A 72089-nucleotide genomic window follows, 5' to 3' on the forward strand; every position below is an offset into this window, starting at 1 on the left:
CGTTATGGAGCCAGTGGTTGTTCAGTCACAGCAGCAGTTGTTTACAAAGGTCAAATGTTTGTTCACTTCATTTATGATTTAGGGAGCTACCATTTGATTTTTATGGGGGGGGGGGGGGGGGGGGGGGGGGGGGGGCTAGGATGAAAAAAAAATTGTTCCTGTATTTTTTTTTTAGTTGTAATTTCTATCCTGCCTTTTTTTTTTGCCAAGTTGCTCATCCTGCCTTTTATTTTTACCCAAAACTCCTGTCCTGCCTTTTTTTTTCAAATTTTGTCCTAGCCCCCCCCCCCCCCTCCCCCGACTTCCGGTAGGAAAACTGACAATCCTAATCAATTAAGATTGGAGTTGAGCGCACCTGCCACGCGCGGGACTCGAACTGACAACCTCAGTGTTAATAAGGAGTTCGACTTCTAAGACTACAACTAAAAACCTCGTGTACATTTTTATATCATTAAAACCGAAATGATCAGAGCGATATACAATATCGTTTTAAAACAAAATTCTGTGGACAGGCATTCGAGAATTGGTAATTTGAATATGCTTTTTGATTTTCAAATATGTTGGTCTGGAGACATTAATTGCCGAAATGCGCATCTGGTGCGGTAAAATGGTACCCGTTAATGTTATGAACTTTAAAATGAAAAAAAAAGACTTTGTTCGTTGCATTTTATTTACACTCTGTACATTTTAGATTTGGAATCTAAGATGTAACTAGTTTCATGGAAATAAGAAAGTTAAGCAAAACATACAAATCATTGGTTTATATTTTTTATTTTAAGATAGTGATCATCTTTAATTCGTTGGTCCCATTGTTTTACCATTAAAATAGATTCATTAAAACAATTAAAAGATTAAATTGTAAGCTGGGGTTCTTGGGGAAGGGGGCAGCCTCCCCCACCAGAAGCTGACCGATTATAGTAAAATACTTATTGAAAAAAAATGTTTTATAAAATTATTTGTAAGCATATGCTTACAATGCTACACTAGTGCTACGCCAATGAGTGTTCATACCTTAGTAAACAACATTTGTGTAATATGCAGGAATCCCCTGTTCGTCCATCTGTCTGTTTATATGCCTAGTGAGTGCAACACCTCCTGACAGACTGATTTGATATTCAGCGTATGACACTCTACACAAATGTAGAGAACTATTTGAGGATGTGAACAAAGAAAAAGATTCCCACTCAAAAATGTAAATGGGAAATAAGATTTGCGTGGCTATAGGGAGCCATTTCTGAGATCACTCAAACTTTATCTGATGATGTATTTTTTCAATAACCATTTGCAGAGAGAGGCCTTATAGGTAGAACATTTTGATCGCCGTTTTCTGTCATTTGGCATTTATTATTTTGTGTTGTACTTTGTATATTTAAGTGTTATACATATGAACATTTCATTAGTTTTGTGTTTTAGTAAAAAGAAAGTCCATATTCATAATTTTCCTTAATATAGTTGAAAGATTGCCCGTAAAATCAATCATTTTAGACATCTTACATTTTGAAGGATTTGTTGTATACGAGTCTTCAAATATGATATAAATGTATATCTTGTTTTACCGGTTCTTGTTTTACATAATAAACCAAACTGGAAAGATGATTTCAATTTTACTCTCTCTAGTTTCCAAAAGTATTTATGAAGCAATTCGCCGTTTCAGAATCCAAATGACATAGGAAGGTTCGTTGTTTGTACCCAAAATGAAAATAACGTCACGTATTAGGTTGAATTTCCATTGTTTATAACGTTTAGAACCAGTCACAACGTTTCGGTGTACACTTTTGGAAATATTACCCAAAATGCGTTAGGATATGAAACAGCTAATTGATGAGCATACTGAAATCAAACCATACTTTATTTAGTTTATAAAATATCATTTTTTGTTTGTTATAGGTATCATGGCTGGGGCTAAGCATGATGGCAGCGGATCAGGAAGTAACTATCAATGCCTGACGTCGACTCCGACGTATGACACTAAAAGCGGTACAGAAAACTCAGAACGAGGATATATATACGGCATGGAGATAAAATTAGATACCATAGACTCTACCTCGGTTATTGATATTAGTAATGATGAGAGCACAATAGATTGCACAGTCTGCCAAGTTATCTCGAGTAAATCTGTATTTATGGTAGCCGGTTTGGACACCTGTCCCTCAGGTTACGCTTCAGAGTACGGTGGTTATTTGGCTTCCGATTCAACTGACGGTACTACATCCAAATCTTACATCTGCCTAGACAAAGCTGCCAGTTATGCAGGGGCAACCTCGAACAACCAAGGTCTGCTTTATTTAACTGAAATTAGATGTGGTTCATTATCATGTTCTACGTACACAGATAATGCCGAAATTCCATGTGTAGTGTGTTCGAGAGCTGTTACTAGTACTTGAACTTGTTATGCCATAAGTCCATGTTTAGTGGTGTGTTTGAGAAATGTACATTGAGCTTTTTATGACGATATCGTGTTTAACATGAATGGCTATAACTTATTAACACTGAAACATTTTATTATATGTTCTGCATGAAAAAAAAACTTTTTATCTAACACATTTGAATATCTAATTAAAAGATGTGCAACAATGTTGTATTTTTTCTTTTATGAAAATGATAAATAACTATTTCCTCTTTTATGAAAGATATTTTTATAAATTGAAAGGTGAATTTATAAATTTTGTCAAATTATATGAACTTGAAATTTGACAAAAAGATTGTAAAAAGTATAACAAATTATTACAGCTCAAAGGCTAAACAAAAACAATTTAGAATAAATTATCCTTCCGGATCACCTGATCTCACCGCTCGGTTTTCGTTTTCGTTTGTTTTGCTCAGTCTTTGGTGTCTATGTTGTGTTTTGTGAACTGTTGTTTGTCTTTTTGGTCTTTTTCTTTTTTTAGGGGGAGGAGGAGGGGGGGGGGGGGGGGGCATGTCGTTGTCAGTTTATTTTCGACTTTTGAGTTTGATTGTCCCTTTGGTATCTTCTTGGACGAGGCAATTTCTCAACTTTGTTAGGTAACTAACATTCCTGCCGATGAAAATATATGATCTGACGGTACAGAGGTGGAAGAATGACTAAGATAAGCTAAAAGTGTAAGCCTTGGAAAAGTGCTCTTGTTCATAGCCTACCTCTGTTTGGAGGAATTTTAAATGACAGTTAAACGCAAACATTCGAATCATATTTTAATTTTTATTAATTTTGCTTAATATTTAATTTCTCGGGAGGCGCTCTCAATAAAAATATTTTTGTTTAAGCTTAAGAAAACAACATTTTAAGAGGAAACCGATTAGTCGAGTATCATTTTGGTATTCGATACTCGGTACTACCGAGCGATACTCGAGTACTCGAGTGCTCGTTGACATCCCTAAAAGGAATATATACCACGTCACTTCTTATGGTAAAACTATTCATAAGTCTACTTATTTAAAAGAAGGTAATTGAAAAAGACCATTGATGTAAGGTCATTATTTTCGTATTAATCGGTACCAAAAGGGAGAAGATACAAAAAGGGGGAAAGCAAAACCACAAATAAAAAAGGCAGAAAACATCATGACCATAATATAAACGACGAAAAAATAAACAACTGTTAAAAAAACACTACCTAAGAAAACGAGATTGGACAACAGGAACTCAACTGAAAAACAAACAAACCGGGGATGAACTCGGGTTGTGCGGAAGGGTACGCATTCTCTACTTCACTAGTGATACCACATCGTAATACTTTAGTTACAAACAATTGTTAATACCCTCATGCATACAAAAGCTTTTGTTATCCTGATATTCAGACTTATGGTCCTACATCCTGTGAAAAGCTTTTGTATATCCGTTCGGAAGAATTCTAATTGAAATCATAGTACACCAAAAAAAGAATAGTAGAACCTTTTTGTTATTGAGTAAAGCTAGATATTTCTACTCTGTTGTCTTACAAGAAATTATCCTCGTGTGATAAGTCCGTTTTCATGTAATTTCAACGGTATGTTGCAGCGTTTTTGCTTTTACATTATTGTCTTTGGCTTTATTTACTGGTCGACAACTCAAAGGGTTGTTGCAAGGGTTAATCAACGTGCAGAATGCTTAGCACTCTCCCTAAACGAGGCATCTGATATGAAGAGAAAGACCCAGTGTTCACAAACTACGCCACATAGTCTGTCAATTCGTCGTTTCAGAATCTAATGAATTCTGGGTAATATTTTCACAAGCGTACACCAAAACGTTGTGATAGGCTTAAAACATCATAAACAATGGGAATTGAACCAATGACGTAACGTAATTTTCATTTTAGGGTACGAACAATGAAATTACCAACAATCCTTTAAATTTTGAAACGGCCAATTGAATTTATGGTTTTATGTAAAGTGGATATCCAGGAATCAGATTACGTCAACACCGGCTCTAGTGAGCTTTTCAAATCGACTAAATAACAAGTTTATATGTACAAACACATATACAAATACAAAATCCTACAATCTGTTTATCGAAAACCATGAGCAAGTATTGAAGTACAGCGCTTTTATTGAAGTATGTTACGCTTTTACACCATTGTCCCAGGTTAGGGGTGGGTTGGGCACCCGCAAACATGGTGAAACCCGCCAAGTTCGATGTGTGGCTGTGGCAAAGTCATGAGCTTGGATTTCATTGGTTGTCGTTTGTTGTTGTGTATTACATTAAAATTTTGCTTTTCGTTTATAATTATTTTGTACATAAATCAATGACATGCCTTTGGTTTTGTCGTTTGAATTTTTTTCCATTTGTCATGTTGGATCCTTTAATAGCATGCATGCAATGCAGTATGAGTTTTTCTCATTGTTAAATGCCGTAGGTTGATGTATATTTCTTACATCTACGTCATTTTGTCTCATATTTACCTCATTGTAATCATACCACATCTTCTTATTTTTTTTTCTGACTGGCTAATTTTCTGAACCATGGCAAAACATATTTACTAAAACTATGGTTTTGAACATTCGCCAGCACTATTCACATGCATCGATCAAAGTTCAACTATATACCATTTGTTGTCAGAACATTATAATACAAAATGTACATGAAGCTGTGATTATTGTTTTCTCAGATGTTAGCAAACGGAGTTCGTTCCTGTTCATTCCTTTAAGGTCTCCTAAATTTGTGTATTTTAGTTTTGCCATTTAAGGGATTTTGTGTTGATTGCATATTTTTGAAAGTCTGTAAAATTGTCCACAATAATTTTTTGTTTTGTAAATTTGCTGTCTTATTTATAATATCCTACATATCCTTTTATTTACACAAATAACTATGGCAACGCTTTAAATATTTGTACATGTATATAAATATATATCTGCTTTCAAAACACCTTACGGACTGAGAAAACCAAGTAACCGGACCTGTACCGACGCCTATGTATGTAAAATACCCCTTCCTTCCAGAAAAAGTTACCTGTATTAATCGTATCAAGTCTTATTATTTTCCCCTTTGGAAGTTGACCTTAGAAGTTGACCGTTTTGTCGTCAGAACTTTACTGTACCGTGCTGGACGTTGGAGTGATAGGCAATTCGACACATGTCTACATCAACCCACCTCTATTCTATACTATTCTATAGACCCGGGATAAAAGAAAAATAAAATTAATTGAAAATAAGTGATTTGAAGATACATGTTTTCAGAATTTGTTTATGCTTTTGAATTATATCAGTGTATAGATACTTATCTTTAACTACAAACAGAAGCATACGCGATCCTTCATATTTACATGTTTATGAACGCCAGTAACATCTGTAAATGGCTCTGCACAATCACGACAGTGTGCTTCTTGAAATAGCGTAAATTAGTTAAATCGCTACGTGTGCATTTTAATCACCTTAAAACAAAATCGCCGTCTCGGCTATTTATAGATAAGTGTGTAATATTATTATGAGTCTATTATCCTGTATAACGATACGCAGGCATGAGTGATAACTGTAACTGTAACTGACGAACGGATCTATAATACACTAACAAATTAGTTATATATACGAAAGTTAAATAATATTTATATCTGATGCAAACACAATTACATATTAAAGACAGAACAAAACCCAATTAATTTGAATCTTTTGCGTTTGACCATGCGTCATTAAAATATTGATTCAATGCTTCACTATCAACTTGATTGAACACTTCACTGTCATTTTAATGACCTACTATCATGATTTTTTCCGGCCTCACTTACGGATATGCTCACATATAATAGATGCACCCCAATATTAACCAATCAGATCTTAAGAAAGCCTTTACATCATACGGAATAAGCTAATATTTACCAATGAGAATCCCTTAATAGATTTACCCCATTGTGACGTGCACCGTATGATAAATTAGTCCCGAGTCTCAAGTGACTCGGTAATTAATTGTGGAAAACAAAAGAGCCTGGAATGGTGTAACCCGAATAATTCAGTCCCTCCCCGTGATTGACTCTCCCACTCGCGAGAGCATCGTAGAGCCGTGGAATATAACGACTGAATTATTCGGGTTAGGAATGGTGTAATTTGTAATCAACACCACTGTTCTATATTAGTTATATCAGAAGTCCAGGACTTCTGGTTATATATAAAGTTGAATTCTTTGATTCGTCGTTTTTACGTCATGTCGGCTAACAAATTGGACCTCGTTATTTAAGTAGTATAGATAGTTATATATAAAGTTGAATTCTTTGATTCGTTGTGTTTACGTCATGCCAGCTAACAAATATGACCTCGTTATTTTAGTAGTATAGAACCTTTTAAAATCAAGGGCAGATAATTATATTGAATTTGATAGGACAATTTGTGTTTTCATTATTTTGCAAGAAAATAAGGCCCGTGGCCCCCAAATGTATTTATTATTTCGGAAGTATTTATCAAAAAGCAATCCTCTCATTGAATGTTAACCAATAATATCGTTAAATGTTTCCTCAGTTTAACTTAGGAAAACTTATGTTCCTCATACAACCCATATAAAATAACTGTTTTCGTGAATTTCAATGTAATTTAAAGAAAACACAAGGGCCGTAACCCCCAATTTTTTTTTCTGAGATTTGAGATTTGAAAATCTTTGACCCAGAAGTCTTTTTACAGAAGTTAAAGAAAAATCTATTAATGCCAATATAAAAAGTGTGAAGTCGCATTTGATGATGTACGTATGATAAACTGGACACCTGTTGTGTCCACTTATCGCTGCACTAACGGAGCGGAGCTTTAGGTGGAATGGCGGACCAGTTTAAACGTATATGCTAGTTCTCTACGTTGCAACATACGGGTATCTTAGTCAACCTTGTTGTCAGAGCCAAACAGATAAAGGACAGGGAACCAGTCTAATGATGAACGAGGAAAGACGGGTGATACTTGCTACACAGAAATGGAAGTTGTTTCAATGGAAAAATAAACAATAAAATATGCATGTTATATTGCGACAATGGTACAGATAAGAGATAAATAATTTCTCGATTTACAGTTGTAAAGGGTTTATTTTTAATTCATGACCAAAAAAAATCCTACAAACATTTGATGAAACTGAGAGCATAGGAACTGCGCTTCTGTTGCTGTTCTTCGTCTTAAATTCACAGCTGTGACTTTCCTAAATGGAGTAAAAGCATATATTGTGCGGTCATGGTTTAACTGGCAATTCTCATTTGAAAAATTAAAAACATTGCAATTATTGAGACAACGGCAAATATTTTTGAAATAGGGATTTTAATTATATATGGTTAATAATTCAATTTTTCTCTTTAAATTTCATTAATTCTTTCAATATATTTATTTGTAATACTCTTATGTCAAATCAGCTTTAACATTTTTAATAAATAATACTATCTCAAACTTTGTGTCGTGAAGCGGATGAAAAATATCCTGGTTATGGATTATAACATACAAAGGTCATTCAAACATACAAGATCATTTAAACATACAAGGTCATTAAAGCATACAAGGTCTATATAACCCACATTACAAGCAGTAACCCGGACATACAACACGTACAATCATGTACGTACTGTTGATACAACTTCAGAGCGTGATCTGCCTTATCACACAATTTTCCGAACTTTTATAGTTTATAGTTTGCTTCAAGTTTTACTGAATTTTAAAAATCTAAGTTGAAGATTTGGCTGGATAAGATTTCAAATATGTGATAAGACAGATTTAATAAAAGTGGGAAAATAAAAGAATTTAGTAAAAAAAAGGTATATTGGTTTGGGTAGTAAATTTTACATGTAATAGTTACTCCTTTGGTTTCCTCATCGAAGTCGAATAGAAGAAATGAACCCGCTGCTTAAATAAACTTGAGACATATATATATATATAAATAAAAATCATTATATCAGGCAAAGCAAACCCTCCCCATGTCATAGTGTCTCCTTACTGTCGAACGTTTAAAGTAAATTTACAATTAAAGTCACATTTACTCTTTCAATCAATTTGATTTTGCCAAAAACAATTTAATATGTTTGAGTAAGAAAGAAAAAATTTCAATTCAGAAAAAATTATATCATAAGTCATCTTTGCTAGGCAGGGGTTACGATTCGACCCGATCCTCTTCACTGTGAAGAACTCACAACCCCTGTGCGCGTACAGTGTGAACATGACATTCAGTCCACCGTTCCAACTATCAGAGTCGATGAATAGAAAACGGAAAATCCATCTGAACTGTATAATTAAATAGTACTTTATTCTTTGTATAAACGTTTCAACGATAGCTTTGGCTGAAACATTGTCAAAGAATAAATATTTTCAAACAGCGTTTTCAATGTAGGATGGATTGATTTTGCTGGCTTAAGGTCTAGGGTCAAATATTTAATTAATATTCAGAACAAGCGGTGTTTAAAATATAACTCCTTTCACCAATGTCTTAAATTCAAACTGTACAGTTAATCTTTTAAACATTTAGTCCTGACACAACCGAAAAAAATAAGTCCTTATAAGATCAGTCATATGTGAGGGTCTAGATGAGGTTCACAGAATAGAACATAATTGACAAAAAGTGCAGAATAAAGAGCCCCAAAAATGAAGAATAGAGAATGATGGGCGGGGGAGGGGCTGAAATATAAGGAATAGAGAGTAATGGGTCAAAATTATAAAGAATAGAGAAAAATTGGCTAAAAAATTAAAGAATGCAGAAATGAATGACTCCAATCCACACCCCATATGTATGTCATCTCTCGTATCCTTTTATCAACAGCCTAATATATCCGATGAAGAAGGATTTTGAAGTTTAAGACAACCAGCTTATGAAATTTCTATAAGGATACATATAAATTAAAATTATAAATATCGGTTTTGATTTTGATGTCCTTATGTACTGTCCTGTCGCAGCTTTGAATAAGCGTATTTTTTCATGATATAAATCCTAAAAATATATTCATTCAGATTATTCCTTAGGCATACTAAACATGCATGCATGCTCCTATAAGCAAATCAGTAAAGCATGTATGAATATTTGTGTGCATATCGTTTGGTATTTTCAGTAATTAAAACAGATTTGATAAAGTTGTTTTAAGGAATTTTTATTTGTTAGAGGATGCCGAGGTGTGTTCGAAATTGGTATTTAACTTTTGTTTGATTAATCTTTCACAAAATCCATCTTTAAAACTTATTTATGGTCAATTTCCAATAAATTGATTTCATTTTGCTAGAATTTCAGTATCACAGCTTCATATGAGTGTTAAGAAGTTCTGATAAGTTATTATATATCTATGTGGATTTATTCAATCTGATTAAAATTCAGATCTATATGAACTTAGATATAAGAAGATGTGGTATGAGTGCCAATGAGACAACTCTCCATCCAAGTCAAAATTTGTAAAAGTAAACCATTATAGGTCACAGTACGGTCTTCAACACGGAGCCTTGGCTCACACCGAACAGTAAGCTATAAAGGGCCCCAAAAATTACTAGTGTAAAACCATTTAAACGGGAAAACCAACGGTCTAATCTATATAAAAAACGAGAAACGAGAAACACTTATGAACCACATCAACAAACGACAACTACTGAACATCAGATTCCTGACTTAGGACAGGTGCAAACAAATGCAGCGGGTTTAAACGTTTCAATGGTACCAAACCTTCACCCTTTTTCTGAAACAATAGTGTAAGATCACAACACAGAAAGACACACTATAAAATATCAACTGAAATAGCTTAACTCAATCAAAGGACATATTAACACCATTGAACATACACTGAACAAATAAATTTGACCTATGACACAATGTAAATACAAAATAAATAAACTAAGGGAAGAATAATAAAAGTAACATATTATATCGGTAAGAAATGTTAAACAATTAAAGAAAAACAATATGCTCGAACAAAAATACCATCCATTTGCAATAACTTTAAACTTTTTGCATGGTTGTATATATGAGGATAACGAAATCAGAGATCTATATTTTTATTAGATTGAGAGTTATATTCTTTCAGAACGATAGGTCAGTCTATTGAAGAATTAACCCGGACGATACCATGTTTCGTTAGTTTCATTAGATGTATGTTTCATTATAATACGTTATTCTGATTGGCTACACTGCAATCTCGCGTTATTCCTTAATCAACTTCATTACACAACATAGGGCGAGTTTATTTATCTACTAGGGTAAGTAGTGGAGTAACTCGAGTGAAAATTAAACGCATAGAGTATGCACTCGAGTGACGTCATCGACTTACTCTCTTCAACCCACCACTGGACCACGATTCCTCGAGTTCCAAGATGGCGTCTGAAGAAGAAAACATGCAAGATGCAGTTGTTAAAATCTACACAGTATGTTAATATCTTTGCAGATTATCGATTTTACTCGATAAAAAACAAATACGTGTGATGTGGCATATTTATTATTTTTAACTTCATCATGCAAGAGAAATGTACGTACCTGATCACGTACTTAAATTATTTAAATGAGGCAAAAATTTCTGACGAGTTGCCAACAACTGAACCGATAGAAGATTTTCTAAATACTGCTATTGAAACATATGAGGCAAGCAGTCCGAAGAACTTTGTTTCGGCCTCTCTCCACAGTTTATTTGATAAAGAAATTAATATATGCACTGTAGATTTAATTTGGTTAGACAATATAGATCTACTTATTATGCATAGCTATAATTAGTCTGTAGTTAGACTGATAACTTACGTAACAGAGATTATTTAATGTAGCATTTACAACTGTCTTGGTTACGTTAAAAACTGAAGCCTTGCATACACCAAAATAGTGACCAATTTCGCGATGTGACTCCATATATGCCATATAGCATAAACATATAAGAAGTTTTTTGTCTGGTGAAATGGGCACTTTCCCTCTCTCAATATCTGGTACGAGATCGTTTTTTACAACATCTAATATTTGTTCGAATGTTTGTGCGCTGATCCTAAAATGAGATTGAAAGTCAACAGGAGCAAATATTGTAATAACTGTTTCTGCGTATATATATAGCATGTAATCCGTGAAACATGGGGTCTAAGGAGCAATGATGCAATGGTAATAGCTAAATTATTCATTTGCGTGTGTCTAGCCATTGCTAGATTGTCTAGGCCCTTCATATTCCATATGAACATGAAACATTGCATGTTGTTGTCAACTTCGTCCTCCATGTTGAGAGTTACTCTAGTATCGAGTTTTCCGTTCACGTAAAACATTGCGCGCGCACAGGCGCTAGAATAACCAGAGTAAGTGTAGAGTAGATAAATAAACTCGCCCATGATGACACGAGGTCCAACAATAATGTGCACAGGTAAATTAAATAAAAACTTGATAAAAATCGTTTTTTCATGATCCTAGCTAAAAAATGTAATTATAAGTATTAAATGCTTCTTTTTGTAACTTCATAGGGTTGTAAAAGCGTTGACCGTGCGCACATTTTTAGAATGAAGCGCTTCCGCGCATTTATCAAAAACTTAATATATCCGACGAAGCATCTTTATAAATAAAACACAAAAGGGGGCAGCATCTTATAAATAAAACACAAAAGAATCTAATTATTTGACATTGTTCAAATTGGTCATTCTATAGTTTGTTTTATTTACAAATACATATTGAGTATGACAGATATGAAAACAGTATGTATCTTTGAAACGTAGTCAAATTTACAAATTAAATGAGATGGTTGTGTAAAGCTGATTAGATTGTCTTTAGCAGCCTAATCTAATTGTCTGAAAGATTAGACGGAGACAACAAAGGGATTTGTATGCAAGGAAAACAATACACCCCTAGACACGGATAGTACGACCGCATTTTTATACCAAGTAGAAGGAAAATGTAGACCACTACTATGTTCATATTATCAAGATAATGCTGAACTTACATTTAAGAATGCTTCCGCGCTTCATACAAAATGTACTTCGGTCAACGCTTTTACACCCAATGAAGTTACAAAAAGAAGCATTCAATTCTTAAATGAAATGACTTTCCAAGGCATAAACTTATGACTCTTTTTTGTGTGTTATCTATAAGATGCTGCCCCCTTTTGTGTTTTATTTATAAGATGCTGCCCCATTTTAGCTCTGGTAATTATTAAATTATTCATTTGTTGTTTACAGCAACGGGATAAGTGTACACCCGAAGGGGAGATACAAAATGGGGACCAACCGCTCGGTTGATATACGCAGTTATTTTATATCTACTTGTTGTACTCAACTCCAAATGAAACGTAAAAGATAAAGTTAGTCTGTAAATATAATAGTTTGCTTTAAAAAAAACAATATCCTCAGTAAAAACAAATTTAACCCTGCTACTATATGTGCGTGTTCAAGGATTTATATATTATCTTTAATACTATATAAATCATTGGCCTGTTCGAAAAAAAGTTAAAAGAAAGAGCCTCAACCTGATGAGTCAAGTCGTAACGTCATATTATAGTCCAGGAAATTCCATCACATAATCTCTCAACTCACTATAATCAAATAAAATAGACTACTCAGTGCAACCTTTTTAATCATTATTATGTTTTTAGATTGATAAAAGAGGATAATATCTTTTAAGGTACCGGAATTACAATTTTGTATTGACAGGCATAATGGCTGGTGGAAAGCAAGATGAACAAGGGTCTGGAAAAATGACGATCTGTGTATGCCGACTAGTCCTTCTTATACAGGTGATGAATTAGGGTCCGCAGAAACAGAGAGGGGACACATTTACGGTAGCCAGTTTGGGATATCGGTTCTTATAGGGTCTTCTCCCTTTGATGATAATAAATCTGGATACATTGTTGACCGTGTCGTTTGGTTTGCCAGGTATTATCAAATTCTGCGCTTTACATTGCAGCAGGACAAGAAACATGGCCAGATGGTTACACTGCTGAATATAGTGGTTACCTGATGTCTGAAAGATTAGACAGAGACAACAAAGGGATTTGTATTCAAGGAAAACAATACACCCCTAGACACGGATAGTACGACCGCATTTGTATACCAAGTAGAAGAAAATGTAGACCACTACTATGTCCATATTATCAAGATAATGCTGAACTTACATTTATAGTTTGTTCTAAGTAATTTGCACGTACTTTTGGGCTGCTACAGACAATCTAATCAGCTTTACACAACCATCTCATTTAATTTGTAAATTTGACTACGTTTCAAAGATACATACTGTTTTCATATCTGTCATACTCAATATGTATTTGTAAATAAAACAAACTATAGAATGAAGTTTAAAATACTTACGGTAACAACATAAAGCATTACTTGAATAAACTACATTGTCAATATAAATTACGTTAAACGTGTTTTCCCTCCCCAAGCATGTTGTACATGACTCCAAACCAAGACAATATATTTGACATTGTTCAAATTGGTCAAGGCCATGGAAAGTGTTAGCTGCAGTTGGATCGATGACATAAAAATAATGGAATGTACATAATGAGGGTCAAATGTTATGTCCTTTAGGGTCCTCTTCTTCTTCTTATTTCTTCTTCTTCTTCACACAGGCGAATTACGCAAATGGAATGAATTTAATAGATTCCCACTTAAAAAATCTAGCACACTTTTTTTATTTTGACTGCCTTAACCTTTTACATTGTAAAAGCCTTCCATTAGGTGACATCACCAATAAGTTGATGTGTTCATGCAGACGTTGTATTGATTCGAAAGCTGCATAGATTTTTGACATTATCACGTGACTGTTGTGTATTAAATGAAATCGAACACAGAAAACGGACTATCTCGGAACTAAAGTATTTTAGCAATTGACTATGTGAAATTACAATGTTCCAGTGGGATATGAGGGTCTTTTTTGTATAAACTAATATTTGTTTTCATTGTCATATAATTTTATGCTCCCTACGATTCATATTTTACGAGTAAACACAGAAGATTCATGTGTTGAAATATTGAGCATTTGTTGAGTAAGATAAACAAAAATACGATCATATCTTCTCAGCGGTGTCTACAGCACGTCACAGAATTAAATGTGACTCGTCTTCCTTACTTAAGGGTGCACAGAAATAAACAACAACCAATACTGCTTGGAGCTACAGAAAGACATAGACACCTTATATACATGGGCTGAAACTTAAGGAGTGCGTTTTCAACCTGTAAAATGTAATATGATGATCCTAACTCGCAAAAAGAGGACCACGAAATTTAAGTACACATGGAAAGGTATATAACTGGAATTTTTAAAATCAATAAAATACCTTGGAGTGAGCAACAGTAGCGATTTACATTGGGGAAAACACATCGAGTTTATATGCAACAAACATTATAGAACATTTTGGTTGTTAAAACGAAATATGTCATCATGACCTATAGGAGCACAGTATGGGACCCACATAAAATATATTTACAAGACAAACTTGAAAACGTCCAGAAAAGAGCAGCGAGATTCATAACATCTAACTACAGTTATAAACCGGGTAGCATAACTTCAATTTTAAACCAAATTAAACTAGAACCGCTGAAAGATAGGCGAAGACAAAACAGACTGATTTTGTTTTGCAAAGGCATACACCATTCAGCCGAACTACCAATAGAAAATCTTCAAAGATCACAAAGAACAACAAAGAACATGTATAGTCAACATTTTCTCAGAATTCCAACCAAGACGGACACTTTGAAGTTCAGCATTATTCCATGCGCATGTGTAAGTAGTCCCTTTATAGTTTAAAAAGAATTAAGGTAAATGGATTTTTTATGATAACTATCAAAATTTTTTAATCTAGTAGTATTTAGAGGGTGTTATTGCTATATGCAAGATATTTAATTGACAAGCAACGGAACTAATAAAATCATAGTTATAGATAACCCAAGCGCTCCGTGCACTTTAGACAAAAAAGTTTACAAGGCAAAGATAGGATGTTGTTTTGGAGAAACTTTACCCGAATTGTACCCCTACTAATACGGTCACCCAGTCCGCTCACTAGGCGGGAGAATCGGAAACGGTAATGTAAGGGCTTGAAATATTATTATTCACGCCATTTGTGGAAATAGAAACAAATTTATATCTAACTAAGGAGATTTGGTATGATTGCTAATGAGACAAATATTATTTAAGACCATGAGACAATGAAGTAAATGTTTATTCACAAAAACAACCATTATGTTAAAAAGTTTAAATGTTACAGTATTTTGTTCTAACAATATCCTATTAACGACCGTTTACAAAATGAGTCGAAGATGACTAGTTGTAAGGACTGGTTGTCTGCCCTGATGACAGTTCAACTGCAGTTCACTTTTCCTGAGTACTTGTTTTAACGGTCTTATCCACAACAGGGTCCATGAAATCTTTACCAGAGAAATCGGTGTAATTTTTGCAGTCTTTAATTGCGGAATTTGGAACCTATTAAATACAAAAGAACTGCATTTACATGTATAAGAAAGAGTAAACAAGCACGAACGTATATCTTATATTAACTTTTTTAATATTCATTTTTAGGGGGGGTTCTTTATGTTTAACCGGAATAATTGAGTTATTACATTTCTCTTAATACGACCACTCCCAAGAGATTATAGAATGAATGAAAATAATAAAGTTTCCTTTCTTTTCTCAGAGGAACATTTTTAATATGGATTCTTTTCTCCATTGACAAGATGATGTCGTCATTTCTGATTGAGTCAGTCGCAGTACTGCAGATGCTTATTGTGACAGATGCATGTCTCATAATAGATTATGCCCTATGGCAAGGAAACAAAATACGCTAAAAACATTTTTTTATGTTAAATATCCATGACTGTTATGTGCAGTCAAATACACAGTTCACATGTTGTATGTTGTATGTTGAATGACCCGCCATATTGAATCCATGAAAATCAGCTTATTTTATTAAATTTGTCTAATGTTTCAAATATATATAAAAAAAACAACTGACCTCAAAAATACAGTTTATAAGATGCATGATATTGATGATGATGGATGTCTGCTTAACGTCCAGTGGCAAATTAAATGCTCTTACTCCTTAATGGTATTTCTTCTAAATGCCGCGTGCTTAGCGGTGAAGCAGCAAATGCAAATTTTGAAGTCTTTAGTTCGACCGGGATTTGAACCTACGACCTCCCGCACTCGAGACGAACACGCTACCATTAGACTACAGAGGAGGTTTAGTTTATATGAGATTCATGGCGTGAATATAACCAAATAATGTTCAGTATGAAAGGTTCTATCCATACGACGAAATAATTTGCCAAAACATTTAAATGCGAAAATCTATTATAAAAAAAAACAGTCAGAAATACTTCGGTATCGATGTGCAATAAATTCATTATAACCGGTAAAGACGTAGCTTATTTTTAGATATGTGTTATGGTAAGCTCTAACATATTCAAACAAAATAATGATAATTCGTCTGCATAAACACTAAACAAACCTTTTCTAAAGGTGTATAGTTTGGATGGTGGTGTTTGTAGACTGGATTATTAGACTTGAGACAGTAAGAATACAATAGTGCCCAGCGTCGATTAGGACTGTTATTTGGTCCACTTGTATGAATTAAGTTTGCATCAAATATCAAGGCATCGCCTGTCATAACAAAAGTATAAAAAGTTTAAGTACATTAAGGTAAAGATAAATACTAGTATTACATTTCATTACCAAAAAAAAATAAATAAGCTAATATTGGTGCCTGCCAGATTCAACTTGTTCACACATTCAGATCAATGTGCACCAATAATGAGTTAATACAGAGAAAATACCAGGGAGGAAATTAATGGCAATAAGTCACAAAGGCCAAAAAGAAAACGTCAAAAAGGCAAACAAAAGTGAAAAATGATTTCAATGTCGTATTCTAAGTCTTTTTTTTCATTTTTAAGCGCCGTGTATAAAGATAACACCGCCAGTAGTTGATGTATTTGCACACAGTGTACATACATGTAAAATATACACCAAACCTTGACTTTTTGTAAGATTTTTGGAAATTGTGGTCTAACATATGCGTTTTATGTGTTTTTGCATATTTTTGGGGGATTTTGGATTTCATTATAGATATTTAAAATTAAATGCTGTAGACTTCAAAAACATTTTCAAAACAGCATGATACTTGGTTTGTGATTATCTAAATGGATTTTACATAATTAATTGTATACTTTTACACTGCTTGTTCTATCATTACTATATACTATTTTCCCATTTTCTGCATGAATATCAAAGGAATTATAACAGTTAGTGTTTTTAAAACGACATATAACCTTCAAAACACAAATATTCAAGTACAATTTACTTTAATACCTATTCAAGTGCAATTCTCGTATAAAATGTTCAAAATGAAATATTCCTGAAAATCGACTGCTATTGCTCAACGTTGTCATCAATGACTCCGACTGTCTTCATCCAATGTATGTACAAGTCTTTAAAGAACAGAAATGACAAGTCAAGTGCACCCAAACAGAGACCATGTCTAGAAAATTTCGCCATTTTGTATGCAAACTTCCACCGTGGATAGGCGAAAAGAACAACCCGCTTGAGATGATAGTAATAGCTTTAAAAATAGAGACATGCTTATTTCTTAATAAAAAAGAATAACATAAAGTAACAATATTGAAAATTATACCGGGATCAAGTTCTACGTGCTTTAGGGGATGTCTTTTCATTATCTCATTGATTCTTTCCATGTCAGCCATTGTTTGACCTGCCACTGGAAAATGATCTATCCTACCACATTTTTGTGATCCTGGTAAAATCTGAAAAAAAAACCATAAACAAATGACTATCAATTCTTTAAACAACAATAACAAAGTTAAATTTTATTCACGAAAAATAGGACTTTTTCGACCACAAACAGTTCATCTTACCATTAACAATTTCGAATCATTCATTAACGAAACATATCTCTAAAAAGCAGGTATTTCTCCTTTGATATGACAATATATTTTAGGACTTCTCAATATTGACCCTTTATTTTCGTTTTTGTTTTTTTGTACGTACATGTAAATATATCGAACGAGTCGGTTGTTGTACGTTGACGTGGACTGTTGTTCCGTTCAATATTGTTGGTAACTAGCCTTTTTTAAACTATTTACTGACAATAGAAAAGTATTTCACGACAGTATCACTGGGCTGGTTACCTGTGTTTTGGCCGACATCACTGGGCCGCTGGTGCTATTCGAGGAAACGACAAGGCCAATTGCCAGTTTTTTATGACACAATGAGACCAGTTACGAGTGTTTTTGTACGTACTTAAAATATAAAAAAAAATATTCTGTTAAAGTATAAATAAAAAAGTGTCTTTTTCTTTCCGATATCTTTTCACGCCCTGCCTACGATTGAAGGAACATATTGTTTCCCGGTCTGTACGGCCGTCCGTTAAGTATCATAATCCTATTAACTTTTAAATTTATACACATTATGTTGTTTACCGAATACATTATTCTTATATCTTTATAAAATTGAGAATGGAAATGGGTAACATGTCAAAGAGACAACAACCCGACCAAAGAGCAGACAACAGCCGAAGGCCACCAATGGGTCTTCAACGCAGCGAGAAAATCCCGCACCCGGAGGATATCCTCAGCTGGCCCCTAAATAAAATTGTGTACTAGTTCAATGAAAATGGACGTCACACTAAACTCTAAAACATATAAATGAACTAAAATTAAAAAACATACAAGACTAAAAAAGGCCAGAGGCTCCTGACTTGGGACAGGCGCAAAAATGCGGCGGGGTTAAACATGATTTGTGAGATCTCAACCCTCCCCCTATACCTCTAGCCAATGTGGAATAAAGAAACACATAGCAATACTGATGTATGTTTTTTTTAAACATTATTGCCATTAAACTTTTAAAATTCTCGGATTTATTATAGTGTATAAGATGATGTATTCTTGGCAAAGACCAAACAAATCAAGATATAAACAACTATCATATTTGTTTTTTTAGCATAACTGATCAAAAATGACTTATTAGAATGCGAATATGGTGCTAGTAAATTAAATTAGGTATCGTCAGAATTTGTATATGAGAGAGGCGAAAGATACCCAAGGCACATTCAAACTCATAAGTGGAAAATAAACTGACAACGCTATGGTTAAAAAAGAAAAAGACCAACAGACAAACAACAGTACACAAATCACAACATAGAAACTAAAAACTGAGCAACACCAACCCCACCAAAAACTTGGGGTGATCTCAGGTGGCCCGGAAGGGTAAGCAGATGTTTAGAACTGATGGTTTAGCTTCCAGTACATGAAGAGTCAAGATCGCAGTTACCTGAAGACATCCATTGGACGGTTCACACTTGTCGACTGCAACAAATATAGTGTTGATTTGGGGAAATAGACATCCATTTTTGTACCAGTAGCTACAAAATGTTTTGCAAAGATATATAAAAGAGATAACAAAAATATTACTCGACATGTGACTTATTGTTGTCCCCGTACTATATATCGGTAACATGATTTTAATTAATTGATGTACGTTTTACAAATTACAAGTTTGGTTAATATTTTTGTGTTTTAAGTATTTCATTTAGATTTGACAATGCTGTTGAATCGCTGTTAAATATATATATGTTTGTTGTTTTCTGTTTGGCACTAAATTAATAATAAGATCTATTTTGTTACGCTTGTGATCCGTTTATTTAGCAATCGCCAATGGCAGTCAGCAGGGTTTAAGAACATCAGTTGTTCGACCTGCTAGTCAAATGCGTTTTGTTAAAATATACTTTTTCACTCATTTGGTCTTTTGGAAAATGTTGTTTGTGCTGTATTTAGACCCCTCTACCAAGAAATTTGTTTTTCATGCACACGTATAAAAATTGCGGTTTTTATCCAACGCAATCATAGGTTTGAACGTTGTTTTCAATTTATATTTGTTTATATTTTTTCGTTTGGGCTTGTATTATATTTGCCTTCGGGTTTATATGATCCGTTCATCCTATTTTGACTCTTTCAAAATTCAAGAGTCTATCCTAAATTGAGGTAAATTATATGGCCTTCCAAATACCGTTTCGATTCCTAGCATCACTGAAGAGACATTAATTGTCGAAATCCGGATATGGTGTACAGAATTTTGCAACTCATGTTTGCGGTATACCATCTTTTCCGCAAGTTTATTGTTTTCTGTTTGGCACTAAATTAATAATAAGATCTATTTTGTTACGCTTGTGATCCGTTTATTTGGCAATCGCCAATGGCAGTCAGCAGGGTTTAAGAACATCAGTTGTTCGACCTGCTAGTCAAATGCGTTTTGTTAAAATATACTTTTTCACTCATTTGGTCTTTTGGAAAATGTTGTTTGTGCTGTATTTAGACCCCTCTACCAAGAAATTTGTTTTGCATGCACACGTATAAAAATTGCGGTTTTTATCCAACGCAATCATAGGTTTGAACGTTGTTTTCAGTTTAGATTTGTATATATATATATATATATATAAAACGTCTGAATAATAGTCAACGATTTTTCCCACGAGGGCGCTGGATCGTTACGAGTAACGATACATGTACACAATAAATAAATTATATAAACGCCTAAAAAGTGTACACAACAACACCAATAACAAAAAAAGGAACTATAAATGTAATTATTTATAAATATTTCGGATAACAGATATCCTTCATCAGTAAACATGATTGTGATGTTGAATGAATCATATATCAGTCTACTTAAATTTAACTATAACAATCTTGAAATTTATACAATAAAAAAGTCAAACCGAACATCAGGTAAGACGCTTGCACAATTCGAAATATGTGTTAAACACGACATAGGTTATATGACTAATTACAGCAGAGAGTTCAAATATATGCTTTAAATAAAAATAATAATGTGCGATATGAACTAGCACAATTCTAAAGCTTTAACGGTGACGAAAGTTATGATGTATATATATATATATATATATATATATATATAATATCAAGATATAGTCTTGACAAGTCCCCAGATGGACGAAGGCGCTAAACAAAATACCAATGTTAAATCTTTTCTTGCTTCTTGAATTTCAGTATTTTGGTATTGATCTTAATAAAGTTATTCGGCCCGTTCCATTACAGAAAAAAAACCATGTCATTTCGAATATTCTAATTTTATTATACCCATAATCCTGATGCCACAAATGACTTCCGCCTGTAAATGCGTCCTTGCGGATAAACTTAGCGTGATAATGGTAAACTTCACCACCACCAAGCAACTGGAAATGAAAAACATAAACATGGCACATAGAATTACTAGTGGTTGTACTATTTCTCAAATCATGACATAGTTACTTTATAATTACTTACTGGATATTCACTTCCGGTTGAAATATTTTGCCACAAAAATTTTAATGCAGTAAATGTATCTTTTTCATATTTTGTGACTTTACAATTATTAAATAATAAATTATTAAGTTCACACATTAAACTATCTCTAATTGTTATTTTAATTGGCAAGGCTTGGCGTAAATATCTAAAGGGTCTCCTAATGTAGTCCAATTCTTGTTAACGTAAATATAATAGTATTGCTTAATCATTTATCGGTATATTAAAGAGTGCTCATTTTTCGACATTAGCCATCGGAAAGCAAGCTATAGGATACGTTCGTTGTTGCTAACTTCTAAATATTGATTGATTAATTGATCGCTGTTTGCATAACATTCAGTGGCATATACTTCATGTAAATTGAAAACGAGCTATCTGAAAATCTGAAGATCACATGCTTGAAGTTGCGTATTTTAGCGCAAATAAATTGAAAGTATATACTACCTACTTAGAGTCGAAAAGTATGTTTTTCCAACCTTCTTTAGAAAAAAGAAAAAAAATACTGGACCGCTGGTAATTTCACGTCGAAGGAAATTCAAATTGACCAAAAAGGGATATGTTGTATTTGCAATTTAAGACGAAACTTTTCGTTTGTCAAACAAAAGAAGGACTATGCTATATCAACAGCTGTTTAAGACGATGTTTTTTTTAATTGCACACATTCTCGTTCCCATTGAGAGTACAATGTATATTAATGTATTTTGAAACCTGGAGAAACATGACAGTTCAGTTTTGAAATACAAGAAAAAATTTAAACTTGACACATGTTTTATCATTTAATTAGTTGAGTTATTTGTAAAACAGTTATATAAATAATTCAACTAATTAAATAAACCTACTTGTGATTCTTTTAGCATGTTTAAGGGCCGCCCAACTTGCAGTAAGGTTACATTTTTAACTAACGCAATGTTTAACAAATTTCAGTAAATCATATTAAATGTTTGGAAAAAGAAGAAAAAAATAATTTCGCTGCTATACACACTGTGTATCATCACCACCGGATATAGGTACCTTTGGCCTGGTTCTCTGTTCATTGTCTAAGAAAAACAACATTACTGTACAAATACCAGCGTATACCTGGGTACCTATATGTTGGTATATGTACAGTAGTGTAGTCTCTCACAATGAATCAACAACTGACCATTTTCTAGATTTGGGCTGTTTTGTTCTTGAAACGTTTTATTAACATTTTCTGATCGCATTAACATTCCTTTTATACAAATATTTTTAAAATTCATATCTAGGCCTATCTTATTTACTTTCACACCGTGCTTATGTTTCTACCTTATGTGCATAGTATTCGTATCATTTGGATCTTGCGGACAAATTTTTCTTTTTATAATTTAGTTTAACACATGTAATGCAAAATCTGCATTTCGTTTGCATGAATATAAAATTTCAGCACGCTATGTTTCCTCCCACCTCCACCAACAGTAAATAGTATTACCTTCTGACAGGAGTCTACCACCTTTCTACTTCTCCCCACAATACCTGTGACGTCATTTCAATATTTCAGCATGCTATGTTTCCTGCCCCCCACCAACAGTACAGTGGTGATCACTTCTAACCTATCATTAGAACTGTCAGAATAATCTGTCATAGAGCTGTTCTACCTAGAACAGTTCTACCCTAGAACTGTTCTAAATAGAACTGTCAGAATCAGTTCTAGGTAGAACTGACCAAATCAGTTCTAGGTAGAACTGACAGGATCAGTTCCAGGGTAGAACTGTCTAAACCTGTTCTAGGTAGAACTGTCCAAATCAGTTCTAACCGTAGAACTGTCAGCAGAACTGTCTAAAACTGTTCTAGAACTGACCAAACCTGTCAGAATTGTAGAACAGTTCTAAATGACGTCACTGCAGTTACGACATTTTCCGTGACGAGAAAACAATGTCAGTGCTGTGATGAGAATTTTTTCATATATATTTTATTCTTTTGACTTATCTATATTTAAGACAAAGAGTTCTTAAAACTGTTCTTAGATAGAACTGACTAAATCAATTCTAGCCGTAGAACTGACCAAATCAGTTCTGATCGTAGAACTGTTCTAGTCGTAGAACTGTTCTAGCCGTAGAACTGTTCTAGTCGTAGAACTGACCAAATATTTCTATAGTAGAACTGTCTAAAACTGTTCTAGGGTAGAACAACTGTCAGGATCAGTTCTAGGTAGATCTGTCTAAATCAGTTCTAGGTAGAACTGACCAAATCAGTTCTAGGTTAGAACTGTTTTAGCTAGAACTGTCTAAAAGGTGACAGGATGACAGTTCTACATACTGTCCTAGAACAGTTCTCCTGACAGATTCTGACAGATTTGATGAGAGGTTAGAAGTGATCTCCACTGTATATAGTATTACCTTCTGACAGGAGTCTACCACCTTTCTACTTCTCGCCACAATACCTGTGACGTCACTTCCTGGATGACTCCATATTACAAGTTTGGCGTTTTTTCCTTTTCCATCGGGAATCTAAAATGTTCGAAATTGCACTCATAAAACAACTTTTAACTAATCGATGATTTAAAGGCTCTGGTGTTAACTTTCACTGTAAGGTTAAAATGTTGAATGAAGTACTTTTTCTATGAAACCTTTGAATACATCATTTATTTACACAGTTGAAATAGTTATTCAAAAATGACAAAAGACTTTTTCTAAGAAAATGCAATTTTGGTATGAAGTAAGTATCATTTTTCATGAACACACATGACCATGAATCAAAAACATGAACAATTTTTTATGAAAACCATTATTTTCATTAATATTACAGAAATTAATAATAATTTATCTTTTTTGTAATATCGTCAAAATAAATGAAAAAAGTTGACCATACACCGTAACCATGTTTCTCGATCATATCGCTATCTTCTAGAACCCTTTTCATATTCGTCCGTTCCTCTTTGTCAAACATATTTCTGAAAGATACCAGTATTGCAACTGAAAGACTAGAACATGAGTCGTCGAAGTACATTTATCATATCTATCATGGTGAGATTTTCGATGAAAATTTTGTCCTGCATTTTTTTTAGTTGTAATCTCTGTCCTGCCTTTTTATTTTTCACTCTATTCGTGCCTTTTTTTTATTAGTTTATCCTGACTTTTTTTACATAAATTGTCATCCTGCCTTTTTTTTTTGTATTTGCCAAGTTGCTCATCCTGCCCTTTTTTTTACTCAAAACTCCTGTCCTGCCTTTTTCAAATTTCATACTAGCGCCCCCCCCCCCCTAAAAATCAAATGGTAGCTCCCTTACCGTCGATCTGGAACATTTTAACAATATGTTCTAACTCCCAGGCGAATTTAACGTTATCGGTTTCGGTTGCTCTCTATATGCCTTGATTTCCTTTCAATCTTCAATTTTTTTTTATGAATGCGGACTACAAGCGCTACGGTCTCACCCTTATCTAAGAGGCATTATTCAGAAGCGTGTCTTCCGCATTAAAATCACCCCCATAAACTTGAATTATCGTTAACCATTAATAACACCATCTTTAATAGTGTGAAGAGACTAGTTTCGTTTAGTTGCAAGTACCTAAAATGAGACTGTTAATGTTTATTTGTATTCAAATGAATTTATCATGAGGCTGACTGTCTAAGAATTAAAAGTCTTTTTACACCGCAGTACTTCCTCAACATTTATTATTCAAAAAATTACCTGACGATGATGTATCCATGCTCGTCATAGGCTGCTTGCACTTCTGGCGTTATATCAAATGTGTCGGTATATTTATATTCTAGCAAAATAACAAAATAATAACTATACATATTAAAATTTTATCTTACCTCCTATACATTTCTAGGAATATGATTGATCAAAAGCGACCGCGTGGAGACCGTGTATATTCCATATGCGGTTAGTAGGCGTGGTTTATTTCAATACACGGTTAGTAGTGGTGTTACGTCCCCTAATAAAAAAAACCTAGACGGCGTTGAAGAAAAATCTGAAACGTTTCGCCCGGACAACAGATGAAGAAATTGATGATGAAAGGTTGAAATAAATGCAGAAAACGCATTAAAAGCTAACAACTTGTTATTGTTAGCATTTGTTTTTGTATAGACAAATGAAAGTTGGTTCTTTATAATGAAGACTTGATCACTTTGATAGGCCACTAGTCTATATGCCACATGTTAAGATAGTCGGTAAGATAAATTCGTTGCACAGTGTGCTAGTGACCTTATACGATATATACACAGTGGCGGATCCAGAACTTTTCATAAGGGGGGGGGGGGGGGGGGGGCACGCTGACTGACCTAAAGGGGGGGGGCCGCTCCAGTCATGCTTCAGTGATTCCCTATATAATCAACCAAATTTTTCCCACAAAAAGGGGGGGGGGGGGGGGGTGCGGGCTGGATCCGCCTATGATACATGATATATGGGGTCAGTAAATTGCATATGAGGTTCGAGCTTCGCTCTCATCCCATATGGAATGTACTGACCTCATATATATCGTATTAGGTCACTAGCACACTATGTAACTAATAATATGAACTGATAAAGTTGCTTCAATCCACTTTGGACTCTGTTGGATAGTCGTCTCTTTTGCAATCATACCATATCTCCATAATTATGTTATATTCATATCTTGTTTTACGTAAAAAAGGAGAGAACAGGAAAAGAAAAATAAAACCCCGCCTATTCTATTCTATTATTATTATTAGTCACAAAGTATAACAACAAAAAATCTATTTTTTGTGGTATTCTCATCAATCTTAAATGTCATTTTTGAGGTTTATTACTGAAATTTTAAAAAGACCGTATACTGACAGTGACTTGAAAGCAGGGTCACCAAAACGAACACTTAATATATGAAAATTTACTCACCAGGGTTTGTCATGTTGCTTAGAATTTACATTTACTGAAATAAAAGATGAATACAAAGTGATGGCATAGCGTAAAACTAATTGGAGGTAAATGTAACATTTGTGGAATTTGGATTTGCTGTGAAGCGTAATGTAATCAAATATAATACTAAGAGTTTTCGCTGGTTTTTATCCTCTATTGGTGCATTGATTGTTGTCTCATTTGTGGTTAAGGGAGCTACCATTTGAATTTTATGGGGGGGGGGGGGGGGGGCTAGGATGTAATTTTTTTATTTTCCACTCTATTCGGTCCTGCCTTTTTTTTTTTTTTTAGTTTATCCTGACTTTTTTTTTACCTAAATTGTCATCCTGACTTTTATTTAACAAGTGTCTCATCCTGACTTTTTTTTTACTCAAAACTCCTGTTCTGCCTATTTTTCTTAAATTTCATCCTAGCCCCCCCCCCCTCCCCCCCCTTAAAAATCAAATGGTAGCTACCTAAGTCACATCTCATTTACCGCCAAGCTTTCGACCTACAAATGTATCTTGTCTAACGTTCATGTATCTAACTCAAAAATGCTCAATTTGTCTTCGTCATCTAAGCCGTCAACCCACTTTGTAGAACTTACCTTACTCACGTATGCATAATTTGTATATCCCCATTACATTTTTTAAGAAAGCTTTGACACCAGACGTAGCGAAAGCAACAGTCATTCTAATGCAAATTGAATGCTTATCGGGATTGAAGACCTGACTTTTTGTCCTAGTCCGCCATAGAAGTAAAACGTACTCGTCACGTATACCATCAGATGTAAAATAAGTTCGAAAATAATAAAATGGTATAGTAATCAAATGATGCTACAAGTTATACGAGTTTTTAATCTAATGATTTTTTTTTCTGCTAATGGTATTTTATACTCACATATAGTACTGATCAATACATTTTCTATCTTGCAATATTTATATGTAGTCCACTGTGATAATGATGTGTTATCTGTTTTAGATAACAACTAGATATATCATTCATATGAACTTAACAGAAAAAGGTACTAGTATATATAAACTAAGTCACTAATGCTCTTCTTCGTATATTATTTTGCCGCTTTAACTATTTTTTTACTCAAGCGTCACTGATCATTCTTTTACAGACGAAACGCGTGTCTGGCGTACAAATAAATTCATCATAGATACCAGGATTGACATTTTGTATTTGCGCCAGACGCGCGTTTCGTCTACAAAAGACTCACCAGTGACGCTCGAATCAAAAAAGTTAAAATGGCCAAATAAAGTACGAAGTTGAAGAACATTAAGGACCAAAAATTCCTAAAAGTTTTGCCAAATACAGCTAAGGTAATCTATTCCTGAGGTAAAAAAGCCTTAGTATTTCAAAATTGTAAAGTTTTATTAACAGTTAATTTATAATTATCACCATATCAATGATAATTCATGTCAACACAGAAGTGCTGACTACTGGGCTGGTGATACCCTCAGGGAATAAAAACTCCACCAGCAGTGGCATCGACCAAAATGTTAGCCTGGTATCTATGATCATCTTATTTACTAACAAGCTAAAGGTAGATTGATTAACAAATTAAGAAAAAAAATATATATATCTTATACTGTACAACCATTTATTGTGTAGCCGAGTACATACATCTCCCGTCCTGCAGTACATACTTAACAAGTTTTTGTAACTTTGACCTGGACTTTTAGACAAAGTGACGTCAAACCCTACAGGGATCTTCCTCTCACTTCATGTGACTACATATTCCACCCCATCCTATAACTATTTGCTTCATCAATAAGAAAGTTATTAGTGTTATTAGCCTTTTTGAAATTGTAACAACGTATACTGTATATACCGTACAGTATGCTGCAGTATGCTGTTAGCTTATTCGAAGATGAAATGTCTTTTCGGAAACACTCGCTTTCTTTTTGAATTGTAACAAATTATACTGTATATACTGTACAGTGTGCTGTTAGCTTATTTAAAGATTTTGGAAACACTCTCATTTGCTGTTTTAGAAAGAACGTGGTACTTGAACAAGAAGAAAGCTGCGGCCATTTTAACAAATTTGGTAGTTTTACATTTTAAAAGGTAGATAGATTAACTACATGTACTGACACCTTGGGTTAATATATAAAAGAGCAATACGCACAATATTAGTCTAGTTTTTGATTAATTTTACGCTGCAAATTATGAGACAAAATTGAAATTTATGAGCAATGCTGTTTGTTTTTTTTTTTAAAGAAAACTAGTTGATTTACTGTGTTATCAGGACTTTTGTTTACAATTACCAAACATTTAGATTGAATTTTCGACTGTTCGACATACTAAGGAGATAGTAAAAATGTTGTGAAGGGATGGTAACGATATTTTTTACTTGCCATGCTTGAAGCAAGAATCAATTTTTGTGATTCCGTTTTATTTTCTTTTATTTCTTCCTGGAAGCACATTATAGAGCCTGAATATTTATTTTAAAGTTCTCCAGTGTCTTCTATTCCTCCTGAGACTTATACTAACACGTTAATAGTCCCAGATTGCTCCAAAAATATTTTATTTTACGATTTATTTACAGCTTGAAAATAGCATGGGTGACCCTCAAAAGCAAGGAATATCATGACCCATCCCAGTCCCCCCCCTCCCCTCCGGACCCTCGAGGTTTTCTTTCATTTCAAAAAAATAACTTTGAACGATCTCATTTTGAGGAATGTGAACTTTAATAATTAAATTTACAGAATAATGGTATCTGAAATTCAATTAAAAGTATCCGTTTGGGCTTAAAATGATAACAAAAATCGAATTAGAATGCAACAAAATTAACTTAAAACGTAATATTCTGTTTATTTTGCCAAACAAACATAGTAATGGTACACTTCCGGTAGGGTAGGGGCGTGTACAATACCGAAACCATCTCGGTGAAAACATGACTTTTCTGGATTTTGACAATAAAAACATAAAAAGAAAAATGAATCCTAACTACTTATCTCACTTTATTTTTACAACGAAACTGGAACCAAACTATAAGAATAAACTTTCATTCCTAACCTAGTCAATTAGAGATGATGACAAAAATTTAGCAAAGTTTAAATCCTTAAAAATAATTTAAGATCATGGAAATTAATATAAGATAGAACTTGTGGCCTTAATTGTTTAAAGTTATGGATAGGTTGATAGTATTTTAGGTAAAATAGGTATATGCCATACCTAAAGTAAGAGAGGGGGTGAATAAAAAAATTTCACAATTTCGAAAAACAAAAATATATTTAAAGACTTGTACAATTTAGTTTCTAATTAAAAAGTTTTACATTAAACATCAAAGCTATATGACACAAAATAAATGGCTTATAAATTAACAAGCCTTTATACTATTATAAATCCAATAGGAATATTTAATAGGAAATTTGTCTGAAAACCCTTACATAAATTTAGGTTTTTCTGGTTCTATGGGTCAGTAAATCTATAATTATAATTATTATAGTGAACATTTTAGTAAACTTTTTATTTAAAAATTATTTTTTTTAGAAATATACTGAATTGTAAATGATAAAATTTGTTAAAGGGGAGATAATCAGAAGCTTTCCTTTAAAGTAGCATTTCATCAGTGCTTTTTTTATTCTTATGAATAGGATTAATAATTAGCACCAATAGTTACTCACACAGAAGAGACAAATAGAGCTAAATATATAAATATATGATTGCAAAATAAATGGAATACAATAGAGTGGTTTACATGTAAAACCCCCTTCTGTTATACAACTTAAAATATGAGCAGTAAGTGAAAATTAAACAGTAACCAAACAATACAAAAAGAGACAAGTAGAGGTCAACATAAAGTTTTCATAAACATTTTCTACTTATATATACATATATATAAATCTACAGCAAAAAGATGACCTTTATTTATTTTCAGTTTGAAGAGCTTTACTATGTATTGATGTCATGTAACTCTGTCTAATTTATTTATTACTATTGGTTAGATGGCATTATAGTCTAATTGTATAAAAATGTTTTCTTATTTTTTTTTATTAAAGAACATACAGAAATAAATTTTAATTCTAATTGATAAAACTCTGAAAGGGGAGATAATCAAGAGTTGTTCCATTAGAAGTAGAATTACACCCGTTCTATTAGTAGACAAAAAGTAAAATGATATCATCACAATATTAATTGTATAAAGAATAAAGTGGTTTACCAAGAAATACAAACACAAAATATATGAGGAATATGTCAATGAGACAGCAACTGAACAATACAAAAAGAGACAAGTAGAGGTCAGTACATGGTCTACAGAGAAATTCAAACTTTTAGATATATATGAAAATAATTTGTAGCAAAATAAAAGTGACCTTCTAATTTACAGTTTGTTTTTTTTTAGTTTGAAGATATAATAATACTATGCGCTGATGTAGTTGAAGGCTAGGGCAAGTCATACCTATTGGTAAGTAAACATTGTAGTCAAATTGTATAGGAATGTCTACTAGAGTTTGTTCATAGTGTATTTCATTTGTAAATGATATAATTTTGAAAGGGGAGATATTTAAAAGGTACTTGTTTCATTACAAGTAGCATTATATCAGTGCTTTTATTTCCTTTGCAATGTATATGAACATTTTGCACTAATAGCAACGTTGGTTAAGGCAAAATGTAACATGAAATCATTGCACTATAAATTGCATAAAGAAATAGTGGTTGACAAGAAATACAAACAAAAAATATGAGGAATATGTCAATGAGACAGCAACCAACCAAATACAAATAGAGACGAGTTGAGGTCAGTGGATAGTCTACAGAAAAAGTTATAACTTATATACATACATATATGAAAATAACAGCAACTGAATGTGACCATTATAATTTACTGAATGATATTTTAGATTGAAGATAGTTTACTGTGAACTCATGTGATCCAAGGTCCAGTTAATTTAATACTACATGTATTGGTAAGTAAGCACTAAAGAAACTATTTGCTTATTAATTTTATCCAATACAATTGGGAAATGTTTTTTAATTGTAATTAAATTATAAAATTATGAAAGGGGAGGTAATCAAGCACTTTTTAAATAGGATTTACATTTTGCACTAGGAGCAATATTTTTTGATATGGTACAAGGGAGTGCTCTTATAAAAGGAGAAAGATATAGAAAAATAAAAATACATACATTTGATATATACTATTGGTTTCAGTATCTGAAAATGAATGTGACCTTAATAATTCAATTATATTTTCAGTTTGAAGAGCTAATAACTACTGTGTACTGATGTCATGTGTTTCAAGGCCCAGTTAAGTTGTTATTACATTTGTATTGGTAAGTTGCGGCATTGAAGTCAAATATATAGGAACTTTTACTTATTCATTTAATCAAACAAAATTCAGGAATAAATTTTAATTCTAATTGATAAAACTCTGAAAGGGGAGATAATCAAGAGTTGTTCCATTAGAAGTAGAATTACACCCGTTCTATTAGTAGACAAAAAGTAAAATGATATCATCACAATATTAATTGTATAAAGAATAAAGTGGTTTACCAAGAAATACAAACACAAAATATATGAGGAATATGTCAATGAGACAGCAACTGAACAATACAAAAAGAGACAAGTAGAGGTCAGTACATGGTCTACAGAGAAATTCAAACTTTTAGATATATATGAAAATAATTTGTAGCAAAATAAAAGTGACCTTCTAATTTACAGTTTGTTTTTTTTTAGTTTGAAGATATAATAATACTATGCGCTGATGTAGTTGAAGGCTAGGGCAAGTCATACCTATTGGTAAGTAAACATTGTAGTCAAATTGTATAGGAATGTCTACTAGTTTGTTCATAGTGTATTTCATTTGTAAATGATATAATTTTGAAAGGGGAGATATTTAAAAGGTACTTGTTTCATTACAAGTAGCATCATATCAGTGCTTTTATTATACCCCACGCAACGAGTTGCGGAGGGTAAAATGTTTTTGACCTGTCCGTCCGTCTGTCCGTCCGTCTGTCTGTCTGTCTGTCCATCTGTCCGTCTGTCCATCCGTCAGTCCGTCAGTCCTATTTCTTGTCATCGCAACTCCTCTCAAACCACACAACAGAATTTCACGAAACCTTTTTAGATAATAAGGACATACTATGTAGTTGTGCATATCGACAGGAAATTACGATTTAATTTTTTTTCTAGGAGTTACGCCCCTTTGAACTTATTTACTTTAATGTACTACTGCAACCTTTTGTCATCGCAACTCCTCTCAAACCACACAACAGAATTTCATGAAACCTTTTCAGATAATAAGGACATACTACGTAGATGTGCATATCGACAGGAAATTACGATTCAATTTTTTTTCCATGAGTTACGCCCCTTTGAACTTATTTGCCCAATATACTACTGCAACCTTTTGTCATCGCAACTCCTCTCAAACCACACAACAGAATTTCATGAAACCTTTTCAGATAATAAGGACATACTACGTAGATGTGCATATCGACAGGAAATTACGATTCAATTTTTTTTCCATGAGTTACGCCCCTTTGAACTTATTTGCCCAATATACTACTGCAACCTTTTGTCATCGCAACTCCTCTCAAACCACACAACAGAATTTCATGAAACCTTTTCAGATAATAAGGACATACTACGTAGATGTGCATATCGACAGGAAATTACGATTCAATTTTTTTTCCATGAGTTACGCCCCTTTGAACTTATTTGCCCAATATACTACTGCAACCTTTTGTCATCGCAACTCCTCTCAAACCACACAACAGAATTTCATGAAACTGTGTAGATAATATGGACATACTATGTAGATGTGCATATTGACAGGAAATTATGATTCAATTTTTTTTCTGATACAATTTTTTTTTCTTACACTTATTTTATTTCTCCAATGAGAATGTGGGGACGTGGGGTATGTGAGCGCACTCACTAAGGTTCTTTAATTTCCTTTGCAATGTATATGAACATTTTGCACTAATAGCAACGTTGGTTTAGGCAAAACGTAACATGACATCATTGCACTATAAATTGTATAAAGAAATAGTGGTTGACCAAGAAATACAAACAAAAAATATGAGGAATATGTCAATGAGACAGCAACTAACCAAATACAAATAGAGACAAGTTGAGGTCAGTGGATAGTCTACAGAAAAAGTTATAACTTATATACATACATATATGAAAATAACAGCAACTGAATGTGACCTTTATAATTTACTGAATGATATTTTAGATTGAAGATAGTTTACTGTGAACTCATGTGATCCAAGGTCCAGTTAATTTAATACTACATGTATTGGTAAGTAAGCACTAAAGTAACTATTTGCTTATTTATTTTATCCAATAAAATAGGGAAATGGTTTTTAATTGTAATTTAATTATAAAATTATGAAAGGGGAGGTAATCAAGCACTTTTTAAATAGGATTTACATTTTGCACTAGGAGCAATATTTTTTTTATATGGTACAAGGGAGTGCTCTTATAAAAGGAGAAAGATATAGAAAATAAAAATACATACATTTGATATATACTATTGGTTTCAGTATCTGAAAATGAATGTGACCTTAATAATTCAATTATATTTTCAGTTTGAAGAGCTAATAACTACTGTGTACTGATGTCATGTGTTTCAAGGCCACATTAAGTTGTTATTACATTTGTATTGGTAAGTTGCGGCATTGAAGTCAAATATATAGGAACTTTTACTTATTCATTTAATCAAACAAAATTCAGGAATAAATTTTAATTCTAATTGATAAAACTCTGAAAGGGGAGATAATCAAGAGTTGTTCCATTAGAAGTAGCATTACACCAGTTCTTTTAGTTCTTTTGAAAACAGAATAAACATTTTTGGCTAAGTATCTTTTGTCACATGGTAGAAAAAAAGTAAAAGGATATCATTACAATATTAATTGCATAAAAATATTTTAGACCACTGTGGTTTATCAAGAAATACAAACAAAAAATATATGAGGAATATGTCAATGAGACAGCAACTGAACAATACCAAAAGAGACGAGAAGAGGTCAGTATAAAGTCTACAGAGAAAATTCAAACTTTTAATTGCTTAAAGAATATAGTGGTTTTCCAAGAAATACAAACAAAAAATATATGAGGAATATGTCAATGAGTCAGTAACTGAACAATACAAGAGACAAGTAGAGGTTAGTACATGGTCTGCAGTGAAAGTTAAAACTTATATATATATGTATATATAGAAGTCTATAAAAAGAACCAACCAGCAAATTTACTATGTACATATATGTATACACAAGTCTAAATTGAAAACAACGTTCAAACCTATGATTGCGTTGGATAAAAACCGCAATTTTTATACGTGTGCATGCAAAACAAATTTCTTGGTAGAGGGGTCTAAATACAGCACAAACAACATATATGTATACATATATATATATTGTTGGTGATGTTGTACCCTTTTAGACTGGTTATATATTGTATTTTGTAGTGTACTGTATCATAATTATATGATCCATCGCTCCGTAAGATTTATTGTTGGCTATTATTCAGTCATTTTATATATATATATATATCATAAATGAAAATAACAGCAACTGAATGTGACCTTTATAATTTACTGAATGATATTTTAGATTGAAGATAGTTTACTGTGAACTCATGTGATCCAAGGTCCAATTAATTTAATACTACATGTATTGGTAAGTAAGCACTAAAGAAACTATTTGCTTATTTATTTTATCCAATAAAATTGGGAAATGTTTTTTAATTGTAATTAAATTATAAAATTATGAAAGGGGAGGTAATCAAGCACTTTTTAAATAGGATTTACATTTTGCACTAGGAGCAACATATTTTTGATATGGTACCAGATAGTGCTCTTTTTGGAGGAAGATACAGAAAATACATACATGTGACATATACCATTGGTATCGGTATCTGATTCCACATGGCACTTGTTAATCATTGGCAATATCTATAATGTGGAAAACAAAAGGGTTGGACTGATGTAATTTTTAATCAACACCATTGTCCTATATAAGTTATGTATAAGTCAAATTCTTTGATTTGTCGTGTTTACGTCATGAAGGCTAACAAAATGGACCTTGTTATTTTAGTATTATAGATATATATATAAGTGTGTCTAAACCTGTGACAACTTTATATGACAGACATTCTCTGTTGGATTATCTGAGGTTATACAGCGCTAACACCATAATATATATATATCATCGTCTCATAGGTTTTCGTTATATTAAGAATGCATTATGACGTCACGATTTCCATTGAAAAAGCATGCATAGTTCGAAAACATATGACTACGAAAACATATGATATGACCATATGTATGAAAGGCAAACAATGATAGTGACCTTAAGAATTTGATATATTTTCAGTACGAAGATTTATAACCAAGTACTGATGTAATTAAAGGTCCATTCAATTTATATTGTAAGTAAACATTTTAGTCAAAATGTTTAGATATGATAATTTAATACAACCTTCTATAATGTATAATGAAATAAAATTCAGAAATATATCAAATCTTTTAAGAATACTTATTAAATTTATTTTATCAATGAAAATTCAGAAATATATTTTAATTGTAAATGGTAAAATTTTGAAAGGGGAGATAATCAAGCATAAGTTGTTTATTCTTAGTAGCATTACACCACTGTTTTTTTTTCAAATTTTGAACTTAGCAACTTTTGGACTGAGTAACATGACATATGAACACAACGAATTGCCTAAAAAACAGAGGAATATGTCAATGAGACAGCAATCAAACAATACAAAAAGAAACTGATATTTTTATATATAATATATATTCTATAAATACAAATTGATAATTTAATTGTACTTTTAGTTTGATGATTTTTAATTATTTATTTTTTAGATGTCTCATATAAAGAAAAGAAAGGTGCCATGCACTTTTGTAGTCCATCAAAATGGGAAAAAGAAAACAATAACTAAGTCATACAAACCTTTATCATCAATTGATAAAACTGCTGGTGCCAAAAATGATAAAGATGAAACTATAAATGCACAGGTGATGAACAATGAACCAGAAAGAAATGGTGATGTACAGCTGAACAATGAGCATGAAACACCTTTTACAGTTGACCCTAAAAATAGTATGTGAAGTGTTATTATTTTAAAGTGGCATTTATGATCTCCTTAAAGTAGAATTATGGGTTATAAGATGAATAAAGAGGTGTGCCATGAGTGCATTATATGCCCTTCATTTTTTCAATGAAAAAATGTCCATAACTCATCAATATCATATCAGAAATGTATTAAAAAATAAAGGAAGCTTATCTTAATAGATATAAACCATTCACCAAAGTTTCAAGTTTCAAAGGTTTAAGCCTTTTTTGAGTGATTCTCAGACGTGTTGATTAAAGACGGACAGACAAACAACAATATACAATAAAACGAATGTTCTGTAAACGGGCTTATAAAATTGAATTTTTTAAGCCAGAAAGAACTTGAAAGTTGACCAAAAAATGGTATAAAAAAAAATTGATAATTCTGCATATTCTGTCATCATAATTTTATTGGTATTTTTTAAAAGGTGCAAATGTGTTAACATCATTGATGAAGGTGACTGTAAAATATGTGTTGTAATTATTCATTAAGTATAAATATCATGCAAAAGATTGTCTAATTGGAATTTAATTTAATTTTGATATTTTTAGGTTGTTTTTTATACTTACAGTACCAAATACTTTAGTACTTTTTTTTAAGAATATGCTAAAGCCAAGTTCCAACGTTTAAACCATTGGTCAGAATTATGCAAGAAGCTGGTGTCTGCAGCAAAAGAAAAAGAAGCAGTAGTCAATTTTAAATGCCAGGATTGTGGAATTGAAAACCTTGATCTCTACCGATGCATAGATTGTATATCTTGGCCAGTTATATGTGAAAGTTGTCTGGAAATTAGGCATCAATTTCCACATTTACATGTTTTTGAGAAATGGATGGTAAGATTTTCCCCTTTTTTTAAAGAAAAACCATGTAAAATTAACTTGTAATTTAGTAAAGCAGATCTTTTCAGTAAGAATTTCTGAAATTAATAAAAATGTATGTGTGATGACAGCCCCCCTTCTTAATAAAGCATGAAGATACATGCAGATAATTGCTCAACGTAGTCTGACAAGAAAATTTCAAGAATAAAAAAAAAGTAAGACTTTTCAACTTATATACATATAAGTAAAACTGTTACACTACTAAATTTCTAAGGGATAATACTCTACCTCCAAAATAGTTTACATATAAACCAGTAAATAAAAAAAACACTTGTTTAAAAAGTATTACCCCTGACTGTACATGCTGTATGACAAACTTCAAAAATATTAAAATGACTATATCTACATGTTATTTTCATTATCATATCAATGGTTCAAGTATATATACATGATATATAAAATCTGTTCTACAAAATGTAGTATCACATTAAATATGTAAAACAATACAATTAATTTATCAATTTTACTAAAAATATATACAATTTTAGAAATTTGCACACACTTAAAGATGTACATTTGTAACTAATAGCATTTTCCTATTGATACATTCCATGCATTACATTGAAATAATTCTTTTTTAGATTGCAATTCTAGTTTAATAATCATAGAATTGAAATTTAAATTAACAAAAATCTACTGTGCATTAATGTCAGTGGCAGATCCAGTAATGAGGACATGCAACCCTAAGGCCTAGGCTACTTGGCCCCTTTCATTGCCATCTTTCTTGCAATTTGTTTTTTTTTAGCTAAATGTTTATCCTCATAAGATAATCTTCATACATAATCAAGTAAAATTTCATTTTAAAAGAAGAGCATTGCATAAACATGTAGCAATACATAGTATCCAACTGATTAAAATCCATTGTACTTGAACAAAATGCAAGATTGATTGTTTTGATGCTAACTTGATCTATACATTTGTAACTAGTCATGGTGTAAACTTTATAACAAATATCCATTCAATATCTTCAAGCATGAAGAAAGAAAAGTGAGGAAAACTGATTATCTGAGTGAATTTTTTAAGTCCAAGGACCATAAATCTACACAAAATCATCAAACAGGTACAAAATTTTAAACTTGATCTGTTACCATGGTTATTTGTCATAATTAAACTATAACCATTCAATATCTTCATTAATTTATTAAGTTCAAGGAACATAACTCTGCACAAAATCATCAGACCAGAACAAAATTTAAATGTGATCTGTAACTACATGTAGTCATGATGAAACTATATACCAATCATCCATTCAATGTCTTCATGCATGACGTGTGGAAAACTGATTATTTGAATGAATTTTCAAAGTCAAAGGACCATAACTCTGCACAAAATCATCACACCAGAACAAAATATAAAGTTGATCTGTAACTTGTCATGATAAAACAATACACCAAATATCAAATCAATATCTTCAAGCACAAAGAAAAAAAAAGTGAAAAACTGATTTGCTGGACTGAATGTGGACAGACAGACAAATGATTTAATTAATGGAGTGCAAACCTGATCCCCTTCTATATCATCACAAGGGAACTAAACAGAGGGATCGATGTTCTTGATTTTACGCTTATGATTAAAATGAACTAAAAAAAGCCTTTTTTTCAAAATATATAAGTGATAAAATTGAAAGTGAGTTTGAATTATGGCAAAAAATAAATCCAATCTAACATGCTTTTAAGTCATCATCCTTTGGACTACCAGTAATTTAAAATTAATCAACATCAGGAAAAGCATAAAAATGATAAAGCATTACTGAGTCAAATCCTTAATTAAAAATACATTAGTTGTTAAGTGATTTCCTCAGCAGATGTTTCAACTACATGTACATGTACATTTTTGTATTTATCAAAAAGCTAAAATATGTTCTACATTGACTTCAACTTGTTTTAACATGTTTAAAGTAAACGATTTACAAATACCAAAAAATTCATAATACTTGTTTAAATGCAAAAGTTCTTCTTTCCTATGTGATGCCATCACTAATGCAGCCAGCAGTCATCTTGTAACTTTGAATATCATTACAAATTTTATAATGCTTAATTGCTATTGACCAGTTGCATTGGTTCTCTTCAATTCTCTTCAATTCAAAATAATCCTTATATATATTCATCATCATACTATTTGAGTGGTGCTGAACTCTTTATTATCATACACATTTTACATGTACATGAAAGTATAGGCAAAGGCATTGTAATCATAAATGTTTAGGATGTGTGGTGCCTGGTGGTCAGGTGTAATTTTGTTGCTTTCCTTTATCATGTTTATTCGCGTTATTGTTTTAACTTATCATGCTTATAGTGATAAACACAATCTTCCAATTCGTTGCATTTTTCCTATGAAAAGAATATATATCCTTTCCACAAAATTTGATATGACACTTTTCCCAGCAAATCACCCCAGGGAAAGGCTTTAAAGCGGCGCATTCATAAAATGTCTGTGTCTAGGGATATTTCAGGAGTCTTTCCCCTACTAACGCCAAAGCATTCAAATATGTTCGTGAATACGAAAAAATGTCCCGGTTGCAACTGGTATCAGGTGTTTTATATTATAATTTATATTACACCTTGTAGATCAGTCCAAGATTTACAGTACCATCCATATAATGATATCTTCTCCGAATTTTTCACCATTTTCCACATTTTACCTCTAGGTCCATTATCGTATTTTACTGTTTTCATAACCGTTGTTATACAAGGTTATGCAGGCAAAATGGTTGATCCTTCAAACAAAAAATCAAATGTATGCAATCAAAATTATTTATCATTCAAAATATCAAATTAACAAATCAGGATTCATGAAGAGTTATCTCTCTTGCAAACTTATAATCACAAAAATGTCGGTAATGATCTGAATATATCCCGTTTTCAAGGAATGTATGCATCTCATTAATGCTTCTTTTAAAAAAAAAGGATAGGCCCTAGAAGAAGGTTTAAAAGCACGTTTAAATCTTCAACTGTGTAGTTCAAGGATTTTTCAAATTTATTTAAACAAACGTCACTAGTAACAAATGAGTAACGGCTCCACGTACAATACATAGACGGGCGGATTAAATAGTTCATTTTTATCAATATGAAAGAACTCTTTGTCGATCATTTTTATCCAAATGGAACATTTTCGTAAGAGTATAATGGTAATGAAAACACTGCCCACCACGTGCTATCTCAAAAGCACCATTAACTGGTCTTTTATCGTTAGATATTACCAGTAATTTCAAGTTCATAAGCTATACCTGAAATAATGCCATTACTATATAAATTAAGACTACTGGAAACACAAGTATAGATGTAGCTTAAGTGCTGATTGCTGGTGAAAAGTAAACAATGGCTGGATATTATTGGAAGCAGTTCTGGAAGTGATGACCTAATTCCGAAACAAATCAGTAAGCATTCCTGCAACGGAAATTACGGATGTCTAGCAAAACCTGTTACTGCTTTAATAAGCTAATAGCATACTGCAGCATACTGTACGGTATATACAGTATACGTTGTTACAATTTCAAAAAGGCTAATAACACTAATAACTTTCTTATTGATAAAGCAAATAGTTATAGGATAGGGTGCATATTCAAATAAGGCTACGTTCCGATATGAAATATTTAATTTAGCATCTGGAAAGCACTTTTAAGCAAACATTTCGGTCTATTTTTAGTATTTATGACTTTGTCCTAATATGATGTGACGTCAAAATTAATAGGGATCTTCATCTTATTTTAACCAAGTAAGATTGTAAGCGGATAAAAACTATTTGTTTTCACATCCGGAAGCCACTCAATTTGGATTTTTCTTAGTAACTATGACCTTAATCTTAAAATGCAGATATTTCGTCGATCAAACAATAAAGTAATATATAAATAACACGTAGCTGAGAGGGTGATAGAGCAGATTGTTACCACCAGAAAACACTGTCAATCTCAGTTATGTGTTATTAAATTTATTATACTGAATGTTCTGTCATTACTGTCTTTTAAATTTTAATTTGAAAGTAATTAACTATGACGTCATATACATAACAACGTCACAGTTATTAGAAAAACAACAAAATTAAAGCAAGATGTATCTTTTATTTTAACATGCTATGAAAAAGTTCTGAGGCCAAAACGCAGAACTTGAGCATTGTCCTTAAAATTATTGATGTAAATTCAATTCATTTTCCTTTAAATTATCGATTTTGATTGGTCTGCACGAGGGTGACATTCAAAAAATTGTCTCCCGCTGAACCATGGGATCGAATAAATTATCTCAATCGTATGAGCCAATCAAAATCTGGCATTTTTACGTGAAGTATAATAATTGATATTAGTGGTGGTAAGTACTAATTAATTCACCAGTCAATCTTGCGCCTCTGACGACGGAGATAACAAATTCTCTCGATATAAAATAATTAAACTCTTTCAATGAATTAATCTTCCATGAAACCACATGCAACATTAAGTCAACGGACCATAGTCTCGACGAGTCAGTCTCAAATTGACCAAATTGATATTATTTGAGTGACGATTGCCCATTAGTCAAAATTATTATCTATCAATTATATCTTCAAGAAACTTGACCGCAATAAGCAGACAAAACCTTTTCATAAATATGGCATTTAATAAATGTGTTTATATCGTGGTTATTCTGGAACTATGGTATCACCAATGCTTAGGTGATTATCAATATCCTGAACAATATGTGAAAGAAATGATGGGTATGAGATTAAATTAGTTAATAACCGATTAAATATTGATTGATTTATAGTTTGAAATTCAACTTGTGCAAGTGCGAAACTTTTTATGTATGCAGTAAAAAGTCAGATTTTTATTATCCTAAGGATCTACCATTTGATTTATAGGAAGGGGGGGGGGGGGGGGGGGGCTGCTAAGATGAAATTTGAAAAAGGCAGGACAGGAGTTTTGAGTAAAAAAAAAGGCAGGATGAGCAACTTTGCAAAAAAAAAAAAGGCAGGATGACAATTTATGTAAAAAAAATCAGGATAAACTAATATTTTGAAAGGTAAACATTTTACTTGGAAGAAGTTAAGAACAGAGCATGTCAAATATAATACATGGAGCAAACATATAAAACTTCCCTGATTTTCCAACGAAACTGATCGCTTAAACCAGTTCTGAAGGCCTACACTTCGGTCACTGACAGAAAATATAACACAAACAACAAAGTTCATACTTAAAATAAAAAAAATATCAGACAACGTTTATTCATTTCAACACGATTTTGCAGATATACGTAAACACGTTCATCATCTGGTTTGCCATGCAAAAATTGAGTCCGTTAATCTCATTCATATACGACGACAGGATAAATATCATTTGTCATGGATACTCTATAGGACAAACTTCTTGTAATAACACAAATTCAAATCAATTTTTATTGTCATTAAACATTTACAGTATGCTTGTGGCAATACAACAGACTATTTTTGTTAGAAAAATAGACAGAGCTTATATTTTTTTTTTATTTAAGTCAGATATCTATTTTTTTTTTATCAATTATTGATAAATATATGATCTATTCTTCCTAGTTATTCTACGCATGCTTAAGCTTGGATTGGTAAAAAACGTTTTTAATCCATGATAATGCAACATATACAGCAAACCAATTATCATATCAGCCATTTTGTTTTTGCACCATGAAATGGCAAACGATGCTCCCTTGATGTGGCGGTTGCATATATTAAATTTTTTTATGATGAACTTAATTTCGGATGCAACACGTCTTCTGATTGGATGAAAGATTTTGTCTATCAGCTCATAGACATAATTTTGTCATGTGACCGTGACGTCATCAACGTTTTTTCATGGTTTACTTCTTAAAAATGGAATTTATAATTAAATTATAAAAAAAGACTGTAATTCTTTTTCTGTATATTTGAAATAACCTCAAAAATGTAGTGCACACTAGTCTTTTAAATTACCCGTTACAGTCATTCCTTAAATATTGAAAAAATGTAACTATACGATAATTTAGTAATACTATTTATCATTGAAATTATCACCGTTCTGATTCAGGTGAAGATTCTCAAAGAATAGCATTTTCTACAACCTTAACACACAACGCAGTTTTGGAGAACCATACCCCCGTTGAATTCGATAGAATAATCACCAATGAAGGAAATGCATACGATTCAAGTGACGGTCATTTCATGGCTCCAATCAGGGGATTGTATCTCCTGTCTGTTTCAATAATGAACGTTGAGGGTCACGAAGAGCACACGGAAATAGTACGAAATGGCGTGCAGTTGGTTGCCATGTACTCCGATGAGGACAACTACAGTATGGCGAGTCAAACTTTTGTAGTTTTGCTTGAGAAAGGTGACAAAGTATGAGTGAGAATACTTTTTGGAGGATTTGCTACTATTCTTGGAAAACCAAACGAACCATACAACACATTTTCTGGAGTGCTTCTTTTTGCAATGTAGGATTGCATCTCATACAAATACAGATTGAGTTATCACTTTTTTTTCTTTTGTTCTAATAATAAGTGTGGATACTGATCAGTGTGGATAGTAAAAGTTTGGTTTGAGAAACGGTTCTTAGGAACTTTTGCACGATGTGTATGATACAAATAGTAATATTATGGAGGTATTACCCCCTATGTGTGTTCCCTTTTAGCCATAATTACAGGTATTTATTTGAATTGAATGTGTGGGCTTAACTACAATGTCTATTTAGTATGTGTTCACAACCCTAGTAACATTTGTGCATGCTTTGGTTTGAATGTCTTTCTCCTTGGGTCTGCGTTAAACTGTGTTCCATGGTGACAACCATCTTGGGTTTCAGATTTTTAACAAATACTCAAATATAGTTTATGATCAACCTTTGTATCATTTATTCAAGATTTGGTTTAATGTTTATCCGTTTCAAAGAAGTAGCTATTTAATGCATTTCCAATATGGTTCTATATTTAATTATGTTCCGCAGTGGTGTCCATTTTTATTTTTTATGAAATAAAAAACACCAAACGCTAAAAATTGTACAGCATTTGATTTTAATGTTTGAGATGGTTTATTATAAGCTGTATTTTTGTATTTATCATATGTGTTCTATTATGTTGCAATACGGTGGTCATTCATATTATTTTGGTTTGGCAAAAATAAACTTATAAATTATAACAATACTAATTAGTATAGGATCATCCTAGTATCTTTAGTGCAAGATTTTGTTTAAATGTGGAAGATTGTTTCTGAAAAAAAAGCAATGTTAATGCATTTCTAAAAGGTTTCTATGTTAAACTTTGATCCATGGTGCCAACCCTCTCTGATTTGGATTGTAAAAAAACCTTAAAATCCCAATTCACAATGCCAAGTTTAGTTCCGAGATGAAATTTTAACAAATGTAACTATTAAAGTATTTAACTGATAACGATGGAGTCAGGAGTCAAATTGATGGCAATTACTCACACAACAGTATTCTGTCATTTTAGTTCCATCTTTGAAGTTCAACATGTTTTCTGCATCGACTTGCAAGGCTTGGTTGACAATATTTAAAAGAAAATATTACAATTTAAAATTAATTAAAGTTAGAAGGTAAATCCATTTTACGTGTTTATGAGTTTTGTATTTCTAGAAGTCAATTTAGATAAATTGTGTTGATTTAAAGAAAAATTATATTTTAATGATTTTGGAATGAAAAAGGTGGTGCAGAAGTTTGTTGTATATGTTTTATCAATAACAAACTTTTTAATGAATGTCTTAAATAATGAAAAAAGAAGAATGAAAATGTTAATTTTTGTTTAAAAATGTTGTTATTTTTTTAACAAATTTTTTTTTTATTTTACCAAATATTTTTAAAATTCAACAAAGTACGCTAAATTTCTATTTTCTACACCCAAAAATAGATAACCTTAGCTATATTTAACAAAACCTTTCGGAATTTTGGGTCCTCAATGCTCTTAAACTTCTTACTTTATTTGGCCTTTTTACTTTTTTGATTCGAGTGTCATTGCTAGGTCTTTTGTAGACGAAACGGGCGTCTGACGTATAAAATCCACTGAGTAGATGCCACTGTTGGTCGAGGTTTCCTCCACGAGAGAAGTCAGCACTTCTGTGTTGACATGAATTATCATTGACATGGTAATATTTATAAAATAACTGTTAAAAAAACTTTGAATTGTTTGAAATACTAAAGATTTCCACCCCAGGAATAGATTACCTTAGCTGTATTTGTAAAAAAACCTTCGGAATTTTGGGTCCTCAATGCTCGTCAACTTCGAACTTGATTTGGCCTTTTTATAACTTTTTTTTATTCGAGCGTCACTGATAAGTCTTTTGTAGCATGCAAAACAGGCACAACTATTTTATACTCCTCAGATAAATGTGATAAATTTGAAAGTTATTTTTAATGTCTTACTATAAAACTTTAAATGCTACATGTACACCATTAAATATTTTTGAATCTCAAAATGTGGAAATATCTATTGCATTATTTTATTATAAAAGAAATTTTCCATCAAAGAGTTCAAATGTAACACTGTATAAATATCAGATCAACAGAACAAATTCAACAGTCTTCGTCGTTACAAATGTATTTGAATTTCTAGTACATTAACTATTCTTTTCTTTTGGTTGAAAACAATTGTGTAAATACGGAGACCAATCGAGCATTCGGAACACTTTGTGGTCGGTAGACAAAAGTCAATCTCAATATACATTGTAACATTATCACAAATCAACTAGTTTTATTCAATTCAGGTAACGTCATAAACGTGAATGTGACTGCAACATGTCTTTAACAAGTTCTGTGGCATGTAAACTGGTTCCCCAACTCATAGCTATCCCAACGCCACCATGTCCGTAGTTATGTACGACCTGGAACAATTATTCAAAAATAATGAGATGTGGTATGATTGTCAATGAGACAACTATCCATCAAAGTTAAAATGAAGTGGATGTAAGCAATTATAGGCAACCGTACGGCCTTCAACAATGAAAAAAACCCATACCGTATTATTAATATTATTAAGATAGTTTTTGTTCATAATCTTCTTTCACAAGTATTTAAAAATTTTATCACACATTATCGTTTTAAATATGCAGAAGCGTATTATGGGCATAATCGAAAAGAATTTTCGTTAAAAAAAAAATTAAAAAAAAATGACTATTTGAAAAACTTTAAATCTGGACTAGTATAATAAATTTTAAAAAATCGTTTTTTACGAACACTTTACTGAAAAGAAATTTTGAGTTGATTGAAATTTGACTACAGTAACTGTGTAATGAAATAAAAAGAATCCGGACTTTAAAGAAGAAAAAACAATAACTTTCACAGAATTGAAATTTTCAATATCAAGATGTTGAAGTTTTGCATTCTTAAAGTAGAAATTTCAACTTACTGACTGCAAAAAATTAATAGTCTAAGAAGTTTGGATTATTAATTCAAGTAGAAACTTCAAAGTTAACATCATAAGATTTGAAAAGTTAGACATAAATGTTTGTTAAAAAATTAAATGTTTAATACATTAGGCTGTGAAATTTTGACTATACACGCAAAATCAATGCTATTCTTTTAGTTGCTTTATCACTTATACACTTTCGTATAAAACAAAATGAGTCAATATGTGCTATTCACATTGGTCAATTGTCAGGAAATTAATAAAAGGAAAAATCATGATGCGTTATGTTTTCAAAGAAAAAAGGTTCCAATAACTCGAATAATTCTACGCCCTCTAGCGGCCTGTAGCAATCGAAGATCAGTCGGAGATCGGCGGAATATAACGACTGACATTATTCGGGTTAAAATTATATTCTGATTTTTTTTTGGTACTAAATGATAAAAATTAATCTTGATAACCCTGCTTTAAAAATCCCGTATGAACAAATGAAAGTGTCCCTCCTGTCATGTATTAACATACGAGATTACATTGTAACTGAATGAAAGAAAGTTAGGAAAGGACTAAATATCATAATTTGAAATTTTGAGATTTTTGATAAAAAATAATCATACCTTTAATTTTCCAGTTGACAAGTTTATTATTTCAGATTCTAAACGTAATGGTGTCCTTGATGGGCGCAGACCTACCCATTCACTGTCTATTTGAGCTCCCTATATATATATACAATAGGAAAATTAAACTTAAGAGAAGTAGCAAAACACGAAAAGTCGTCAAAAATCGTCATTTAAGAACCATACACTCCTTAAGGAGTCATCCAATAGCTTTGGTCACATTTGCTTTTTGTATATCAAAAATTGTTGATATTTTTTTGCAGCTTACAGTTTTCATCTACCTGTTATAGTTCTCGGACTCGGATTTCTTTTAAACTGAGTTTTACTGTGCGTATTGCTGTGTGTTTGTTTATTCCATATTTACTAGAGGTAAAGGGGAGGGTTGGGGTCTCACTAAATATGTTTAACCCCATCGCATTTTTGCGCCTGTCCCAAGTCTGGAACCTCTAGCTTTGGTTAGTCTTGTCTATTTTTTTTTATTTTGGTTCATTTATATGTTTCGGACTTGAGTGTGGCGTCCATTTCGTTGAACTAGTATATATTATTGTAAATGGACCAGCTAGAGTCCGCCTCCGGGTGCGATATCTTCTCGCTGCATTGAAGAGCCATTGGTATCCTTGGATTGTTTTCTGCACTTTAATCGGTTTGTCTTTCCTTGACACATTTTTCCGTTTCCATTCTTGATATAATTAGCAGAACATAAACACTCGTCAAAAATCGTTATTTAATGACAATAACTCCACCAGTAGTCATTCAATGGATGGTCATATTGTCATTTTTGTACATTGTAGGTTTTGTATTGCTGATAATTTTTGACATCTATTGTCATTTTCGGGATGTTGGCAAAAACAGGAAAATTTGTCATTTAATGGCAATAATTGCCTTACGAATCATCTGATCAGGATCATTCACACCAAGTTTAGTTGAAATTTATTGAGCAGAAGATCTTTGAAAAAATAACAACGGACACGAACATACATGTCAGCTGAAATATCGTGGTTTCAAGCTATTATTATAACTCATTAAGGGGTCATCCAATTTTGTTTCGGTTGTTTGGCATTTTTGTAGATCTTGTTTTGCTGATAACTTTTGATTTAACAGTTTCTTATTATTGAATATAATAATAGTTCTTGAGATAATAGGTAAAAACATGACAATTGGCCAAAAATTGTCATTTAAATGCAATAACTCCTTAACGAGTCATAGGGTAACACTAGTGAACACAGGAAGTAAAAAAGTAAAAACTGACAAAAATGTTGTAACACCAAATTTTGCAAATTTGTTTTTACTTTCACGCATTATACAAGTTATTCCCTATTTTAACTTTTTGTTGATAGATAATTGTATGAAAGTTAAGTTTAGCTGAATCATTTTTTTTACCTGAAGTGGAGGCCAAAACTTATAGCATTTTTGTTGAATTTCCTGTTTATCTTGTTCATCTGTTTCTAAATTGTAATTATCAACTTGTCTGACACCACCAATTATCGTCAAGTCTTCACTAAAAAGGATAAATTCAATATCAATATAATGCCATATGTACCTATATACCGAGTACCAATTGAAACGCATCAACTTCATGTATTTTTCATTTTATTAAATTTCGAACAAACAGATATTTTCTGGAAGCTGACCAGTTGCTCCAAGATTTTTGAAGACTTTCCTCAATCTCAATTAATTTTCTTGGAAACTGAGATAAATAGATATTTTTGTGAGCTTATTTGCCAATCTCAATTAATTTTCTTGGGTACTGAGATATTTTTGTGTGAGCTTTTGGCTTATTTCTTGAGATTTAACGGGCGTGTTTAAGTTTTGTTTGGTTGTGTATCATTTTTTATATATATATTTTCGTACAGTTCATCTTCTAACATATATATATATATATCACACAGGAAAAAAATATAAAATAGTATTCCTCGAAAAAGTTCTATTTTCAAATGCTTGTTGCATTTCTTATGCAAGCACATAGATTTTCAATGTCCCCCCCCCCTCATGATTTTGATCTATTATTGTATTCATTATTCATATCTTTTAATGCATACTTTGGTAATATGTACTTTCCATCGTCTGTATACATCCAGTATTTTATCCAATCAGCTCGCAACTGTAAAAAATAACATCAGAAACTTAAATTTCTACGTCTATATCTACCATATATCAACAAAACATTTATGATAGATTAATTTTATACTAATAAACCGATAGATGAAAAATGAATATTACAATGTACTATACGTTTGATGTGAATAGCTGAATTTTATATTGACGTTTTGCGATTGATGATTTGAAAGAGTCTGCTCTAATACAATTTATGATGTTATCAGGTAGTTTGTTCCAGTCGGTTATTGTTCTTAGGAAAAAGGATGCTTTTCTGTTCAATGATCTGCAAGATGGAATTTGGACTGTTCGAATTTGAATGTCTTTTTTGACAATTTTGTCGAAATAATATGCAGTTCTTTAGTATTGAAACTTTTCATGTTCTGTTATGTATAGCATTACCAAACGTTAATACATATGGAAAAACTAATATGTATGCTAAAAAATTGCATCTGTTACTTTGAAAACGACAGAAATTAAAAATATATCTCCATTTCACCACACGGATACACTAAAATGTAAAAAAAAATAAGGATACTAGACAAATGAAATAACTTTCACACTGTATATGTTATGAGCATTTTTTTTTAAAGGTTATGTTTTTAAAACAGTTGTCTACTTGTTAGACGATTTGTGAGCACAATTGTCATTTATTGTGCAATGAAATTCAGCATCTCGATTCCTGTATCTAGGTCTACGTAGTCATGAGAAAAAGTAGTCGAACTACTGTATCACTAGCCTGCCAACACTGAGGCTGTGATTTCGAATCCAGAAAGTGTCAGGTGCGTTCGACTCCAATCTTAATTGACTAGGAATGTTAGTTTTCCTACCGAAGGTCGGTGGTTCTCTCCGGGCACTCCGGCTTCCTCCACCAATAAAAATTGACCGCCACGAAATAGCGCAATAGTGCTGAAAGTGCCGTTAAACACCAATCAATCCAATAATTTATAAATAGCAAGATCATACCTTTATCAACTGACCTCTGATTGCATGTACCTTGTTGTCGTTAAACAGTTTCCTACTTCCAAGACCAGTACAATTCACTACAACATCGTATTTACCTACAAGCTTTTAATTAAGAATTGAATGCTTCTTTTTATAATTTATTGGGTGTAAAAGCGCTGACCGTTTTGCATGAAGCGCGAAAGTGCTTTATCTTATAAATGTGCACACAATCAACGCTTTTACAACCCTATAAATTATAAAAAGAAGCTTTCAATTCTTATAATTATATCTTAATGCTACAATCGTGAAATTAATTGTTATATCAAGCTTTTTGTTGTCTTTCAATGCATTATTTTAACATTGTCATGGATATCACGTACAGTCAAAGCTGTTGTATTATTCTATACCGAAATAACATATAATATTGAAGTGCCTCGCGATTGTTATCAGCTAATCAAAACTATTGATTCTAATGAAACATACATGCAATGTTATTACATACATGTAATGTAATTTCATGTAAATAAATTAATTATAATGTTTTCTTTTATTTAATTTTACAGTTATTTCCCTGTCCAAACCCGCCCATACAAAATATAGAATAATCTTTTCGAAATATACATATAAAAATAAGAAGATGTAGTACAATCTATGATTACCGATGAGACAACCCTCCACCCAAGACTAAATGACGTAGAATTTCACAACTCTAGGTCGGTCATCGTACGGTCTTTAACAATGAGCAAAACCCACACCGCATAGTAAGCTATTAAAGTCCCCGAAATAACAAACGTGAAACAATTTCAAACGAGAAAACTAACTGCCTGATTTATATACAAACTAATAAACGAAAAACAAAGATGACAAACAACAACAAACGACAACCACTGAATTACAGCCTCCTGATTTGGGACAGATGCATATTGAATGTGGCGGGGTTAAACATGTTTGCTGGCGCAAACCCGCTAACATGTGATAGTGATGTAACAGTGCATGTAAAACAAATTATAAAAATCCGCTTAAATGGGCATAACCCATCAGATTGATGCAAAGAACAAAAAACTAACAAAACCACAAAATACACAAAGTACAGATCTGATAGTACTTGCAGTTACTGGAGGCTAGTTCAAAGCCAACAACAACTGATAAAAAATCACATATCTAAGACTTAAATATTCATTAGTAAACATCCAACATGTACGATTGATAAATCTGCGCTTGTATCTCTTACAGAAATATCATCGTTAAAGAAGTGCACTTTTACTTATGAAAAAAATACAAATATTGAGTTAACCAGCCACGGACTTTTATGATATATAAAAACAAAACTCCATGGGCCTTTGTAATATCCTTAAGGAAAACTGACCGACTTATCGACCGCCTTAAGTATTTATATGGCATCTAAGTTTTTAAAACGTAGAACTAGACAATTATAGTGTATTGATTTGATTTAATATAGAATAGTCTTTTACATATAGAAATAAAAAGCTATAGCATGAACGCCAGTGAAACAAGAACTCTATACCGCAGGACAATTAGGCTTAGACACGAGGAAACTGAGTAGGTCTGGTGAACGAGTGCGGCTTATTTCAAAATAAGATATCAACAATAAGCAATGCACGTAAAAATGTATACAATTTAATCAACAAATAAGAACAAGAACAATAGGAGAAATGAGTTTATGTCGATGTCCGCCTGGCATATGTGTGTACATAGCATGGAGAATTCAAAAGTGGTATGCGTGGTTTAAGGGCATACGATACAGTTTTGATCCCACGGTGAATTTTTGATGAAAATTTGCGTACAGGCTATTTTTTACCTGTTTAAATCAAATATGTAATAAAAAATATACCAGTGACTGTATATCACATACAAAATATAGTCAACCTATATTGACTGCTCAAATAGAACGATTTCAGTATAAATTATAAGACGACCCCAAATTATAATGCATAAAAACAAGTAGAAAAATATATCTCCTTTTAAGTTAGAAAAGATATCTAGATGTTCAATAATAAACAAGTCTCTAGAACATGTCTCTCAATAGTTTTTCGACATGACTTAGTCGAGATTTGTAAGGGAGAAGTAGTACTTGATTATCTGTACCAAGTTGGTTTATCTAGATAAATCCTGATCATTTACTCTATTTAGTGTATATGAATAGTCAGTTGTTGGTGTTTGTTCAGTTTGAAGTTAGCTGGTGTCCAATTCGCCGTTTCAGAATCTAATGCATTCTGGGTAATTTCATTGTTCGTACCCTAAAACGAAATACAACGTCACGCCATTGGTTGAATTTCAATTGTTTGTGACGTTGTTAGCCAATCACAGCGTTTTTGGTGTACGCTTTTGAAAATATTACCCAGAATGCATTCGATCCTGAAACGGCGAATTTCCCCCACCTAACTTTCGTCTTCCTATTTACGAGTCAGTATACAACATTTAATATTTTTTTCTATGTTAAGGAAGACAATAACGTAAAAATGTATCAGTACTTTAAGTAAACGCATCATACGTGTGTCGGTTAAGTTTAATTTATGAATTGGATGCTTCTTTTTTGTAATTTTATTAGGGTCTAAAGGGTTGACCGAAGCACAAAATGTTCGCACGATTAACGCTTTTACAATCCTATAAAATATAAAAATAGACGCATTCAATTCTTATAATTACATTTTTATGCTACAACCATGAAATTTCGAATTATAGCAAATGTTTCGTTTGTTATCGTATGCATTGTTTTGAAGTTGTCATGAGAAGCACGTGCTTTTTTTTTATTGAGAAATATAATTTGATAATGGAATGCCTCGCGATTGCTTTCAACTAATCAAATGTACGGATTCTTATGAAACATACATGTAATTTAATTATACGTAAATATAATACAAGTGATATGTGAAGAAACTTTCAACAATACCTCGTTTAAATTTTCTATTCGTCTTCCTTCAAATTTTCCTCCACCATCTAAATGTCTAAAGAAAAATAATTTTGATTCATTTTGTCAATCTTTTACTCTATAAACATCACACTCAAATGTATGCATTTGATTCGTTTAAATTTCGGTTGAGGATCATTATTCAAACACTTTTTTTTAATTAATTTAAATGACAGATTCAAGTTTAAGGTCAAATGGCAAAAATTACATGCATCATTTTAATACCATATCAATAATACTCTTATATTTAGTTCAAATGTATATATGTATAATGCATAAAACTGGTATCAACAATTCTTCTATTTTCACATACAATCAAAATGTAATTCAGAGATACTCGTCTTTTAACCAATTTACGAATAAATTTGTACCCGAGACGCCTTACATTCAACAGAATTTTGGTTTTGGTTAAACAAGTCCTTCCTATACATTTTTCTTATACTAAAAATTTTCTAATGTATGTTTATAAAATGCGGTTTTGGGATTTCTTCAGGCGTTAATTGTTGAATTTGGTCACCTCTTTAGAAATAAATCATACTATTGCTAGAACCTGAAAAAGCATATGGATCTGTTATAATTTTTACATAATAGTTGAAAGCTTTTTGAAAATGGCCCTGTAACTTTTTCAGAAAACAGGTTTCAATGCTTATATTTTCCAATCTTTATTCAGGTTATAGACCTAACTCGGACAACCTCAATGTCATTTGAAAAAAATTCATTCGACACAACTCGACAGATCTAGCAATCTAACATTCGGCACACCTTGGCTGATGTAGGGTAGGGAAGGGTAGCGGAATCAGCCGAAATTTGCCGATTGATCAAAAGTACGAGATCTTACTGAAAAGCGGTGCAATAAAACGGATTAATGTTCCTTCTTGTCTGTTTTATATTCGCCTGTCCTTTTTCTCAATCTTAAGTAAAATGAGACTTAAAATAAGAGTCTTAACAAATTCAAAAAGGTCCGGTCCTTTTTGCTTCAACTTACAGTTTTGTTAACCATGGTAGATATTTCTTTACATATGTTATCACTGTTGTTATATGGTAACCATACCTACAAATAAATGATATTATTTCTATGAAACACACCTTGTATTTGCTTTTAAATTCTATTCGTATGTCAATTTGCTTTCAGATTCTGTCCTTAATGTTTTAAAGTACTTGAAGAATTAAGCTTACATTCAATTAAGGAATTAAACAACCTAATGTATATTGGTTTTATTTCCGTTTTGCTTCGAATAAGGGACACGGTGGAGTTCGTATTAAAGCAAAAAACCAGGTCTTTTTTAATTGTGTTTGTCCAAAACGCCGCTCTGTTGAAGTTCGGTCACGTTAATAAAGTCTTTGAAAATACAATTTCTTATACAAGTCCCTCTATATTTGCTCAACGAGATTCATAAAGATAACAAAAATACGGGTAAGATGAAATGAAATCGTTTTGACAGATATTTCCCACATAGATTTTAGGGAAAAATAAACGTGTGAAGTTTTAACGTCTCCAAAACTACACATGACCAAGAGAAGTGCTCTTATATTTAATTCAAAAATGTAATGGTTTGGTATTAAACACTTACTTATATTTGTTATACATATTCAGTCTTCTTAATTCATCGTCTGTCATTCGTGAAAATGTATATACATAGTCTGCGTACAATGGATTCTAAAAAAGGGTATAGTGAATGACAAAAACAAATATTTAATTTATGCTATGGGATGTAAAAGAATATTTCATATATTTTCAATTATAATTTTTTTTTCTGTCGTTGCCTTTTGTTTTTGCAATATGACATAAAGAAATTCTTATATCTTATCTTTTTGGGTAGTGATTTGATGACGTGATTGTTTGTCTTTCGTCGGCTTTCGTTTTTGTTGCCATGGCTTCGTTAGTTTCTCTTCGACTTAATATGCGTTTTAATGTTCTCTCGGTATCTTCCGTCACATTTTGAATATCTATTTTTTTATTACCTACAGTAATGTAGTATTTGACAATGTTGTTAGTATTTTTAGACGTTTTAAACTTTTCGTTTTTTTTTGGGAAATTTTGAGATTATTACATGTATATAGTTGATTTCTTAATGCAAGGAGATGTGGGTATATGACAATGACACAGTTACTCAACGACAACAAAATGTAGAGGTCAACATACGGGTACCAACAATAAATGAGTGTCTGTATAATGCGCCAAGTTCTAAATCGCACAGAGACTAAACAATGTGATATTTAGTTAAAAGTAATAAGAATATCTAGAGGTCTTGTAACAGAAAAAAAAAAAACGACACAAAAGTTGTTTCATGATTTCAGATAACCATCAGATCTTAATGAGTAAATACCACAAAATGATCCAAAATAGGTCATCATTTACGCCATTCAAAATAAAACAAAATGATTAGGAACCAAATTGAAATACTTGTACTACGACAAGTGTTGAATTAAAATTGAAAAGACAAATAATAAAATAAATGGATTAATGTGAGCGTCTTACTTTAACTTCGTTGTTACTAAAATAATATCCAGCTACCATTTGATTTCCGGAGATACCAGCTTGTGACGATACTGTCAAACCAGAAAACCATTTCCAAGATTCACTCGTCCATTTTCTTTAACAACAAGGAAGAGTTATCATCAAGGTTTTAGAAGCTACTTGTTAAGTAGTCATACGAGTATACATCAATGAACATCAACATATCGCCACCAACACAATATATTGTACATTACTGTCTTGAGATATGAATACATGAGACAGCAACTTAACAATACAACAACTCCCAAAATTCATCATCAGCCATTATCAAAACAATCTCTCTTCAATGAATAGATATGTCTGATTCTTAGACGTATGTGTAAGACACAAACTACGAAAAAAAACTGACAAATAATTTCGTTCAAACCTGTGCTGGTGACCTTGCTGTGAGGGGTGTTTTAAAGACCTCATTTTAATTTTGATGTGAAGAAAAACAAAAAGGCGCTTTTTCTTTGCTTTAAGTTTTGTAAAGTTCGAGAAGTGATTTTGCGTTAGTAATAAATACACCGTGTCCTTATATTCCATCACAAATATGTAACCAAGTAAGTAGCATTAAGGTCAATAAAGGGGACGATGAAAACCATACATCGACGAAAGACGGGCATCGCTCGGAGGATAAACAAGGAGGAACATGAACCCAACTTAAACCGGGAGTGAACTCAGGTGATCCTAAAGGTTCTTAGTTTCTGGTCTTGACCAGTTGAAATGCAATTCTCATGAATTGTGTTGAAACATGTTGCGTTGCAATTAGTTATTTTTTTTTAGTGATTCTGAAGCAGATTTCTTCTCGGATAGGTCTGCCGTCTACAGGCCTGTTATAGAAAGACGGTGTGGCTCATTAACTTCTACATAGTGCCACTTTTGCCACTTCCACCAAAAAAAAGTGCCTTGAAAATAACCATAGCAATCAGATAAGACGTGACTGTCATCTCTCACAGTAATACTAACAAACCCCACCCCCTTAAATCCTCAGCATGTGTTGTGTCTTACTGTCTGACGAAAGACGTCCATGTTTTGTTTACTTCAATTCGGATTCGGTGCATTCTGGCACAATCATGACCGTATTTTCAAGTTTAGCAACAGCTACATGTCAAGGATCGAAATAAGTTTAACAGTGTTAATTATTTAATCATATTGTTACATTTTATTAGTTGTTTATTTTAGTACATAATTGAGATTAAAAAGTAGATTTGTGAGTTTTAAAGTGACAGGAAGACTTACAAATAATCTTCCGGCAAAATATGTTACAACGGATCTTATTCATATTTAAATAAATGATCCAACTCTTCTGTCAGTTTAAAAATAATGAATTAACATATTCCTAAAGATGGCAAGCAATTTATGTTTATTTTTAAACTGAATCATACTAAAATATACTTTTATAGATGCATGTGGTGCGAATGACGTTGCGTCGTATTAGAGAGAAAAAAAAACGGACAACAAAACTGACACTAAAATAAAGCTATTTTAATGTTTTTGTTTGTTGTTTTTGAGGATTTTTTTTATTCTTACCACCATGTTTATTAAATTTTCAAGTGGAGCAATAAACGGCGAAAGCGTCAGTGTACATTATTAATCAATAACTAATCTTACATTGTACATGTATATGAGTAAATGGGAAAATAATAACTCTACCTTGCAATATTTTCTGGTACTCCGGGAAGCAGTTTGGCTGTTGGTTTGAATATACCTCCTGCACCATGACTTGTAGTTTCAGTTCCAAACTTATCTGCTATAATTGTGACACATACATGTGGCAAGGCTCTCTTTATATTGATTGCAGTAGATAGCCCGACAACCCCAGCACCAAGAACAGCAATATTTGTCATTTTTCTGCTTTAAATATTTATTTTTAACTGAGTTGTAATATTCTGCAATAGAAAGTGTTCACACTGAAGGGAAAACGGTACTATTACATTTTCCTAGCATTAGGTTGGCCTTTTGTGTACCCAAGGCAGGTGAAGGAAGTCAACTTAGGAGCGCTGTGATTGGATGTAAGGGTACAATATATTTTTTTATTTATCTATGAATAACTGCAGTGTGTATATTTACAATATAAATTTTGAAACCCATTGAAATATTTTCTAGAGAATTATTCGAAAAGACTTCCAAAATTTCATAAATTTAATGTAAAATGACGGTGGGCATGGATAACATAAACAAGCTCCGTTGGAAGTTGGTCATGATACTATTTGGCTTCAATTTTTAAAACAGAGTAATAAAGTACTAACACCACACATAACTGTTTTGTCCAGGTTTTTATTATAAAAAGGGGTAAATTTAGAAAGCGTTAGTATTGTCGCCTATGGCAGAATAAATAGTACCGTTTTCCCTATACTGAAGATAGCAAGGGAAATCAAAATCAATCAGACTTCAGTTATATTACACTATTTTGAAGCTTTTGATTAATACGTTTGATTTTTATCACCAAGAATAGAAATTTTTCACTGAGACCAATACTGTGTTGAGAAAAGTGCTGAGTCATCATAATAAGTCAAATTGATGGGTACTGATATAAAACTTCATTCTAGGATTTCAATATTAACTATATTGTATAAAATGCACCTAACTCTAGTTCTTTTGTATTTGTTTTCACCTTGCGCAATGATTAATTCAATTGGAAACACCAGAATTCAAGTCGCGACAAATATTTTTAACTGAAATATTTGCCTTTTTTGCTGTGTAATTCCCTAAATGTATCCCTTGGGTATTTCTCAAGACATAATCTATTAAATTGGGAAATTGTCTGGTTAAGTTTGTACTGTTTATGGAGTAAGGCAATATTTGGTCACAATAGAAGCATTTTCAGTATAAAATTTGTCCATCTAAGAAAAAAAGAGGCCCAATTGAGGCTAAATTTAGGTAGATTTTATATTCTCCTGTGTAAAGAATTGATCACATTCTTGGCAATTTTTGCAGCAAATGTTTGAATAGTGCTTCATTTTGTAGTTTCTATCTTTTATTATATCAAGCATATATAGTTTTTCATTTTCAACTGTTTGAAAAGACTTTTGTTGGAAATGAATACTCCCAAGGGACATAATTCAGCTTTTTCATAGACTGATACAGGCAAGAAAGGCAACTTTACAGCTGAGTATTTTGCATATTTAATGTTATAAGTGTCTAATATCTTTGTTTTTATCATCCCAAGACAGAATAATGGATTTTATAACAAGTTCTGAAATTTTGAACCACAATATGGCATATACTAAAGCATGGAATGGAGATTAGTATGAAAAATCTTGAATTTGTGCTTATGTTGTAAATTTTGGATAAATTGAATACAAATTGAATGGAATTGTCATTTTTATCTGTTTGAATGGTACTGTTTATTATTCTTTTTATATAAGATAAGATATGATTGGATACAGGTAGTTTATTAAGCCTTATCTGAAAGAAGTACAGAAAGAGGTAAACCAGCATATAGGGGTGGGGACATGAAATGGTCCATGTTTCTTTAGGTAATGGGGACATACAAGAATTTATTATAGCCAAGGTTTTCACAATAACCCAGTATAGCATTAATGGTGTCATAAGAATTCTTTATATCTTTATGTCACAATATAGGGAAAACGGTACTATTACATTTTCCTAGCATTAGGTTGGCCTTTTGTGTACCCAAGGCAGGTGAAGGAAGTCAACTTAGGAGCGCTGTGATTGGATGTAAGGGTACAATATATTTTTTTATTTATCTATGAATAACTGCAGTGTGTATATTTACAATATAAATTTTGAAACCCATTGAAATATTTTCTAGAGAATTATTCGAAAAGACTTCCAAAATTTCATAAATTTAATGTAAAATGACGGTGGGCATGGATAACATAAACAAGCTCCGTTGGAAGTTGGTCATGATACTATTTGGCTTCAATTTTTAAAACAGAGTAATAAAGTACTAACACCACACATAACTGTTTTGTCCAGGTTTTTATTATAAAAAGGGGTAAATTTAGAAAGCGTTAGTATTGTCGCCTATGGCAGAATAAATAGTACCGTTTTCCCTATACTGAAGATAGCAAGGGAAATCAAAATCAATCAGACTTCAGTTATATTACACTATTTTGAAGCTTTGGATTAATACGTTTGATTTTTATCACCAAGAATAGAAATTTTTCACTGAGACCAATACTGTGTTGAGAAAAGTGCTGAGTCATCATAATAAGTCAAATTGATGGGTACTGATATAAAACTTCATTCTAGGATTTCAATATTAACTATATTGTATAAAATGCACCTAACTCTAGTTCTTTTGTATTTGTTTTCACCTTGCGCAATGATTAATTCAATTGGAAACACCAGAATTCAAGTCGCGACAAATATTTTTAACTGAAATATTTGCCTTTTTTGCTGTGTAATTCCCTAAATGTATCCCTTGGGTATTTCTCAAGACATAATCTATTAAATTGGGAAATTGTCTGGTTAAGTTTGTACTGTTTATGGAGTAAGGCAATATTTGGTCACAATAGAAGCATTTTCAGTATAAAATTTGTCCATCTAAGAAAAAAAGAGGCCCAATTGAGGCTAAATTTAGGTAGATTTTATATTCTCCTGTGTAAAGAATTGATCACATTCTTGGCAATTTTTGCAGCAAATGTTTGAATAGTGCTTCATTTTGTAGTTTCTATCTTTTATTATATCAAGCATATATAGTTTTTCATTTTCAACTGTTTGAAAAGACTTTTGTTGGAAATGAATACTCCCAAGGGACATAATTCAGCTTTTTCATAGACTGATACAGGCAAGAAAGGCAACTTTACAGCTGAGTATTTTGCATATTTAATGTTATAAGTGTCTAATATCTTTGTTTTTATCATCCCAAGACAGAATAATGGATTTTATAACAAGTTCTGAAATTTTGAACCACAATATGGCATATACTAAAGCATGGAATGGAGATTAGTATGAAAAATCTTGAATTTGTGCTTATGTTGTAAATTTTGGATAAATTGAATACAAATTGAATGGAATTGTCATTTTTATCTGTTTGAATGGTACTGTTTATTATTCTTTTTATATAAGATAAGATATGATTGGATACAGGTAGTTTATTAAGCCTTATCTGAAAGAAGTACAGAAAGAGGTAAACCAGCATATAGGGGTGGGGACATGAAATGGTCCATGTTTCTTTAGGTAATGGGGACATACAAGAATTTATTATAGCCAAGGTTTTCACAATAACCCAGTATAGCATTAATGGTGTCATAAGAATTCTTTATATCTTTATGTCACAATATAGGGAAAACGGTACTATTACATTTTCCTAGCATTAGGTTGGCCTTTTGTGTACCCAAGGCAGGTGAAGGAAGTCAACTTAGGAGCGCTGTGATTGGATGTAAGGGTACAATATATTTTTTTATTTATCTATGAATAACTGCAGTGTGTATATTTACAATATAAATTTTGAAACCCATTGAAATATTTTCTAGAGAATTATTCGAAAAGACTTCCAAAATTTCATAAATTTAATGTAAAATGACGGTGGGCATGGATAACATAAACAAGCTCCGTTGGAAGTTGGTCATGATACTATTTGGCTTCAATTTTTAAAACAGAGTAATAAAGTACTAACACCACACATAACTGTTTTGTCCAGGTTTTTATTATAAAAAGGGGTAAATTTAGAAAGCGTTAGTATTGTCGCCTATGGCAGAATAAATAGTACCGTTTTCCCTATACTGAAGATAGCAAGGGAAATCAAAATCAATCAGACTTCAGTTATATTACACTATTTTGAAGCTTTGGATTAATACGTTTGATTTTTATCACCAAGAATAGAAATTTTTCACTGAGACCAATACTGTGTTGAGAAAAGTGCTGAGTCATCATAATAAGTCAAATTGATGGGTACTGATATAAAACTTCATTCTAGGATTTCAATATTAACTATATTGTATAAAATGCACCTAACTCTAGTTCTTTTGTATTTGTTTTCACCTTGCGCAATGATTAATTCAATTGGAAACACCAGAATTCAAGTCGCGACAAATATTTTTAACTGAAATATTTGCCTTTTTTGCTGTGTAATTCCCTAAATGTATCCCTTGGGTATTTCTCAAGACATAATCTATTAAATTGGGAAATTGTCTGGTTAAGTTTGTACTGTTTATGGAGTAAGGCAATATTTGGTCACAATAGAAGCATTTTCAGTATAAAATTTGTCCATCTAAGAAAAAAAGAGGCCCAATTGAGGCTAAATTTAGGTAGATTTTATATTCTCCTGTGTAAAGAATTGATCACATTCTTGGCAATTTTTGCAGCAAATGTTTGAATAGTGCTTCATTTTGTAGTTTCTATCTTTTATTATATCAAGCATATATAGTTTTTCATTTTCAACTGTTTGAAAAGACTTTTGTTGGAAATGAATACTCCCAAGGGACATAATTCAGCTTTTTCATAGACTGATACAGGCAAGAAAGGCAACTTTACAGCTGAGTATTTTGCATATTTAATGTTATAAGTGTCTAATATCTTTGTTTTTATCATCCCAAGACAGAATAATGGATTTTATAACAAGTTCTGAAATTTTGAACCACAATATGGCATATACTAAAGCATGGAATGGAGATTAGTATGAAAAATCTTGAATTTGTGCTTATGTTGTAAATTTTGGATAAATTGAATACAAATTGAATGGAATTGTCATTTTTATCTGTTTGAATGGTACTGTTTATTATTCTTTTTATATAAGATAAGATATGATTGGATACAGGTAGTTTATTAAGCCTTATCTGAAAGAAGTACAGAAAGAGGTAAACCAGCATATAGGGGTGGGGACATGAAATGGTCCATGTTTCTTTAGGTAATGGGGACATACAAGAATTTATTATAGCCAAGGTTTTCACAATAACCCAGTATAGCATTAATGGTGTCATAAGAATTCTTTATATCTTTATGTCACAATATACTGAAGATAGCAAGGGAAATCAAAATCAATCAGACTTCAGTTATATTACACTATTTTGAAGCTTTGGATTAATACGTTTGATTTTTATCACCAAGAATAGAAATTTTTCACTGAGACCAATACTGTGTTGAGAAAAGTGCTGAGTCATCATAATAAGTCAAATTGATGGGTACTGATATAAAACTTCATTCTAGGATTTCAATATTAACTATATTGTATAAAATGCACCTAACTCTAGTTCTTTTGTATTTGTTTTCACCTTGCGCAATGATTAATTCAATTGGAAACACCAGAATTCAAGTCGCGACAAATATTTTTAACTGAAATATTTGCCTTTTTTGCTGTGTAATTCCCTAAATGTATCCCTTGGGTATTTCTCAAGACATAATCTATTAAATTGGGAAATTGTCTGGTTAAGTTTGTACTGTTTATGGAGTAAGGCAATATTTGGTCACAATAGAAGCATTTTCAGTATAAAATTTGTCCATCTAAGAAAAAAAGAGGCCCAATTGAGGCTAAATTTAGGTAGATTTTATATTCTCCTGTGTAAAGAATTGATCACATTCTTGGCAATTTTTGCAGCAAATGTTTGAATAGTGCTTCATTTTGTAGTTTCTATCTTTTATTATATCAAGCATATATAGTTTTTCATTTTCAACTGTTTGAAAAGACTTTTGTTGGAAATGAATACTCCCAAGGGACATAATTCAGCTTTTTCATAGACTGATACAGGCAAGAAAGGCAACTTTACAGCTGAGTATTTTGCATATTTAATGTTATAAGTGTCTAATATCTTTGTTTTTATCATCCCAAGACAGAATAATGGATTTTATAACAAGTTCTGAAATTTTGAACCACAATATGGCATATACTAAAGCATGGAATGGAGATTAGTATGAAAAATCTTGAATTTGTGCTTATGTTGTAAATTTTGGATAAATTGAATACAAATTGAATGGAATTGTCATTTTTATCTGTTTGAATGGTACTGTTTATTATTCTTTTTATATAAGATAAGATATGATTGGATACAGGTAGTTTATTAAGCCTTATCTGAAAGAAGTACAGAAAGAGGTAAACCAGCATATAGGGGTGGGGACATGAAATGGTCCATGTTTCTTTAGGTAATGGGGACATACAAGAATTTATTATAGCCAAGGTTTTCACAATAACCCAGTATAGCATTAATGGTGTCATAAGAATTCTTTATATCTTTATGTCACAATATAGGGAAAACGGTACTATTACATTTTCCTAGCATTAGGTTGGCCTTTTGTGTACCCAAGGCAGGTGAAGGAAGTCAACTTAGGAGCGCTGTGATTGGATGTAAGGGTACAATATATTTTTTTATTTATCTATGAATAACTGCAGTGTGTATATTTACAATATAAATTTTGAAACCCATTGAAATATTTTCTAGAGAATTATTCGAAAAGACTTCCAAAATTTCATAAATTTAATGTAAAATGACGGTGGGCATGGATAACATAAACAAGCTCCGTTGGAAGTTGGTCATGATACTATTTGGCTTCAATTTTTAAAACAGAGTAATAAAGTACTAACACCACACATAACTGTTTTGTCCAGGTTTTTATTATAAAAAGGGGTAAATTTAGAAAGCGTTAGTATTGTCGCCTATGGCAGAATAAATAGTACCGTTTTCCCTGAATGGTTAATTATATTCTGCCATCAAAATTGATCCATTACAAGTTTATTTTAGTTTGATATACAAATTCTAATTTAAATCAAGAGACGTGGAGTAAAACCTCAATGAGATACCAACCTTGCGCCTTTCAAGTTTTGAAAAGTAGATTAACAAAACATATACACAGAAGAAGATGCAATAAACATCAATACCGGAATGGGACTTAACTCTTAAATTACGATCTTATAACCTTGATAATAAATAACAAATACACAAGTATCAACAAAACACTAAAAAGCTCGAAGTTACTTAAAGCCCACTCAAAGTAATTAACCTACCGATATGATGGATTGATTGATGTTTGCTTGAAACGTCCATTGGAAAACATTTTATGCCTTTTCAGGACGAGAAAAATTATCAATCAATACAATTGGTCCTGTAATCGAGACTGTCTGGGCGGGACTGCCACTGAAAAATGAGGATATATATTGGATAGGGCAGAAATTCAATAGGCCACCTACGGACCCCTCAAAGAGTTGTTACAAGGGTTCTTAATGTGCAGAGAGCGTGGCACTCTTCCATTCTGATTGGACGTGGCTGCATACTTATACATCCCGTGACCTTCTGCAACGAACGTTTTCTGACCTAATATCCATCACAAGTGTCAGCCGAAACTCCCAACGTGATCTCGTTCTGCAAATTCAAGAAACATTTGCCATTGTATGTTATTGAAACAATCAATCAACACACTAGTAGATTTAGCCATCAAAGGAGCAAATTAATCATTGTTAATGAAGCAGTCAAATATTAATTATTTTGGAAGTACAATACTAAAATAGATATTGTATGGCAATCATAACAATGTTATTATGCATTTCAAGTGTTATTGAACTTACTGAGTTCATACATGCAGTTGTCACATGAACTTTTTTTAACACACCATGTTACATGTACACCGGTATCATAGATTTTTAATTCGTATTCATCGTTATTGTACATGTTTTATATCATATACAAGCAATACTGTACGTATAGACAAAAAGATAACCAGCCTCGTAATCAATACAATAACACAACTTATCAAATATTATTTTGAAACGTAAATACATTTGTAAATAGTTACTAATTTAAATTTACCTTATTTCCTTATGTTTATATATATGTCCTTCAAAATAACAACTAATGAAATATTATCTCCCTTGAAATAATATTACTTAAACATGGTCATACATATATTGATTTTGTTTATATTTAGTACAGGTAAATTTCCACTATAAGTTCAGCGACCATTTCAAGGCTTAAACTAACTAATATATATGTTATATGACACGTAGTTTTGTAATTTTCAGTCTTGCACACTTTACATACAACAATTACAATACTTTCTAAGCACAAATTACACCCATAAGAGGGTCAAAGGCATAATTACATGTAATAACAACAATATAATGATGACATTACATTTAAATAAAAATAAAACAAAACATTAAACACAACAAATGACCTCAAGTGCCCCCTGTCCTCAGTTCCATAGACTGTTTAATAAAGGAGCCTGAAGATTTCACTTGCTGACTAGTGGTTGGATTTAGGATTACAGAAATTTTCAACAGGGGCGTATCCAGGGGAAAAGGAGGGTTGGGCGTAATTCAAGAAAACATTATAGAAACTAAAATTAAATTTATTAGACGATTTTATGCTAAAAAATCATATAAATCGTGAGAAATATGATATATATTTTTTGGCGATCAAGGGAAGTCTTACACCCTTTACGCCCTATCCTGTATCCGCCACTGTTCAATTCATATATTTATTGATGGTAAAAAATATAAAATGAACAATAAAAATAAAATTCAGATTAAAAATAAACTTACTGTTTAGTTTCACATATTATGCGTATAACTGAAGCACCACGTAATATTTACACAGGAAAATGTATATCATATCAAGTATCAAAAACTCTTTACTGCGAGTGCCAATACGTTAATCACCATCTACTTAATTTGTTCGACACACGTACGTATATCTTCTGTAGTTGAAATACGTGCAGAATTGTAATATCAAGGTCGTACAAATCATACAGGCATGAAATTATTTCACATATATATTTTCAGTATCGTTTTAGCACCCGGAGTTGATGCGCTCCGGTAACCGACTCCCATGTGAAATATATATGAGTGCAAAGTAGTGATGCCATGGGTAAATTTAAGTCAATATTGAAAAAAATTCAAATAAAAGTTATTTGTAATGTTATGTTTATTAGTTTTGTTAATATATATTTTATATAGATTTAAGCAAGTTAGATTGATAGTGTTTAAAAGTCTGTTTCATTTTTCTGAAAAGGATTTGTAAAATGAACAAAACAAATCAACAGAAACAAAAAAAAAAGGTTAGTTTTCTTTTATAGTTGATTTAATTGTTATATGTTCTTATATATTTGTCTGATTTAATGAAAATATAGTGCACGTAACGTTGGCGAACAGTTGTTTAGATTTCGATCTTTCCTGCCTTGAAGAAAATAAGTTGAGGTGCAGCAGATTGCAGTTTACACTAACAGTTATTGTTAGACTGTAAGAAAAGAACAAGAGCACATAAAGCAAGGGGGGATAAATTGAAATATTATAGAAAATTCAATAAAAGATCTTAAAAAAGGAAAAAGAAAAAAAAAAACATTCGCCATGCCCATTTTAAAAAAAAACTGCTAATCATGTTCACATACACAGATTTTTCTTACTCACGGATAGCCAACTCGTAGTCAATCGCAAGCATCCGTAAATAAATCACTGGTATCCGTAAATAACTCACAGACATACACTCTTAAGGATCCGTGAAAGGAGAGGCAAATTTTTTGACATGTCAAAAATCTTCTTATGATTGTCCACGGATTGATTTTCATGTAAATAACTCATAACAACTCGTAGGTACCGTAAACCGCTCGCAACAGCACGTAACCATCCGTAAACTGCTCGCAAGAACACGTAAAAGACTCGTAACAATTGTTTTAAAAGATGTGTTACGGTTAGTTTACGATTTGTTTTCTGATTATTTTACGAATTATTACAAGTGCTTGCACGTTGTTTAAGATTTCATTTAGGTCAAGTAACGATGGCTTTACGGATTGTTACGATTTATTAAGAGCACTTTACGTGTAAGTACAAATAGTTTACGAATATATATGTATACTTTAAGTATTATTACGTATTGTTTACGATTATTGGGAAGGTATAAAAGCTGAAAAATCGAACATTTCATTTTCAGTTGTTATTTAGAAGCCGTTTAAGTCACATCTCTGCATATCTACTCTACAATATCCACAAGCATGGCTCCAAAGAAGTAGGCAGTCAACAAGCAATCTCCTGCCCTTCGAAAATCGCTCTTGATGTCATTTGTCGTATGATGATACATTGAGATTTGCAGGATTATATATATAAATTGTAAGGACTCGTAAATACTCGTATCTTACTCGTAACTTTTCGTTACAACACGTTAACAGATCGTAGGAAACACGTAAAAGCTTCGATGAATAGTGACATTCCGTAATATATTCGTAACAATCTTTAAAAAGCTCGTAAAATGCCCGTAAGTTTCACGTAGTTATCCGTGACTAGTCGTAACAAATCGTTTGAACTTTGTCGTAAGTACATAGTAATTACTCGTAATAAACCGTTAATGGCCCGTAATAACTCGTAGCAACTCTTAAATCGGTCGTAAATGTGGCCAAATCGAAAGCACTCGTGAATTTGTGCGATCCGTAAGGACTCGTATGAAAAATCGTGCGTATTTGAAGGGGGCAAAAAGCGCATATACATGTACATAATACTTATCGAGAATATTGAATACAAGAGACGTGCATTTTGTACACATACCAAAGGGAAACGTCGTTCACAGCAATTATATTTCTTATTTTATTCTATTTAATAGAAAATGGGAATTTTGTGTCAAATCAAGCCAAGATTTTACAGAAAATCCACAGACTGTATTACAAAGATTTTCGTTATAGCATTTTTAACATAGCTTGTTTATCCATGTTGTGCTAGTATTTAATATTTACAAAAAGTCATAAACAACCTTTACAATCCCCCCAAAAAACTCGTACTGAGTCACTAAAGTCGTGTGCACCCTAGAAGGTGTGCTTCAATAGGCCAATAGGTCGATATTTGTACTATCTTTATTTAAAGATTTGTTATATATATAGGTAAATCATTGCTAGTACTGCGTGCAGTTAGTATCTATCAGGTACCCAAATGTCAAATATAAGAGTACATTTGGAAAGGGTGTGGTTTTTCTATACACTGTCCATATGTTTATCATTGAAACAACAAAAGAGTACTAGTACATAATCCTTAAAATCTATTTTAAAACAGTGTTTTAAATTAAATCTGTTTTTTTTATATACAGACATAATATTTCAAAAGAAATTTTTAGGACCTTAGATGCCTTCAAAAGTTTGATTAATTTCTGAAATCAGCACCATGTATATCTGGTTCACTCTGCTACATAAAATGTCAACACAACATTAAGAAATATGATCTAAAGTAATTTTTTTTGAAGCTTTTAAAATGTCTTTTACAAGGAAGTTGTCGTGGAATCAATTCTGGTTATCAGTACAAATAAAATGTTATCAGCAAATATAGCTAGCTTTCAATAACTCGTACCTTATCACCTTAAATGATATCTCTCAGATGTTGTCTGGTTTTAATTTATCTGTTATGTCCTTGATTAAAAATAATTTACAAACTATTGATATTTTGTTAAGTACTTTCTCAGAGTAAACAAATTCTACAATATTCTGACTGTCCTCGCATTCATGTTTTCTCATTATGTATCACCATGCTAGTATTAAAGCTGAAGGTTATTTATCGCTACTCAAAAGATTTTAAAACGGCATTTTATATAACTTCGGTGATAAAAAAAAAGTATAACGAAATATTTTTTCTTTTTTACTTGGTGTCAGATACAGGGCTATAATGTGAAACAGAGAGACAGATAAATATTTGGCTGATAACAACATGCCGAGTCTTATCAAAAAGACAAGTTAAGGATATGCATATATTCCTAGATATATACTAATACATCACCCAATTTGATATCCCATCGTGTCATAAAAGTTCATGTCAGGAGAGACGTAGGTCACGATCGGTAAAATCGACTCAAAAACCTAACCTGTTATAATAATAATAATAAAAGAAAATAATAATAATTAATAATTATATATACTTGTAGGTATTTTATCTTTATCGTATATTTAGAGGTTAGGTTCTTCCCTGTACTTATTATCACTGTATGTTCTTTACGTAACTTTTAAAGTGCACGATCTAGTTTTATAAAGGAGTCGGAATTGAGATATCAAAACACTTAGTTGAGCCCGCTAAAAATGCATATGCTGGTTCAAAGACTGGAATCTTGTCAGTTGAAAATAACTTTATGAATTTCGGGCGTCCGAGGAGCTTTTCTGGATTTACCTTCATCAGGAACGGTCAAACCCAAACATTTCGAAAGGCTATAATGTATAAAAATACATTAATACGTGGGGACTTATATGACCAAAGAGCACATAAAAAGAAGAAGCCAAATTCATCGAAAGTCAACATCGCCTGAGTGAGTTGGAACCTTAGTTTCTTAATAACTTCTTGAATCATTAATGAATAATTTATAAGAATAGAACAGAACAATTGTATATCTAAAATAAGATGAAAGAGCAATCATTATGGCGTTTTTTTACAAAGAAAAACTCATTATTTAAACTAATTCACAACGAATATTTCAAATTTGTAGTAATCTTTTCGGGTGGATTTACGAACTCCTTGCACATGGCTTGGTTTACTGTTATGTTATTTAGGCGTCACAATGACAACAGATTTGACCTTCTTTAACAGTTATTATGTCATTGTTGTTGCCTTTAGCGAATGCAACTTATCACCGGATTCTTACTTGTTACAAACAGCACGACGGGTACCACGAGTGGAACAGAGACAGCATGACCTCCCGGAACACCTAAATTCATGCAAACTCGAATTGTCAATTTCCAGTAGATTACGCGATTATTTCCATCTCACTTTGGTCTTGTTATTTCATCTTTGGATTAGTGGATGAGTTTTTTTCCCAATTATTATTATAAAGATTATTTTACCACATAAGGAAAAAAGTTATGATTTTATTAATGTCACATCGACAGTTTAAGACAATAATTTATAAAGAGGGAATGCCACGAACCATCAAGCTTCCTCAATAGAATTGATTGGAACTACATCCTATGAAAATTACATTCTTACTCCAGTTGTGGGTCAAATAAAACAATGCTAATATATCAGACCATTTTGTTTTGCAATATTGTACTGCGTTCCCATGGTAACCAATAGAAAAGAATGGGGAGTTTGAAATTTGGTGAAATGTAAGTTTTCTCAATTCCATGATGTTGCATTAGGAAAAGTGTACAAAAAAACCAATAGAAATACAACAGTTTGCCTCAATTTGATTCGTTTTCCCATATTTTGTTTTGATTGATTAGCGTATACCAAATGCTTTACTAACGAATTTTATATCCTCCATTTCCCCCCAATTTCAATGTTTTTTTCCTTCAATCTGTAACAAAAGAATTGATTAAATTGTATATATCCAGGGAGTACACCTAAACAATATAAATGGTAACATTGAGAAGTTTTCAAACAGAGGCCAAGGTAACAGTGAGACCTTGCATGAACTTTCTCACGTTTCGTGACATTCCCTCCTAATTACTTATTTTTTTTAAATTTCGAGCTCAGTAAATGCTTTTAAACTCATAATAAACAAACTAAATATCAGTCTGCTTTAAAGAGCGATGTTAATGTTTTTATTCTTTTATAGTAGTTTTTTTTTTGGTAAAAATTATCAAATAAATGTATTTCCCTTTGTTCTTTGTGTGGACAGTTCGACTTACAAACACGCTCAGATACAGTTGAAATTAGTTTTTTTTATATAGCATGATTTTCTCAAAGAATCTTTTGCTTTGTGGTTGCTCTTTGTTATTCATTTGCCTTTCTCTTTCTATTGATACTTCATGTTTAAAACTTTGCTAATGCCCATTAAGGGAGCTACCATTTGATTTTTAGGGGGGGCTAGGATGAAAAATTTTGTCCTGCCTTTTTATTTTTCCCTCTATTCGGTCCTGCCTTTTTATTTATCACTCTATTCGGTCCTGTCTTTTTATTTATCACTCTATTCGGTCCTGCCTTTTTTTTTTAGTTTATCCTGACTTTTTTTTTACATAAATTGTCATCCTGCCTTTTTTTTTGCAAATAATCTCATCCTGCCTTTTTTTTTACTCAAAACTCCTGTCCTGCCTATTTTTTTCAAATTTCATCCTAGCCCCCCATAAAAATCAAATAGTAGCTCCCTAATGACTACATCAAAAGGTATGTGATACTGTGTGTGGCTACCATGATTGTTGGTTAATTGTTCAATGATAATCTCAACTTTTAATTTCAAGAATAGACATTTTGTATATAATAATTAACCTATAGCTGTACAATGGAGTCTATGCGTATAAATCTCAGTAACCGAAAGTTATACCATAGCTATCTATGGTAAAGCTATCTATGGTAATATTTTCACAATTATACCATAGTTTTGTTGTATCTGGACTTCGAAGAAAAAAATAAGAAAGAAAGCAAGATTTGGCAGCGGCCGGCTGAATTTCTTGACATAAGAACAACAGAGTCAACATGTTGCAACTAA

General features: G+C 32.2%; 3 protein-coding genes and 1 long non-coding RNA gene across 7 annotated transcripts in view; 2 read left to right on the top strand and 2 right to left on the bottom strand.

Moving 5' to 3' along the window:
- The window catches only part of LOC127729896 (protein eva-1 homolog C-like), a 12146-nt gene extending 9572 nt beyond the window's left edge, over positions 1–2574 (top strand). The window contains exons 5-6 of the mRNA XM_052237827.1: positions 1–49; positions 1888–2574. The exon at positions 1–49 is cut by the window's left edge and continues 20 nt beyond it. Of these exons, the coding sequence (XP_052093787.1) occupies positions 1–49; positions 1888–2384 (546 nt within the window). The 3' untranslated portion in view covers positions 2385–2574. The remainder of the gene's footprint in view (positions 50–1887) is intronic.
- Positions 2575–15537: 12963 nt separating this feature from the next.
- LOC127728787 (ectoine dioxygenase-like) lies at positions 15538–24541 on the bottom strand. Its single transcript, XM_052236401.1, has 7 exons — positions 24457–24541; positions 23985–24095; positions 21427–21521; positions 19601–19691; positions 17946–18075; positions 16767–16918; positions 15538–15742 (listed from the first exon to the last, which is right to left on the bottom strand). The coding sequence occupies exons 1-7, from the start codon at positions 24532–24534 to the stop codon at positions 15632–15634; spliced, it is 768 nt and encodes a 255-aa protein (XP_052092361.1). The 5' UTR covers positions 24535–24541; the 3' UTR covers positions 15538–15631.
- A 3890-nt stretch (positions 24542–28431) lies between these two features.
- On the top strand, positions 28432–37359 carry LOC127729898 (uncharacterized). Of its 3 annotated transcripts, XR_007994889.1 has the most exons (11): positions 28432–28519; positions 30801–30863; positions 31300–31365; positions 31655–31731; positions 32135–32197; positions 33642–33707; positions 33997–34073; positions 35020–35085; positions 35782–35836; positions 36282–36519; positions 37133–37359. It is a non-coding gene; the product is annotated as an uncharacterized LOC127729898 (long non-coding RNA). The 3 variants fall into 3 exon arrangements; XR_007994888.1 differs by lacking the exon at positions 28432–28519 and having other exon boundaries at positions 30002–30863; XR_007994890.1 differs by lacking the exons at positions 28432–28519; positions 32135–32197 and having other exon boundaries at positions 30002–30863.
- An 8453-nt stretch (positions 37360–45812) lies between these two features.
- Positions 45813–66418, bottom strand: LOC127729899 (D-aspartate oxidase-like). Of its 2 annotated transcripts, none has more exons than XM_052237829.1 (11): positions 66251–66418; positions 57466–57701; positions 55792–55906; positions 54884–54969; positions 54298–54363; positions 53295–53349; positions 50405–50506; positions 49384–49445; positions 48725–48842; positions 47345–47443; positions 45813–46209 (listed from the first exon to the last, which is right to left on the bottom strand). In XM_052237829.1, the coding sequence occupies exons 2-11, from the start codon at positions 57657–57659 to the stop codon at positions 46099–46101; spliced, it is 1008 nt and encodes a 335-aa protein (XP_052093789.1). In that variant the 5' UTR covers positions 57660–57701; positions 66251–66418; the 3' UTR covers positions 45813–46098. The 2 variants fall into 2 exon arrangements, with proteins under 2 accessions (XP_052093789.1, XP_052093788.1); XM_052237828.1 differs by lacking the exon at positions 66251–66418 and adding an exon at positions 65517–65618.
- Positions 66419–72089: the final 5671 nt, after the last annotated feature.

Source organism: Mytilus californianus, unplaced genomic scaffold (genome assembly GCF_021869535.1).
Source record: "Mytilus californianus isolate M0D057914Y unplaced genomic scaffold, xbMytCali1.0.p SCAF_2, whole genome shotgun sequence".
NCBI classification, from domain to species: domain Eukaryota; kingdom Metazoa; phylum Mollusca; class Bivalvia; order Mytilida; family Mytilidae; genus Mytilus; species Mytilus californianus.

Bases quoted from the DNA above. Each gene is read 5' to 3' on its own strand.
- LOC127729899 (XM_052237829.1), bottom strand. From the start codon at position 57,659: ATGACAAATATTGCTGTTCTTGGTGCTGGGGTTGTCGGGCTATCTACT. The intron at 48,843-49,383 runs GTATGCATTAAA...TATCCTTTTTAG, and splicing joins GGAAAGTACATATTACCAAA to TGAAGACTTGACGATAATTG. The intron at 47,444-48,724 runs GTAAAAAAAATG...ATATATATATAG, and splicing joins AGTTTTGGCCTCCACTTCAG to GGAGCTCAAATAGACAGTGA.
- LOC127728787 (XM_052236401.1), bottom strand. From the start codon at position 24,534: ATGTTTGACAAAGAGGAACGGACGAATATGAAAAGGGTTCTAGAAGAT. The intron at 18,076-19,600 runs GTAACTGCGATC...TTTTTTTTTCAG, and splicing joins CGTCCAATGGATGTCTTCAG to ATTTTACCAGGATCACAAAA. The intron at 16,919-17,945 runs GTATAATTTTCA...TTGTTATGACAG, and splicing joins GCACGTAGAACTTGATCCCG to GCGATGCCTTGATATTTGAT.